We start from the raw sequence: 72089 nt of genomic DNA, 5'->3' as shown, positions 1-72089 counted from the left end.
ATCATGTCATCTGCAAATAGTGAGAGCTTTGCTTCTTCTTTTCCAATCTGGATTCCTTTTATTTATTTTTCTGCTCTGATTTCTGTGGCTAAAACTTCTAAAACTATTTTGAACAGTAGTGTTGAGGGTGGGCACCCTTGTCTTGTTCCTGACTTTGGGGGAAATGCTTTCAATTTTTCACCATTGAGGATAATATTTGCTGTGGGTTTATCATATATGGCTTTTACCACCTTGAGATATATTCCTTCTATGCCTACTTTCTGGAAGGTTTTATCATAAATTGCTGTTGAATTTTCTCAAAGACTTTCTCTGCATCTATTGAGATAATCATATGGTTTTTATCTTTCAATTTGTTAATGTGGTGTATCATATTGATTGATTTGTGAATATTGAAGAATCCTTGCATCCCTGAGATAAAGCCCACTTGGTCATGATGTATGATCTTTTTGGTATGTTGTTGGATTCTGTTTGCTAGAATTTTGTTGAGGATTTTTGTATTTATATTCATCAGTGATATTGGCCTATAGTTTTCTTTATTTGTGGCATCTTTGTCTGGCTTTGGTATTGAGGTGATGCTGGCCTCATAGAATGAGTTTGGCAGTTTACCTTCCTCTGCAATTTTCTGGAAGACTTTGCGTAGGATAGGTTTTAACTCATCTTTAAACATTTTGGTAGAATTCACCTGTGAAGCCATCGGACCATGCTTTTGTTTGTTGGAAGATTTTTGATTGCAGTTTCTATTTCCGTACTTGTGATGGGTCTGTTAAGATTTTCTATTTCTTGCTGGTTCAGTTTTAGAAGGTTATACTTTTCTAAGAATTTATCCATTTCTTCCAAGTTGTCCGTTTTATTGGCATATAGTTGCTGATAGTAGTCTCTTATGATCCTTTGTATTTCTGTGTTTTCTGTTGTGATTTCTCCATTTTCATTTCCAATTTTCTTGATATGATTTTTCTCCCTTTTTTTCTTGGTGAGTCTGGCTAATGGTTTGTATATTTTATTTATCTTCTTAAAGAACCATGTTTTAGTTTTGCTGATTTTTGCTATAGCCTCCTTTGTTTCTTTTTCATTTATTTCTGCCTTAATTTTAATGATTTCTTTCCCTTTAACCCTTGGGTTCTTCATTTCTTCTTTTCCTAGTTGCTTTAGTTGTGAAGTTAGGCTATTTATTTTATTTTTATCTTATTTCTTGAGGTAAGCCTGTATTGTTATGAACCTTCCCCTAAGCACTGTTCTTTTTTTTTTTTTTTTTTTTTTTTTTTTTACTGAATTGCATAGGTTTTGAGTTGTTGTGTTTCAATTTCATTTGTTTCTATGTATTTTGATTTCCTTTTCATTTCTTCCATTATTTGTTGGTTATTCAGAAGCATGTTATTCAGCCTCCATATGTTTGTATTTTTAATAGATTTTCCCCTGTAGTTGACATCTATTTACTACATTGTGATCAGAAAAGATGCTTGAAAGGCTATATTTATGGTCCAGGATGTGATCTATTCTGAAGAATGTTTCATGTGCCCTTGAGAAAAAGGCAAAATGGATTGTTTTGGGGTCAAATGTCCTATAGATATCAATCAGATCTAACTGGTCCATTCTATCATTTAAAGTTTGTGTTTCCTTGCTAATTTTCTGTTTGGTTGATCTATCCATAGGTCTGAGTAGGGTATTAACATCTGCCACTATTATTATATGACTGTTAATTTCCCCTTTCATACTTGTTAGCATTTGACTTATTTATTGAGGTGATCCTATGTTGGGTCCATATATAGTTATAATTGTTATATCTTCTTTTTGGATTGATCCTTTGATCATTATGTAGTGTCTTTCTTTGTCTCTTTTCATGGCCTTTATTTCAAAGCCTATTTTATCTGATATGAGTATTGCTACTCCTGCTCTCTTTTGGTCTCCATTTGCATGAAATATATTTTTCCAGCCCTTCACTTTCAGTCTGTATGTGTCCCTTGCTTTGAGGTGGGTCTCTTGTAGACAGCATATATAGGGGTCTTGTTTTTGTATCCATTCATCCAGTCTTTGTCTTTTGGTCAGGGACATTTAATCCATTTACATTTAAGGCAATTATTCATAAGTATGATCCCGTTGGCATTTACTTTATTGTTTTGGGTTCGAGTTTATAAACCTTTTCTGTGTTTCCAGTCTAGCGGTCCTTTAGCATTTGTTGAAGAGCTGGTTTGATGGTGTTGAATTCTCTCAGCTTTTGCTTTTTTGTAAATCTTTTGATTTCTCCTTCACATTTGAATGAGATCCTTGCTGGGTACAGTAATCTGGGTTGTAGGTTTCTCTCTTTCATCACCTTAATTATGTCCTGCCATTCCCTTCTGGCCTGAAGTGTTTCTATTGAAAGGTCAGCTGTTATCGTTATGGGAATCCCCTTGTGTGTTATTTGTTGTTTTTCCCTTGCTGCTTTTAATATTTGCTCATTGTGTTTGATCTTCATTAGTTTCATTAATATGTGTCTTTGGGTGTTTTGCCTTGGGTCTATCCTGTTTGGGACTCTCTGGGTTTCTTGGACTTGGGTGGCTATTTCTTTCCCCATTTTAGGGAAGTTTTCAACTATTATCTCCTCAAGTATTTCCTCCTGCCCTTTCTTTTTGTCTTCTTCTGAGGCTCCTATGATTCGAATGTTGGGGAATTTAACATTGTCCCAGAGGTCTCTGAGGTTGTCTCCATTTCTTTTAATTATTTTTTTCTTTTTTCTCTCTGCCACATTTATTTCCACCATTCTATCTTCCACCTCACTTATCCTATCTTCTGCCTCATTTATTCTACTGTTGGTTCCCTCCACTTTGCTTTTGATCTCAGTTCCTGCATTATTCATTATTTATAGACTCTTTATTTCTTCTAGGTCCTCATTAAATATTTCTTACATCTTCTCAATCCTTGTCTCTAATCTATTTATCTGTATCTCCACTGTGTTTTCAAAATTTTGGATCATCTTTACTATCATTATTCTGATTTCTTTTCTCAGGTAAACCTCCTATCTCCTCTTTTGTTTGGTTTGATGGTCTTTTATCATGTTACTTTACCTGCTGAGTATTTCTCTGCCTTTTCATCTTGTTTAGATTGCTGTGTATGGGATGCCCTTTCTGTAGGTTGGCCGTTTGTGATTCCTCTTTATTGTGGAGCCTGCTCCCTGTGACTTCATGGTTTCCTGGTTAGGGGAACTTGTGTATGTGTTCTGGTGGGTGGAGCTGCATCTCTTCTCTCTAGAGTGCAATGAAATGTCCAGTAGTGAGTTTTTGGGTGTCTATGTGTTTGGTATGGCTTTGGACAGCCTGTCTTTTAATGTTTAGGGTTGTGTTCCTGCTTTGCTGGAGAATTAGCATGGTATGTCTTGCTCTGAAACTTGTTGGGTCTTGGGTGGAGCTTGGTTTCAGTGTAGGTAGGGAGGCTTTTGGATGAGTTTTTGTCTATTAATGTTCCCTAGAATCAGGAGTTCTCTGATGTTCTCAAGTTTTGGAGTTAAGTCTCTTGCCTCTGGCTTTCAGTCTTATTCTTATAGTAACCTCAAAACTTCTCCATCTATGCAGCACAGATGATAAAACATCTAGGTTAATGGTAAAACAGTTCTCCACAGCAAGGGACACCCAGAGAGATTCACAGAGTTACACAGAGATGAGAATATAGAGGAGGGAGTTAAAGGTGACTAGGAGAAGGAGGGGGAGTTAGAAGGTGAGAGAGCAGTCTAGCTGGTAATCAAGCCCCTGTGTGCTCTCCATAGTGTGGAACACTCAGAGAGATTCAGAGTTACATAGAGAAGAAAAGAGGGAGGAGGGAGATAGAGGTGACCAGGAGAAGAGGGAGAAGTCCAAAGGGGTGAGACCAATCTAGCCAGTAATCAGTTCCCTAAGTGTTCTGCACAGTCTAGAACACCCAGAGAGATTCACAGAGTTAAGTAGAGAAGAGAAAGGAGAGGGAGGAGATAGAGGTAACCTGTGGGAGAAAAGAGAAAGACAAAAGAGGAGAGAGCAATCAAGCCAGTAATTAACCTCTAAGTGAAAATGGATACTGAAGATTAAATTCTTAAATGTACAAAATTGATAACATACCAAAAAGCAAAGAATAAAATTCTAGAATAAAAGTTAGGCTCTCAACAATACATTAAAAATACAAAACAAAATCAATCACAAAAATTATAAAAAATGTATATATGAAATTTGCTTTTAAAATAGGGTCTTCTTTTTGCAAGGTAATAGTAGGTTATAAAAATAAAAATTAAAAGAGTAATAAAGAACTTAAATTAAAAAAATAAAAAGTGATAATAGTTAAAATATATCTCAGAATTTCTCTGGAGCTGTTGTGGGCAGTGTGGGGTCAGCTAAGTTTCAGATAGTTTCTTGTTTCAGCTTGTACTTGTTTGCAAGATCTATCGGCCCCTCCAATGCTTAGTCAATGTTGACTACAGGGTTTTAATCTGTTGCACCTGTCACTTCCAGAATGGTTCCCTCTTCTTTGTTTGTTTTGGCTTCCTCTGTTTGCAAGTCTCTTTGGTGTCTAATTTCTCCCCTGACACAAGGGGATGAAGGTGGTCACTTATTCAGGGTAATTTACTCAGTTGTGTTGTGGGGAGGGAGGAACACTGCAAACAAATATCACTGATGTGTGGGGGCAGTGCTTGCAGTGTATGGGCCACACTGGGTTTGCCCCAGCTCACAGTGGCATGTGCTTTCTGGGTCTACACTGCTCAGACTCCAGGGTGCTATGCAGGACACTGTCCAAAGCAGACCCTGCTTTTTGTGCACATCCCAGGTCTAAGCCACTCTGGATCAGGTTCTTGGGTACTCCAGAAGGGCACAGACTCATTTGGGCATGCATTTTGTGCCTTTCCCAGGTCCAAGCAGCTCAGGCGATCAGGTGCTTGATGAGCGCAGTGTTCCAGGTAGGCTGTGAATCTTAATCACCTCCCTGGTACCAGCCAGTTGTCTTCCCAGGTGCACCTTGAGAGCACCATCTCAGGTGTGCTGTGTGTCTTCTCTGGGGAGCTGATCTCAGGCTGTGACCCTCCTGGCAGATTTCAACTGTCTCAGAAAGACTTGGTTAGCAATTGGGAGCCCTCCCACAGTTTGATGGAGGATGCCAGTCTCTGGGGCTGAGATTGGAGCAGCCCCTTGCCTTCCAGCTCTGGCTGTTGCATGCTTGCCTCTTTGCCTCCAGCAGGGTGGAGGGACCTCTATGCAGCAGGCTAGCTCTCCTTTGGTATTCACTCAACCCTTTGTTTTTGAGCGGGCCAGGCTGCAAGTTAGAGCCTTTTTCAGAAAAGTTCTCTCTCTTTCTCTCTCTCTTCTTTTTTCCCCCCTCTCTGGAGATCCCACAGTTTGGGTTGCTATCTCATGCTTGTTCCCTCAGATTGTCCTCAGGACATTCAGGCCCAGTACTTATCCTAAGAAGCAATGATGCAACCCGCAACTCCCTGTTCAGCCCTTGCTCATGGGTAGAATTTGCAAGCATCTGGGCTACTTATCTGCTGGCAGTTGCAGTTAGGTGTCTATTCTGTGTTTTGTTTTCTTTTGTTTTGTTTTTTAATCCTTCCAATTATGTGCTCTCTGAGATTACAAAACTCCCCACAGACCCGCCTGTGAGAAAGTTTCCTGCTATTTGAAAACTTCTCCGTCATGACTCCCTCCCTAGGATGGATCTCCATCCTTAACTCTTTTGTCTGTCTTTTATATTTTTCCCTACCTACTTCTGAAGAGAATAGGCTGCCTTTCTGGGTGCCTGGTGTCCTCTGCCAGCATTCAGAAGTTATTTTGTGGAAGTTGCTCAGTATTCAAATGATCTTTTGATGAATCTGTGGGGGAGAAAGTAGTCTCCCTGTCCTATTACTCCGCCATCTTGGGACTGCCCCCTATTTACTCTTATGTTTATGAAAAGAGTGCAGTTCTAGTTCATTGTTATGTGCTTTCCATTCAGTTCAGTTCAGTCACTCAGTTGTGTCCGACTCTTTGCGACCCCATGAATCACAGCACTCCAGGCCTCCCTGTCCATCACCAACTCCCAGAGTTCACTCAGATTCAAGGCCATCGAGTCAGTGATGCCATCCAGCCATCTCATCCTTGGTCGTCCCCTTCTCCTCCTGCCTCCAATCCCTCCAAGCATCAGAGTCTTTTCCAATGAGTCAACTCTTCACATGAGATGGCCAAAGTACTGGAGCTTCAGCTTTAGCATCATTCCTTCCAAAGAAGTCCCAGGACTGATCTCCTTTAGAAGGGACTGGTTGGATCTTCTTGCAGTCCAAGGGACTCTCAAGAATCTTCTCCAACACCACAGTTCAAAAGCATCAATTCTTCAGCGTTCAGCCTTCTTCACAGTCCAACTCTCACATCCATACATGACTACTGGAAAAATCATAGCCTTGACTAGACGGATCTTATCGGCAAAGTAATGTCTCTGCTTTTGAATGCTATCAAGGTTGGTCATAACTTTTCTTCCAAGGAGTAAGCGTCTTTTAATTTCATGGCTGCAGGCACCATCTGCAGTGATTTTGGAGCCCCCAAAAATAAAGTCTGACACTGTTTCCACTGTTTCTCCATCTATTTGCCATGAAGTGATGGGACCAGATGCCATGATCTTCGTTTTCTGAATGTTGAGTTTTAAGCCAACTTTTTCACTCTCCTCTTTCACTTTCCTCAAGAGGCTTATTTAGTTCCTCTTCACTTTCTACCATAAGGGTGCTATCATCTGCATATCTGAGGTTTTTGATATTTCTCCTGGCAATCTTGATTCCAGCTTGTGTTTCTTCCAGCCCAGCATTTCTCATGATGTACTCTGCATATAAGGTAAATAAGCAGGGTGACAATATACAGCCTTGACGTACTCCTTTTCCTATTTGGAACCAGTCTGTTGTTCCATGTCCAGTTCTAACTGTTGCTTCCTGACCTGCATACAGATTTCTTACGAGGCAGGTCAGGTGGTCTGGTATTCCCATCTCTCTCAGAATTTTCCACAGTTAATGTGATCCACACAGTCAAAGGCTTTGGCATAGTCAATAAAGCAGAAGTAGATGTTTTTCCGGAACTCTCTTGCTTTTTCCGTGATCCAGTGGATGTTGGCAATTTAATCTCTGGTTCCTCTGTCTTTTTAAAACCAGCTTGAACATCAGGAAGTTCACGGTTCATGTATTGCTGAAGCCTGGCTTGGAGAATTTTGAGCATTACTTTATTAGCATGTGAGCTGAGAGCCATTGTAGGGTAGTTTGAACATTCTTTTGCATTGCCTTTCTTTGGGATTGGAATGAAAACTGACCTTTTCCAGTCCAGTGGCCACTGCTGAGTTTTCCAAATTTGCTGGCATATTGAGTGCAGCACTTTCACAGCATCATCTTTCAGGATTTGAAACCGCTTAACTGGAATTCCATCACCTCCACTAGCTTTGCTAGTGGTGATGCTATCTAAGTCCCACTTGACTTCACATTCCAGGATGTCTGGCGCTAGAATAGTGATCACACCACTGTGATTATCTGGGTCATGAAGATCTTTTTTGTACAGTTCTTTGTATTCTTGCCACCTCTTCTTAATATCTTCTGCTTCTGTCAAGTCCATACCATTTCTGTCCTTTATTGAGCCCTTCTTTGCATGAAATGTTCCCTTGGCATCTCTAATTTTCTTGAAGAGATCTCTAGTCTTTCCCATTCTGTTGTTTTCCTCTATATCTTTGCATTGATAGCTGAAGAAGGCCCTCTTATCTCTTCTTGCTAATCTTTGGAACTCTGCATTCAGGTGCTTATATCTTTCCTTTTCTCCTTTGCTTTTCGTTTCTCTTCTTTTCACAGCTATTTGTAAGTCCTCCCCAGACAGCCATTTTGCTTTTTTGCATTTCTTTTCCATGGGGATGGTCTTGATCCCTGTCTCCTGTACGATGTCACGAACCTCAGTCCATAGTTCATCAGGCACTCTATCTATCAGATCTAGTTCCTTAAATCTATTTCTCACTTCCACTGTTTAATCGTAAGGGATCTGATTTGGGTCATACCTTAATGGTCTAGTGGTTTTCCCTACTTTCTTCAATTTGAGTCTGAATTTGACAATAAGGAGTTCATGATCTGAGCCACAGTCAGCTCCCGGTCTTGTTTTTATTGACGATATGGAGCTTCTCCATCTTTGTCTGCAAAGAATATAATCAATCTGATTTCGGTGTTGACCATCTGGTGAAGTCCATGTGTAGAGTCTTCTCTTGTGTTGTTGGAAGAGGGTGTTTGCTATGACCAGTGCATTTTCTTGTCAAAACTCTATTAGTCTTTGCCCTGCTTCATTTCGCATTCCAAGTCCAAATTTTTCTGTTACTCCAGGTGTTTCTTGACTTCCTACTTTTGCATTCCAGTCCCCTATAGTGAAAAGAACATCTTTTTTTGGGTGTTAGTTCTAAAAGGTCTTGTAAGTCTTCGTAGAACCATTCAACTTCAGCTTCTTAAGCCTTACTGTTTGGGGCATAGACTTGGATTACCATGGTATTGAATGGTTTGCCTTGGAGATGAACAGAGATCATTCTGTCATTTTTGAGACTGCATCCAAGTACTGCATTTTGGACTCTTTTGTTCACCATGATGGCTACTCCATTTCTTCTGAGGGATTCCTGCCCACAGTAGTAGATATAATGGTCATCTGAGTTAAATCAACCATTCCAGCCCGTTTTACTTCGCTGATTCCTAGAATGTTGACGTTCACTCTTGCCATCTCCTGTTTGACGACTTACAATTTGCCTTGATTCATGGACCTGACATTTCAGGTTCCTATGCACTATTGCTCTTTACAGCACCAGACCTTGCTTCTATCACCAGTTACATCCACAGCTGGGTATTGTTTTTGCTTTGGCTTCATCCCTTCATTCTTTCTAGAGTTATTTCTCCACTGATCTCCAGTAGCATATTGGGCACCCACTGACCTGGGGATTTCCTCTTTCAGTATCCTATCATTGTGCCTTTTCATACTGTTCATGTGGTTCTCAAGGCAAGAATACTGAAGTGATTTGCCATTCCCTTCTCCAGTGGACCACATTCTGTCAGACCTGTCCACCATGACTCCCCCGTCTTGGGTTACCCCACAGGCATGGCTTAGTTTCATTGAGTTAGACAAGGCTATGGTCCTAGTGTGAATAGATTGACTAGTTTTCTGTGAGTATGGTTTCAGTATGTCTGCCCTCTGATGCCCTCTTGCAACACCTACCTTCTTACTTGGGTTTCTCTTACCTTGGGCATGGGGTATCTCTTCATGGCTGATCCAGCAAAGCGCAGCCACTGCTCCTTACCTTGGATGAGGGTTGTCTCCTCACCACTGCCTTTCCTGACCTTCAACGTGGGATGGCTCCTCTAGGCCCCACTGTGCCCAGGCAGCCACAGCTCCTTGGGCGTGGGGTTGATCCTCCCAGACTTCACACCTGACTTCAGACGCGGGGTGGCTCCTCTCGGCTGTTCCTGCGCCGTCGCAGCCTGGCACTCTCGGCTTCTGCCCCTGACCTCAGACGTGGGGTAGGTCCTCTCTGCCGTGCTTAGTGCACTGGCCAGTTGCAGCCGCCTGCACTTAGTGCGGCTGCGACTGGCAGGTGCACTAAACGCAGGCTATGTGCTTTAGGAGCCTAGTAAAATGAAATCTTGACAGCCTTATTTACATCTGAAATGATATTTGTAGAAATAGTAAAATCAAATTAAATTTTAGTGAAGTCGCTCAGTCGTGTCCGACTCTTTGCAACCCCATGGACTGTAGCCCACCAGGTTCCTTGGTCCATGGGATTTTCCAGGTGTGAATACTAAAGTGGGTTGTCATTTCCTTCTCCAGGGATCTTCCCAGGTCTCCCACGTTGTAGGCAGATGCTTTACCATCTAAGCTACCAGGGAAGCCCAAATACTTTTTAAGTATTCAGACACCCAGGTTATTTAATTAAAGTCAAAGAGATTTAGAGTCACATTAATCGTAGAAGGTACTTGTTGCTTTCCTGGTGGCTCAGACGTAAAGAATCTGCCTGCAGTGCAGGAAACTGGGGTTAGATTCCTTTGGTTGGGAAGATCCCCTGGATAAAGGAATGGCTGTCTACTCCAGTATTCTTGCCTGGAGAATTCCATGGACAGAGGAGCCTAGTTAGTCACAGTTTTTATGGATGAATATGGTTAGGAACAGAAGGGTTTGGGGTTCTATAAGTGATCACCCTACTGCTGAATGATAAATCTATATCTGATGACCATAACTCTGAATGCTAGAACCCTACACAAATGTGAATTTTATTACAAAATTATCTTAAATACTAGCTAAATCTAAGGCAATAGATTTAATATAAATGAACAAATTCTTATAAGATTAATTATTATTAGGAAGGTACTTTATAAATTATAAACTATAGATTTATATTTTACATTTTATAAACTATAAATGAATATTTAACCATAGGTTAATGTATAATAGCCATTCCTTTAGCCTAGAATGGGAGATTTATTTTTATGATAGAAAAAGGAAACCCTCATTATTAATCTAGAAAATAGAAAATTCTTGTATTTGGTTTGTTAAATGTGAAGCAATTACAGAGAGAGACTTATTTCTACATGACATGCATTGATGACATAATACAAATGCATGTAGCACCTTCAATTGTACATTAATTTTTGTTTTAATTTACCATTTAGTAGTAATCACATTATTTAAAAAAAAAACTGTAAGAATATGCTTATAGTTAAATAAAACAATTATGACTCAGGAGATTAAAATACAATTTTAACTTGTTAAACCATTCATATTTATTATTGTTGCTGTTGTTCAGTTGCTTTGTTGTGTCTGGCTCAGTTGTGTTCTGGACTGAAACACACCAGGCTTTCCTGTACTTCATAATCTCCCAGAATTTGCTCAAAATCATGTTCATTGAGTCAGTGATGTCATCCAACCATCTCGCGCTCTGTCATACCCTTCTCTGCCTGCCTTCAAAGTTTTCCAGCTTTAGGTTTTAGTGAGTTGGGCCTTCGCCCTCCTAATGAATATTCAGGATTGATTTCCTTTAGGTTTGACTGGTTTGATCTCCTTGGAGTTCAAGGGACTCTCAAGAGTCTTTTCTAACACCACAGTTCAAGAGCATCAGTTCTTCAGCACTCAGCTTTCCTTATGGTCCAACTCTCATATCCATACATGACTATTGGGAAAATCATAGCTTTGACCAAATGCACTTTTGGCAGCAAAGTAATGTGTCTGCTTTCTAATATGTTGTCTCAATTAGTCATAGCTTTTCTTCCAAGGAGCTGCTGCTAAGTCGCTTCAGTTGTGTCCGACTCTGTGTGACCCCATAGATAGCAGCCCACCAGGCTCCCCTCTCCCTTGGATTCTCTGGGCAAGAACACTGGAGTGGGTTGCCATTTCCTTCTCCAATGTGTGAAAGTGAAAAGTGAAAGTGAAGTCGCTCAGTTGTGTCCAACTCTTCGCAACCCCATGGACTGCAGCCTACCAGTCTCCTCCTTCCATGGGATTTTCCAGGCAAGAGTACTAGAGTGGGTTGCCATTGCCTTCTCCCTCCAAGGAGCTAAAGTCTTTTAGTTTAATGATTGCATCACCATCTGCAGTGATTTTGGAGCCCAAGAAAATAAAGTCTGTCACTGTTTCTATTGTTTCCACATCTATTTGCCATGAAGTGATGGGACTGGATGCCACGAGCTTCATTTTTTGAATGTTGAGTTTTAAGCCAGATTTTCACTCTCCTCTTTCACTTTCATCAAGAGGCTGTTTAGTTCCTCTTCACTTTCTACCATAAGGGTGGTGTCATCTGGATATCTGAGGTTATTAATATTTCTCCTGGCAATATTGATTCCAGCTTGTAGTTCACCCAGCCTGGTATTTCTCATTTTGTACTCTGCCTATAAGTTAAATAAGCAAGGTGACAATATACAGCCTTGATGTACTCCTTTCCTAATTCAGAACCAGTCTATTCCATATTCAGTTCTAACTGCTGCTTCTTGACCTGCATACAGGTTTCTCAGGAGGCAGGTAAGGTGTTCTGGTATTCTTATCTCTTATTTCCACAGTTTGTTTTGATTCACACAGTCAAAGGCTTTAGCATAGTAAATGAAGTAGAAGTAGTTGTTTTTCTGGACCTCTCTTGCTTTTTCTATCATCCAACAGATTTTGACAATTTGATCTCTGGTTCTTCTGCCTTTTCTAAATTCAGCTTGAACATCAGGAAGTTCAGGGTTCAGGTACTGTTGAAACCTGGCTTGGAGAATTTTGAGAATTACTTTGATAGTGAGTGAGATGAGTACACTTGTGCAGTAGTTTGAACATTCTTTGGGTTTAAATGAAAAATGACCTTTTCCAATCCTGTGGCCACTGCTAAGTTTTCTAAACTTGCTGGCATATTGAGTGCAGCACTTTCACAGCATCATCTTTTAGAATTTGAAATAGCTCAACTGGAATTCCGTCACCTCCACTGGCTTTGTTGTAATGATTCTTCCTAATGCTCACTTGACTTTGCACTTCAAGATGTCTGGGTCTAGATGAATGATCACACCATCATGTTTATCAGAGTCATGACAATCTTTTTTTGTATAGTTCTTCTGTATTCTTGCCACCTCTTCTTAATATCTTCTGCTTCTGTTAGGCCCATACTGTTTCTCTCCTTTTTTTATACTTATACAATATCATGAGAGTAAAGTCAAGCCTTAGAAAAGTTGTAGTGACACAAATAGAAATTATCTTCTCAATATAAATTTAAATATATAGATAAGAATTCACATAATAATATTCTGAACTGCACAATATCATTTTGACCCCAAATGTCAGTCTACATATAATATACCTTGGGTTGAAATTTATCAGTGATTTGATCAAATAAGAAAAATGTATACTGAATTCCACTTATACCTTTCTTGTAGTCTTGCCATTCATCAGCATTTATGCTGAAAGCATCAGCTTCCCAAGCAGACAGTAGTTGAATACAATGTGATCATTTCCTTTATTATAAAATATTCAAATTACATTTAATTAAAGACAGTGAAATTAACAAAAGGCCTATTTTTTCTTTTACATATATATATCAGAATTAAAAAATAAATTGTATAGGCTAAAAAAATAAAATATTAAAAAAATAAGCACATCCATAAGAACCAAATAAGATCTATTGTCTAAATGCACATAAGATGTAGGCAAGAGAGAAAGTAATATTAAATTTGAAATTGTTTAAGAGAATTTATAGTTTAAGACTGTCTTATCAAACCTTCAAAATAAAATTTAGCACATTAAAATTCTATAATCCTTATTTTACTCAATTCTTGGCACATCATGGTTGATAACTGGCATTTTTGCTGTTCGAGGTGTCTGTCTGTCTACCGTTTATTTACATAAAGATGACTGGAAATATCCCATTAAAGTTACTACTTTTATGATTGTTACATTGTAAAAATACAAACTTTTTCTGGGATAATTTGTTTCATCTCTGGAATAATAGATTGAGTCTAGAGTAGCAAATTTTAGGAATTTACACCAATCATAAAATGTTTCGTGATGAGAGAGGAATCCAACTAGAACATTTTTATATTGTTCACATACAATAATAAAATTAATATTTATATTTATTATAATTAATTATCTATAATAGAATTAAATATATGTAATAAGTATAATTCAGTTTGATAATTAAGTTGTTGCATGTGACTTTAGAGAGCAAAAAAAGGAACAATTTTTTAATAAAATGCATCAATAATCTAAGAGACAAGTAGGTTTTGGTACATATGCTATAGGAGTTGCCTAACAATTCATGATATCCAACTTTGAACAGACGGCTCCTCTTGATAATGACATTTAACTTATAGATATGAACACTGAGAGACTGAGTGACAGTGTGTTCAGTGATGATGAAGGAATTCATGTAACTAAAAGCATTTTGTGTAATGTGATGATATGATCCTGTGAAAGTTACACTATAAACAGTATTTTAATATTCATTATTATGCAAAATGCAAGTGGCATGTAGAAAAAAGAACTTCTATGATTTTAATTTGAAGCTAAAAAGACCATGGGAAGATACTGGGATCGGAAAAAGAGATATTTAAGCAAACAATTATCTTTGGAAGTTATAAATCATAATGATAAAAGAAACACGGTGAATAAACTATAGAGTTTTTGAAGTAGAATATTATCAATTGCTATAGATTGAATGTTTTTCCCCCACAATTTGTATGTTGAAATCTAATTCCCAATGTGATGGTATTTGGAGGTGGGAGTTTAGGAAGATGATTAGACCTTGAGGACAGAATCCTCATGAATGGGATTAGTGTCCTTAAAATAGACCTCGGCATGTTTCCTTGCCTTCTTCTGCAATGTGAGGTTATAGTGAGGAGACAGTTAACCAGACACCTTGATCTTGGACTTCCCAGTCTCCAGGACTGTAATATATATATATATTTCTTCCTAGTCTACAGTATTCTGTTGTAGCAGTCCTAGTGAACTTATGAACCAATATAGATGAAGTGTACACTCTTTCTCTACTAGAAATCAACTTGATATTAATTTCAGTACTATCTTTATTATTTTTCCAAGGTGCACTTTATAAACTGTTCTTAGACTAGTCTGGAAAGGCCCTTTCCATGGGTTCTACACTTAGAAAGTTCTTCATTATTACAATTAACATAAATAATGCAATCTTTAAGAGTAAGTATCTTTTTCTCTTGGTACCCAGTGATGGCACAGTATGACCCATAACTCTAAACATCCACTCCTGTAACTAGCTTTGTTCAAGTTGCTAAAGGATACTCCTCTACATCATTTTTTTTTTTTTTAATCTTTGAGGGAAAAAAAGGTGTCTACTCTGATTGTCATGTGCTTCCACTTAAATAGAACATAGACATTCCTTCTGAGGGTGAGAAGAGCTTGTACGATTGAAACACTTAAATAAGGGGAAAAACACAATTTGATTAATATTTCCAATAGCATAAATAGCATATGTTCTTCTAGAAGGAACTGACATCTTCCAGAGTTCTGAACATTTTTATTTTTCTAAGTAGTTGATTCTTTAGTATGTAGGAATTGGTATTGAATTAACAACAGGTACATGATTTGCAATATTATGCAATTTATGTCAATCACTTTTGTAGGTGAATGGATAAATAGATACATAGAGAAACAGAGATAAACACACACATAAAGAGATAAATGTAAAGGCAACATGAATATTTGATACTAATTATATGCATTACTGAGAGATCTAGATACTTTTTTAAAAGATAGCATTTTATGTAAATCATCATGTTCTCAAATATTTTCTCTAGCTTAATGGATCTCTTTATACTCCTATAATCACAATAACTGTATATTGCTTATTATTCTATTCACCATTTCTGTAAATATCTACTTCCCATTTTCCATCTCATATTTCTGAATTAAATTCACATTATTTCTTTAGTTATGTTGTCTGGCTTAGTAATTCTTCTGTTTTGCCTAATACTCTATCTATTAAGTTGTTAATATAAGAAAACTTTTTTATTTATAAATGTACTGACTTGCACTTTTAAAAGCTACTTTATTCCTTTTGTTGATATTTTATTTCCTGCTGATTTTTATGTTTTAATTTAAATAATATTAACAATATATGGATGTATTTTATAGCTCTATATGAAAAATCCAAGGATTGATTTTGTTGAGGATCCTTATTTTTCTGTTTTGTTACTGACTCCATTTGTTGCCAACTTTTTAAAAGTAAATTTTTATTGTATCTGTGGAATTCTGAAGATATAATTGGGTGTTGATTTTTCTCTTTCAGATTTATTGAGACATAATTGACATAAAGCACTGTATACATTTAAAGTGTATAGCATAATGACTTGCTTTATGATATTGTGAAATGATTATCAAAATAAGTTTGGTTAACATCCATCATCTCATATAGGTATAAAAAAGGAAAAATAATTTTTTTTTTACCCCTCTGATGGGAACTTTAAGTATTTAAAGAGTATCTATTATTTTGCTGGCTTTCAAATAATCTATAAAGTAGTGTTAACTACTGTCCTCATGCTGTTATAACATCCCAGTACTTATTTATCTTATAATTGGAGGTTTGCATAATATGACCACCTTCAATTTCCCCAACCATTTCCTACATATGACCACAAATTTGATCTTTTTTTTTAATGAGTTTTTTTTAGACTTTGCACATAAGTGAGATAATACACTATTTGTCAATCTCTGATTTATTTCACTTAGCATAATGTCCTCAAATTTCATCCATGTTGTCACAAATAGTGGGTAATTCTTTTTACTGGAGAAAGTTTGAGCTTGATTCTATCAAATCTGAGGTAGAGCTATCAACCTAGTGCAACTTTAAGTTAATTTCTTAGTTTGTAATTTATACTTTTACATAGTTTTATAAATTTGAACTCTACATTTATGTAATGGCAAGCTCATTCTTGGTTGCAAATTATCAAAGAGTCAATTTTTCCTTCCTGAATCTTCAGTGTGTTAGGGTGATTTCTTATTTTTCATAAGGTAGTATAATGTCATAAGATTCAAATTGGAATTATTGATGATGAATAAATACTATTAATAGTTTTATGTAAAACTAATCTATTTTTACTACTAGATAGCTTTAAACCATTGTTTACCAGGTAAAGGTAAATCAACATACTTGGAATAAAAAATGCATTTTAACAGTGGTCACTACTGTTAATGGAGTTACATTCACTCTATATGACAAACCCATTAACAGCAGTGTATTATCAGCTCTGAGTATTTAAAATTTTATTTTAATGTAAGGAAGTTTACAGAGTTGTTAATAGGACTCAAAAGGGACATTTTACAATTTAAACTTTGGAGAATAATTTATTTTATATAATTATATATCAGCTAGAAATGAATATTTTCTTTTTTTAACTTTTAATGCCCAACTAAATTTCATTCTTCTTGTCATATACCCAACTCCTTTTCTATTTCATGCTGTTAGAGATATAAGACCTCTAGAAAATCAATCCATAATTTGCAAGTTATTAAAAATGATGGAAGAAACAAAACTAAAATGTTCATATATTTTATCCGGATATTATTTCTATTCTTATTTTACATATATATACACACACACACACACACACATACACACAAAGCGAGAGACACACACAAAATAGAGCAAGATAAATGCCATAATAGAAAAATGTATGTTGGTAAATAGTGCATAATAGGAAATTTTATTTTTTAAGTAGAAAGAGGCTGACATTTGGGATAGCATTTAGAACATCAATAAGAATTTTGAAAGCTTTGAGAAGTTTGACAGAGAATAAAGAAAAGATGGAGGTAGAGGGGGACATTGTTTTAGAGGAAACAGACAAGAAAATGTGGTTTGCAGCTTGATGGAACAATGATCTTCATTGATACATCTCAGTATGCTCATGACTTCAATTTGATTTTTAACTTACATTTACTCGTTCCTACTCTGCTACTCATGAGGAGAGAAATAGGACGAAAGAAAATATAAGATTTCTCAAGACGTGGCATAAAAAACAATAAAAAATCAAATCATGGTCATAATTATGAATGCAAGATATGTGTAAAAATAAGTTATTCAGTTATTCAATAACTGACCAAATTATTCAGTTCAGTTCAGTCACTCAGTTATGTCTGACTCTTTGAGACCCCATGGAGTGCAGCATGCCAGGCTTCCCTGTCCATCAAAAACTCCCAGAGCTTACTCAAACTCATCTCTTGAGTCAGTGATGCCATCCAACCATCTCATTCTCTGCCATCCCCTTCTCCTTCCACCATCAATCTTTCCCAGCATCAAGGTCTTTTCCAAGGAGTCAGTTCTTTGCATCAGGTGTATTGGAGTTTCAGTTTCAAATCAGTCCTTCCAATGAAAGGACTGATCTCCTTTAGGATGGACTGGTTGGATCTCCTTGCAGTCCAAGGGACTCTCAAGAGTCTTCTCCAACACCACAGTTCAAGAGCATCAATTCTTATATGCTCAGCTTTCTTTATAGTCAAGCTCACATCCATACATGACTACTGGAAAAACCATAGCTTTGACTAGATGGAACTTTGTTGGCAAAGTAATGTTTCTGCTTTTTAAATATGCTGTCTACGTTGGTCATAGCTTTTCTTCCAGGGAGCAATTGTCTTTTAACTTCATGGCTGAAGTAACCATCTGCATTCATTTGAGGGCCCCCAAAATAATGTCTGTCACTGTTTCCATTGTTTTCCCATCTATTTGCCTAGTGACCAAGTTATTAAGTTTCAGAATAAATAAATTCTGGTTAACTATGCATTTATATAACTGTATATCTATTATATTTGCTAAAATTTCCAAATTTGTACTAAGAATTATGAGAGGTAACTATCTGAACTTTCCTTCTGTTTCAGTGCTTCATAGATTATGATTTATGATTTTTTTCCCATGTTAGAGAAGAAATTAAATGAATATAGCTAATGATTCAGTTCAGTTCAGTTGCTCAGTCATATTCAACTCTTTGCAACCCCATGAATCGCATCGCGTCAGGCCTCCCTGTTCATCACCATCTTCCGGATTCCACCCAAACCCATGTCCATTGAGTTGGTGATGCCATCCAACCATCTCATCCTCTGTCGTCCCCTTCTCTTCCTGCCCCCAATCCCTCCCAGCATCAGGGTCTTTTCCAATGAGTCAACTCTTCACATGAGGTGGCCAAAGTATTGGAGTTTCAGCTTCAGCATCAGTCCTTCCAATGAACACCGAGGACTGATCTCCTTTAGAATGAACTGGTTGGACTTCCTTGCAGTCCAAGGGACTCTCAAGAGTCTTCTCCAACACCACAGTTCAAAAGCATCAATTCTTCGGCACTTAGCTTTCTTCACAGTCCAACTCTCACACCCATACATGACCACTGGAAAAATCATAGCCTTGACTAGATGGACCTTTGTTGGCAAACTAATGTCTCTGCTTTTCAATATGCTGTCTAGGTTGGTCATAACTTTCCTTCCAAGGAGTAAGCGTCTTTTAATTTCATGGCTTCAATCATCATTTGCAGTGATTTTGGAGCCCAAAAAAATAAAGTCTGACACTGTTTCCACTGTTCCCTCATCTATTTCCCACGAAGTGATAGGACCAGATGCCATGATCTTCGTTTTCTCAATGTTGAGCTTTAAGCCAGCTTTTTCACTCTCCACTTTCACTTTCATCAAGAGGCTTTTTAGTTCCTCTTCACTTTCCTCCATAAGGGTGGTGTCATCTGCATATCTGAGGTTATTGATATTTCTCCTGGCAAACTTAATTCCAGCTTATGCTTCTTCCAGCCCAGCGTTTCTCATGATGTGCTCTGCATATAAGTTAAATAAGCAGGGTGACAATATACAGCCTTGACATACTCCTTTTCCTATTTGGAACCAGTTGTTCCATGTCCAGGTTTAACTGTTGCTTCCTGATCTGCATATAGGTTTCTCAAGACGCTGGCCAGGTGGTCTGGTATTCCCATCTCTTTCAAAATTTTCCACAGTTTATTGTGATCCACACAGTCATAGGCTTTGGCATAGTCAATAAAGCAGAAATAGACATTTTTCTGGAACTCTCTTTTTCGATGATCCAGCAGATGTTGGCAATTTGATCTCTGGTTCCTCTGCCTTTTCTGAAGCCAGCTTGAACATCTGGAAGTTCATTGTTCACATATTGTTGAAGCCTGGCTTGGAGAATTTTGTATATTACTTTGCTCATGTGAGGTGAGTGCAATTATACAGTAGTTTGAGCATTCTTTGGCATTGCCTTTCTTTGAGATTAGAATGAAAACTGACCTTTTCCAGTCCTGTGGCCACTGCTGAGTTTTCCAAGTCTGCTGGCATATTGAGTGCAGCAGTTTCACAGCATCATCTTTCAGTATTTGAAACAGCTCAGCTGGAATTCCCACCTCCACTAGCTTTGTCTGTAGTGGTGCTTGCTAAGGCCCACGTGGCTTTACATTCCAGGATGTCTGGCTCTATGTGAATGATCATGCCATCGTGTTATTTGATTAGTTATACCTATATACTGACCATACTATATTTATTTGTATTGATTTCTGAGTTTCTATAATGTTTTATTCCAAAAATATTAAATTATTGTTTGAATGTCTGGATAAATCTTTCTATTCTTATTATTTATTGTATCTCATTATCAGTGTATTCATTTAATCTGTCTGTGATTGTCCGTCCATCATAGTATGTGTGTGTATGTGTGTGTGCACCCATGCGTGTGCAATCATGCATGCTCAGTCCCTCAGTTGTGTCTAAATCCTGAGATTCCACGGACTCTAGCTTGCCAAACTCCTCTGTATATGAAATGTTCCTGTCAAGAGTACTAGAGTGGGTTTCCATTTCCTACTCCAGGTTATCTTCCCAACCCAGGAATGAAACCCACATCTCCTACATCTCCTAAATTTGCAGTCAGATTCTTTACCACTGTGCCACCTGGCAAACCAATATCAGTTCTGTGAAAACTCTACATACTTTTCAATGAAGTAGGCATTTCTTTAAAGATAAAATTATAATAATATCAATCTAGGAGGTGGTATCACTTAGCGATTACTGAAAATGAACTTTGGAGCTTAAGAAATTTGATCCTAACTGAGGTTATATTACTAATAGGCTTGTGATCTCATTTCCTCCACACTCCAAGCATTGATTTCCATCTCTATAAAAAAGCAGTAAGAATACTACCTCATGAAGTTGTAAGGTTTCCATGAATATTATTTGGAAAATATTTAGTAAAGTGCTTAGCCAGTAAGGGGGTCTTTCCTTGTGTGGTTCACCTGGTAAAGAATCCACCTTCAATGTGAAGACCTGGATTTGATCCCCAGCTGGGAAGATCCCCTGGAGAAGGGAAACTCTATCCACTGCAGTATTCTGGCCTGGAGAATTCCACGGACTGTATAGTCCATGGTGTAGTGGGAATTCCTAATAATGTACTTTCACAGCCTTGAGAACTTTGACAGAAACAGCACCTGGAAAAATAGCATATATTAAGAAACTATTGATGATTATTTCTCATGTCTTTCTTAGAATAATAGCCTTTTTACAAACCCCAGTGCCAGACCCAGAAGGGAGGATGACTGGGAACATAAAAGTATGGACCTTGGAAACACCAGGTTGGCACCAGGCATGAACACTGCCTATGCACTTGCTAATTGTTCCCAAGACTAACCCAGAAGGGAAAGGCCTGGGGTAAACACAAGGAGATCTGGACTGTATCAGTGTAGTCCATGATATTTAGGGGTATGTGATTAACACAGCATGTGTCTTGAGAAAGATAAGATCTGAGAAAGTCTTGTCGTCTGCAATTAGGAGTAAAAGCTGGACTCAGAGTAGACTCTGCACCTCAGCCCATTAGAGGGTGCAGGTCCCATGACCCATTGCACCAGATTTCGTGTTCTGTCTTCACTCTCATTGCTTTGTCCCAGATCATTTGGCAGCACTTGGGGTCACAGAGTCAGACACAACTGAGTGACTTTCTCGTTATCCAATAAGAAGCTGCTCACTATGTAGCCACTGTTACTTTTTAAAATAATTCAGTATTTGAAATACCTATTTTGTAACATATTCAAGGAAGTGATGCTATTCTAATTCCAAGGACTGCTTTATAGCTATAATAATATCATAATATGAAGTCATAGAACAGCATTGCATCATGGTTAAAAGATATTTTCAGTGTTTGCCGTGATATAGTTGAATATTCTGATTTAAGTAACTATACTTTGAGTTTCAGGGCTTACTTTTATCATCTAAGTATGTGCGAAGGATTGAGGACCCATGACAGAATGGTGAATTCCACTGTCACTGTGAATTCAGTAGACCTTCCCAGAAGTAAAGTTAACTTGTGACTTTTTTTTCCACGTTCTCCAGTTGTCTAGTCTCTTTCTGATTGGCAATATCAACTCCACATCTGGACAGCTCACATATAACCAGTGATGTGCTTTCCCTCCTAAGAAGCTGCCATTCTCTCTGAGCCTTTTTCCAAGATCCCTGACTCAGTGCTCGTTGGCTTTGTAGAAGGTTTCTTTGAAATTGCTTTTGCAACACAAAAGTAAAACTCTGTGGGGAGTCATGCTGTGCTTTGCTTGGTGAGAAGTTGGAAGTAAGCAGGGTACTTTTTGTATCACGAAATAAACAGCAGGGTCTTAAACGAGGCTTCTAAACCATGCTACTCTGAGTTTTTACTGCCAGGGGGATAAAGATAGGCACCTATCTAAATACTCTGAACAGGTAGTATCCTAGCCTGAACAGGGCTTTGCTTTACAGAATTGAAGATGAATTGAACGGAATCATGCTTGGTCTAGTTCATGCTTTTGTTGACCAATGAGAATTAGATGCCTGAGGTTTATATGTAGCATATGGTAAAATAACAGATTTCCTGTTTACTTTACATACTAATGTGACATCATTCAATTTCAAGATTTAATTTCAGAAAATTTGCTTAGTTCAGTTCAGTTGCTCAGTCATGTCCAACTCTTTGCAATCCCATGAACTGCATGACACCAGGCCTCATTGTCCATCACCAACTCCCGGAATTCACTCAAACTCATGTCCATTGAGTCGGTGATGCCATCCAGCCATCTCATCCTCTGTTGTCCCCTTCTCTTCCTGCCCCCAGCCCCTCCCAGCATCAGGGTCTTTTCCAATGAATCAACTCTTCACATGAGGTGGCCAAAGTATTGGAGTTTCAGCTTCAGCATCAGTCCTTCCAATGAACACCGAGGACTGATTTCCTTTATAATTGACTGGTTGGATCTCCTTGCAGTCCAAGGGGCTCTCAAGACTCTTCTCCAACACCACAGTTCAAAAGCATCAATTCTTCGGTGCTCAGCTTTCTTCACAGTCCAACTCTCACATCCATACATGACCACTGGAAAAATCATAGCCTTGACTAGATGCACCTTTGTTGGCAAAATAAAGTCTCTGAAAATTTGTTACTACCTTATTAATTAGAAAATGAAAACATATACTGTTGTCTGTGATAAATGATAAACATGACTTTTCTCAAGCAAAAATAACTGTTTATCTGTTGGTTTAATCATAAATTATAAAACTTCTTCTATGGCCTACTGAGCTTCAACTGTGAGGATCCCAAGTACTTATCAGAGGGTTCACTAAGCAGTTTAGACATTTTGGGCAGGGTAATTGTTGTAGAGTATTTCTTGTGCTTCATAAGATATTTAGCATCATTGCATCACTTACTTCTACCCACTAGATTCCAGTAATTCTCTGACTACCTGTGTGAGTTAATAAAAACTTCTCCAGATACTGCCAAATTCTCTACTGTTGAGTATCACTGTCCTAACATCTTATCTATCTTTAAACTCTTACCTTATCCTGAATTGCAGTGAAGTTTTTCAGAGGCTACATGATATGTAATTATCAAAAGAAATTATTTCGTTTACCAAAAGATGTTTAAATTTTGCTTTCTTTGTTTAAAATTAATGTAATAAAATATGTAAAAATTTGTCATTAAAAATATAAATGTACAGTTCACTGGCATTAATTGCTTTCATAATGTTGCACAACCATCACTTCTATGTTCAAATATTTTTTATCGCTTCCAATAGAAAATCAATAAAAATTAGTAATTCTCATTCCTTCTTTCCATCAGACCCTGGGTAATCTCTAATCTACATTATCCCTCTATATAAATATTGCATATATAATAAATTTAATCATATATATGTGTCATTTGAGTCTAGTTTATTTCACTTAGCATAAAATTTTCAAGGTTCATCAATGTTTATCATATATTAGAACCTCATTCCTTTTAGTGGCTGAAAAGTATTATATTTTTATGTATTAATAACATTTTGCTTATTCATTCATCTGTTCAGAATACAAGGTGTTTCCATCCTTTGAATTATGGGTATTTCTATAATGAACATTAGTGTAAAATTATTTTTTTGAGTCCTTGTTTCCAATTCCTTTATGAGTATATACATAAGAGTGGTATTAATAGATCCTATGGTAGTTTTCTGTTTAACTTTTAAACACGTTACCAGATTATTTTCCATAGAAATTGCACCATGGTAACAATACCATGCAGAGAAGCTCCTGTTTCTTTATATCTTTTCTAATACTTATTGATTTGCATATTTTGGACTATTGCCAACTTAGTAGATATGAAGTGGAAGTGGTGGTTTTGATTTACATTTACCCAATAATTAATGAACAGTTTTTCATGTATTTATTTGCTATTAGTGAGCAACTTCAGTTTCAATTTTCACTTGCATGCATTGGAGAAGGAAATGGCAACACACTCCAGTATTCTTGCCTGGAGAAGCCCAGGGACAGGGGAGCCTGGTGGGCTGCTGTCTCTAGGGTCACACAGAGACAGACACGACTGAAGCGACTTAACAGCAGCAGTAGCAGCATTGTATCTTTGCTAAAATTTCTATTCATATATCCTGCCATTTTTAATTAGATTGTCTTTTTGTGGTTGAGTTTTAGGAGTTTTAAATATCTATGTTTATTCTGGATATTAAGCCCTTCTCAGATGTGTGATCTGCAGATATTATTTTCTGTGCTGTAGGTAGTCTTTTCATTTTCTGGCAGTGCACTTTAATGCACTTACAAAAATTGGTGAGGTCTAATTGATTATTTTCTGTTGTTTCTTGTATTTTGGTGTCATATTTTAAAATCCGTTGCCAAATATAGGGTCATGAAGCCTTACTTTTTCAGAGTTTTATAGTTTTAATGCTTATATGTAGGTTTTTGATCTATTTTGGTTTATCTTATGTATAAGTATGAGGTAGGGGTCTAACTTTTTTTTTTTTTTTTGCGTGTGTAAATTCAGCATACCAATGGAGTTTACTGAAGACTGTTTTGCTCCATTTGATAGATTTGGCACCCTCACCAAAAAGCAATTTGCCACAGATGTATACTTTTGTTTCTTGACTCTCAATTGTATTCCAGTGATTTATACATATGCTGTATATTCCTATGTTAGTATTACACTGTTTTGATTACTGTAGCATTTTAGATACTTTGGGAGTCAGATGTTAAGAATTTTCTGGACATGTTCTTTTCGTAAAGTTATTTTGGCAATTCAGGATTCCTATTCCCAGTTTCCTGAGGCTTTTCTTTTTTTAAATCATTTAAAGGTGTTATATCTTGTTAAATGTTGTTTTGCATCAAATGAGATGATCATACTTTTTAGTTTTTTTCTATACCCCCTTATAATTTGGTCCCAGGTAAATAGCAGGGAGGGTCACAGTCCCACCTCTTAACAGAAAATTGGATTAAAGTTTTACTGAGCCTGGCCCCACCCATCAAAACAAAACCTAGTTTCCCTCAGTCAGTCTCTCCCATCAGGAAGCTTCTATAAGACCCATCATTCCCCATCAGAGGGAAGACAGACTGAAAACCACAATCACAGAAAACTAACCAATCTAATCACATGGACCACATCCTTGTCTAACTCAATGAAACTATGAGCCATGCCATATAAGGCCACCCAAGATGAATGGGTCATGGTGGAGAGTTCTGACAAAATGTGGTCCACTGGAGACAAGAATGGCAAAGCACTTCTGTCTTCTTGCCTTGAGAACCCCATGAACAATATGAAAAGGCAAAAAGATGAGACATTAAAAGATGAACTCCCCAGGTTGGTAGGTGCCCAGTAGGCTACTGGAGATTAGTGGAGAAATAAATCCAGAAAGAATGAAGAGACAGAGACAAAGCAAAAAACAACACCCAGTTGTGGATGTGACTGGTGATAGAAGCAAGGTTCAATGCTGTAAAGAGCAATATTGCATAGGAACCTGGAATGTTAGGTCCATTAATCAAGGCAAATTGGAAGTGGTCAAACAGGAGATGGCAAGAGTGAACATCAATATTTTAGGAATCAGTAAATTAAAATGGACTGGAATGGGTGAATCTAACTCAGATGACCATTATATCTACTACTGTGGGCAAGAATCCCTTAGAAGAAATGGAGTTGCCATCATCAGCAACAAGAGTCTGAAATGCAGTACTTGAATACAGTCTCAAAAATGACAGAATGATCTCTGTTTGTTTCCAAGGCAAATCATTCAATATCACAGTAATCCAAACCTATGCCCCAGGCAGTAACACTGAAGAAGCTGAAGTTGAGACCTTCTAGAATTAACACCCCCAAATGATGTCCTTCTCATTACAGGGGACTGAAACACACAAGTAGAAAGTCAAGAAACACCTGGAATAACAGGCAAATTTGGCCTTGGAGTACAGAATGAAGCAGGGCAAAGGCTAATAGAGTTCTGCCAAGAGAACGCACTGGTCATAGCAAACACCCTCTTCCAACAACACAAGAGAAGACTCTACATATGGATATCACCAGATGGTCAACACCAAAATCAGATTGATTATATTCTTTGCAGCCAAAGGTAGAGAAGCTCTATATAGTCAGCAAAAACAAGACTGGGAGCTGACTGTGGCTCAGATCATGAACTCCTTATTGCCAAATTCAGAGTGAAATTGAAGAAAGTGAGGAAAACCACTAGACCATTCAGGTATAACCTAAATCAAATCCTTTATGATTATACAGTCGAAGTAAGAAATAGATTTAAGGGACTAGATCTGATAGAGTGCCTGATGAACTATGAATGGAAGTTCATGACATTGTACAGGAGACAGGGAGCAAGACTATCCCCAAGAAAAAGAAATGCAAAAAGGCAAATTAGCTGTCTGAGGAGGCCTTACAAATAGCTTTGAGAAGAAGAAAAGTGAAAAGCAAAGGAGAAAAGGAAAGATACACCCATTTGAATGCAGAATTTCAAAGAATAGCAAGGAGCGATAAGAAAACATTCCTCAGTGATCAATGCAAAGAAATAGAGGTGAACAATAGAATGGGAAAGACTAGAGATTTCTTCAAGAAAATTAGAGATATCAAGGGAAAATTTCATGCAAAGATGGGGTCAATTAAGGACAGAAATTGTATGAACCTAACAGAAGTAGAATATTAAGATAAGGTGGCAAGAATACACAGAAGAACTGTACAAAAAAGAAATTCATGACCCAGATAATCACAATGGTGTGATCACTAACCTAGAGCCAGACATCCTGGAATGGGAAGTCAAATCAGCCTTAGGAAGCATCACTACGATCAAAGCCAGTGGAGGTGATGGAATTCCAGTTGGGCTATTTCAAATCCTAAAAGATGATGCTGTGAAAGTGCTGGACTCAATATGGCAGCAAACTTGGAAAATGTAGCAGTGTCCACAGGATTGGAAAAGGTCAGTTTTCATTCCAACCCTAAAGAAAGGCAATGCCAAACAATGCTCAAACTACCACACAATTGCATTCATCTCACATGCTAGTAAAGTAATGCTCAAAATTCTCCAAGCCATCTTCAACAATACATGAAACATGTGAAATGTGAACTTCCAGATATTCAAGCTGGTTTTAGAAAAAGCAGAGGAACCAGAGATCAAATTGTCAGCATCCGTTGGATCATTGAAAAAGCAAGAGAGTTCCAGAAAAACATTTATTTCAGCCTTTGATTGTGTGGATCACAACAAACTGTGGAAAATTATGAAAGAGATGGGAATATCAGACCACCTTACCTGTCTCCTGAGAAATCTGTATGCAGGTCAGGAAGCAACAATCAGAATAGATGACACCACCCTTATGGCAGAAAGCAAAGAAGAACTAAAGAACCTCTTGATGAAAGTGAAAGAGGAGAGTGAAAACGATGGTTTAAAGCTCAACATTCAGAAAACTAAGATCATGGTTCCAGTCCCATCACTTCATGTCAAGTAGATGGGAAAATAGTGGAAACAGTGACACAATTTTTTTGTTTTTTTTTGGTTGGGGGGGGGGGGCTCCAAAATCACTGAAGATGGTGAATGCAGTGATGAAATTAAAAGATGTTTACTCCTTAGAATAAAAGTTATAACCAACCTACATAGCATATTAAAAATCAGTGACATTACTTTGCCAACAAAGTCCATCTAGTCAAAACTATGGATTTTCCAGTGGTCATGTATGGATGTGAAAGGTGGACTATAAAGAAAGCTGAGTGTCAAAGAATTGATGCTTTTGAACTGTGGTGTTGGAGAAGACTCTTGAGAGTCCCTTGGACTGAATGGAGATTCAACCAGTCAATCCTAAAGGAAATCAGTCCTGAGTATTCATTGGATGGACGAATGTTAAAGCTGAAGCTCCAATACTTTGGCCATCTTATGTGAAGAACTGAGTCATTTGAAAAGGCCCTGATGCTGGGAAAGATTGAAGGCAGGAGTAGAGGACGAGAAGGGATGAGATGGTTGGATGGCATCACTGACTCAATGGACATAAGTTTGAGTAAACTCCTGGAGTTTGTGATGGACAGGGAGGCCTGGTGTGCTGCAGTCCATGGGGTCACAAAGATTCAGGCAGGAATGAGCAACTGAACTGAACTGAACTCTCCCTATTAATGTCATAATCTATTGATTGATATGCTTATGTTAAATCAACTTTTTATTCCTGTGATAAATCCCACTTGGCCATATGTTCTTCGATTCAGTTTACTAGTATGTTGTTAAAACTTTCACTTTGTTATTTGTAAATAATTTATAAATTTTTTATCCAAATTTTTTTTCCTTTGGATTCTTTATCTGTCTTTGGTATCAGGATAATGCTAAACTCATAGAATGAGTTGGAAGTGTTCCATTCTCTTTTATTTTTTCCATATATTTGGAAAAATTATAGTTAACTTTTTAAATGTTTGATAGCCTTCATCACTGTAGTCATCTGAATTATTTTGGGGGGAAAGTTTTTGATTACTGATTCAATATCTTTAGTTTTATAAGTATATTAATATTTTTTATTTATTCTTAAACCAGCTTAGGTAATGTGTGTTTATAGGAATTGCCTATTTTGCTATATTATCTAATATGTTAGAGCACAATTTTATATATTTCTTTATAATGCTTTTCTTTTTGTAAAATTGGTAGTAATATCCCTGCATAAATGCTAAATCACTACAGTATTGTCTGACTTTTGTTATCCGTCAGGCTCCTCTGTCCATGGGATTCCCCAGGCAAGAATACTGGTTGGGTTGCCATGCCCTCCTCCAGGGGATCTTCCAGACCCAGGGAATGAACCTGCATGTCTTAATCTCTTCATAGGCAGGTAAGTTCTTTATCATTAGTGCCACCTGGGAAAACCAGTAATATCCCTACTTTCACTTTTGATTTCAGTTATTTTGTTTTCTCCTCTCCTTTTTCTTTATTATTAAAGTAAAATGCTTTTTAATTTTGTTAATCATTTAATAGAGTCACCTTTTAGTTTGTCAATTATATTGGTTTTATATCCTCTATTTTATTTACCTAGTTAGTTGCTCAGTCATGTCCACCTCTTTGCGACCCCAGGTTCCTCTGTCCATGGAATTCTCCAGGCAAGAAAACTGGAGTGGGTAGCGGTTCCCTTCTCCAAGGGATCTTCCCAACCCAGGGACTGAATCCAACTTTCCTGTACTGTAAGCAGATTCTTTACCATCTGAGCCACCAGGGAAGTCCTCCACTCTAATATATAGTATTTTCTCTCTTTTACTAATCTTGAGCTTAGTATGCTGTTGTGTTTCTAATTACTCAAGGTGTAAAATTAAGGTTTGGGTTGAATTCATTCCTCTTTTTTAATGGATGCATTTTCAGCTGTAAATTTCTCTCTGATCACTGCTTTTATTGAATTCCGTTAAGTTTTGGCATATTGTGTTTGGCATTTTTATTCATCTATAAGTATTTTCTAATTTCCCCTGTAACTTTTTTTTTTTTTTTTGACTTTTTGGTTGTTCAGAGTGTGGCTTTCAGGTGATGCTAGTGGTAAAGAACCCATCTGCCAATGCTGAAGACTTAAGAGACATAATTTTGATCCCTGGGTTGGGAAGATTCCCTGCAGAAGGAAATAGCAACCCACTCCAGTATTCTTGACTGGAGAATCCCACGGATGGAAGAGCCTGGAAGGCTATAGTCCACAGGGTCGCAAAGAACTGGCCTTGTCTGAAGCAATTTAGCACACACACACACGAGTGAGCTATTTCTACATATATGTGAATTCTTCAGGTTTTTTTTTTTTTTCTGTTATTAATGTGTAGCTTCCTTCCATTAACTTCAGAAAAGATAGTTTTCATGATTTCAAGTATTTCAAATTTATTGAGACTCATTTAGGAGCCTAATGTGATCTATCTTGGAAAATGTTCAATGTCTCCTTAAAATTGTGTTTTTTGCCTTTAGCTGTGCCTTATAATGTTTTCTTCATTACTGGATATGATGCATCAGGTAAAATGATCTGCTGTAAATCAGCTTTTAGCAATGTGGTAGTTAGGTGGTGGTGGATAGGAATTGTTCTATAGTTCTCTGATTAGGTCTATGTTCTTTTGTGCACCTATATCTTGAACTAGGAATTTAACACGTGTTTCTCAGTGCAGCCGTCAATCTCTACCCCTTAGATTAGACTTGATGGCTAGAGGCAGCTGTATTTGGATATTTTCCTTCCTTAGGGCAGTTAGGCTTTGATGGTACTCTGGCAGCTTAGGCTCTGGTTAACTAATTTCCCCTGAGAGACCTTGTTATGAAGAGAATGCTCTGATCTATTTCATAATGGTTCCTTTTCCCTCCCCCTGATGGAAGATAAGGGGATTTTTCTTAGTATCTATTTTCGGAAAATGGTCAGACTCCTAGAGACATAGTGCATAGTACTGTGGGGGCTCCCCTCTGGCTGGATTCCCCTTGAGTTTTTAACTCTCAGAAATTGTTGACACTGAGTCTTCAGCAATTCACTTCTTACTGTTCAGATTGTCTCACCCCAGCACTAAGGCAGTTTCTGGCCTTGATAAGTCAAGAACCCTGTAAATGCCTCTGTCTCTCTAATATTGGAGGCAACAATTAGCCCTGCATTCTTTCTTTTCTTGTAGATCCAAGAAGAGTTATTAACTTTTCAGTCTGTTTTACTTTTTACTGTTTAGGACAGTGTCAACTACTAAGCCTCCTACATGTGTAAATGGCTTTGCTTGTTTTTTGATATTTTGGAGGGAAATAAAATCTGAAAATTGTCAGTATTTTCTGTTTTCTTCATTTTTAAACTGTTTCTACAGAATATAGAATTCTGTGTTATCACTCCCTTCTCCCACCTTCTCATCAAATATTTAAGCTGTTTTTCCTATGTATTCTAGATTCTTCTTCATTTTCCTGATGATAGGTCTATACTTATTCTTATCAAGATTCTCTTTTAAGTAATGAATAGTTCCCATTTCAACCTCCATTTGCCTTTTACTATTTTTGAATTATTATTTATGGTTTTCATCAGGATAAATGATAGGGTACAATATGATTTTTTTATATGTATTGATTAGGGAATTTGATGGCATTGTCAAATGAAATTTGGTCATACTTGTTTTGATTTTCATTTCAGTGTTCATCTCGCTCTCTCTCTCTGTATGTGTGTGTGTCTACTCATGTTGTCTTTTCTATTCTTCAGGAAATCCAATTTTACTCCAGTTATGCCTCAGTTAGACCATTACATAATGTCTCACAAGTCATTAAAACATGTTCATTTTCTTCAATTTTTCTTTCTCTTAGTGCTTCAGTTTGGATAATAATGTTTTGAATATGATTATTCTTTTACAATTATGTTTTGCAAGTTGTATCCAATGCCTATAAAAAATCCAGATATTGAATTAATTATTGGCGTTTTGTTTAGCTCTTTATTATAATTTTCCAGTATCATCTAAAATTTGTCATCTCTTCAAACATTATTGCCAATTTATTATGATTCATTAAATATTTATCATTTAATTTTAAGAACTTGTCCATGTATTACAGTATCCAGACTGTTTTTGGTTCTTTCCTATTGACTGATTTTTTTTTTCTCTTTATAGTATGAATGTCATTTTATAAATGTGCTTTCTTAAAATTTTGGACTGTATTCTCAAATATTCCCTTCTCAGTGTAGTCTTACCTACTGATTAATATCTGGCACTTGAATATATGTTTGCTAATTAATTTTGTCTTTTAATCATAATAATGTTTGCTCTATGCTGCCAGGAATTTTTTTTTTTTCTCTTATTTGTCTATTGCTAAAACTATGGCTCATAGCACTGTCGAAGACACAAAGAAGACACCAGTAAGTCTTGTTCAATAAATTAATTTATTTATTCATGTATACATTTCATACAACTTTAAAATAATTTAGACTATTTCTCATGAATATTACATACCTCAGTAAATTTTGAGTTCCTGTCTTCAAATAAACTCAAAGCTATAGTACTTTCCATAGGTAAAGCTTCTTCTATGCTTAGAGAGACAAGCTTATTTTAGAAAATTTAAGAAGACATATTAACATGAATATTGTCAATAACTTCTAAATACTATCTAAGCTAAATAACACAGTATAAGTCCTCAGGGAGCATTTCCATAATTAAAATTACTTAAAGGAGTGAATGAGTGACAAATAGATCCTTAAAGATTCTCTTGGGGAGAAAAGATGAGTAATTTTTGTGTCTTTGTAGTTTAAGGTCCTTAGAGACCAAAGTGTAAATATAAACTGTATAAGGGTTTGATAAGTATCACTAATGATGGTAAGTAAAATTCATATATGTACCACATGTAAAGAAAGACAATCTTTGTCAAAAATATGAAAATTCATTTTAAAAATCCTATTATGAAGGAAAATACAGGTAGGACCAAGGGGAAATGGAAAATCTGAGGAAAGACATTTTTCCTTTCTGAACAATCAAGAAATTAATGTAGTTAATTTTTGGAGGGGTAGGAAGTTGCTTGTTTTCTTTGTTGGAAAAGAAAATTATCAGCAATGAATAAGTGGAAATATGTGTATTTTTATATGATAGTGTGAAAATTTATTTCAAACAAACAAAAGATAATGATCTATGTGCAAATTATCTAGAATAATAGAGCTTTCCTAAAATAAAATTACATTTTCTAAATTGAGCATTATGTGCCCCTAAATAATTACTAATCTTTTTAACACAAATCTGAAGTTCTGTTTATCCAGTACTCATTTTGGGTTTAAAAGTCTTCAGAACGTTTGATTTAGTCATCAGATAACATTACCCAGCTTCAGCAATGCTGAATTACTTTCTTCTGATGCTATGGTGTAAGGAGAGCATTTCTTCCCTTTTTCATGAACTTGAACTCCAGAGCAAACTTCCTTTATAAACCATTTTTTAAAAGCAATTGCTAATATATTTGAAGTTTTGGCATATTTATTGAAATATGAAAAGATTTCAAACTTTATATTAAACATCTGACTAAAAGTATATAGTCACCTTTGATTGATTTAATTCTTACTTCAAGATGAATTTTATAGAGGGATCTATTTCATATTTTAGAACATATAATTTAAATTTAATTTCCTCTAGAGAGATACCTGTTACTAAACAACTTACAACAGTATCCTTCTTTCTCATTTCTAAAATACATTCTCCCACTTTTTATAGTTTGCTACACAAAAGAACTTTATTAATACATGTGTTTTGTTAATATGGCAAATATATGTAGATATACGTACATATAACAAGCATATATATATATATATATACATATATAGAAATGTATACACACACACGATCAAAATTGAAAACTATATAACACAAAATAGTCATGCAACTGAAAAACGTTGAATTTGTAAGATAACAAATGAATAAGTGGAAACAACCTAGACTGTGAATACATTATCTCATTTGATTGGGCTGGAAAATGTTCCCATACATTATATATAAAAGAATGTAAAAACTCTATGATTGACTGTTTAATCATTGATTGAACACGATTGACAGTTCACTTCAGTCACTCAATCATGTCGGACTCTTTGCAACACTGTGGACTGAAGCACGCCAGGCTTCTCTGTCCATCACCAACTCCCAGAGCTTGCTCAAACTCATCCATTGAGTCAGTGACGCCATCCAATAATTTCATCCTTTGTCATCCCCTTCTCCTCCTGCCTTCAGTCTTTCTCATCGTCAAGGACTTTTCCAAGGAGTCGGCTCTTTGAATCAGGTGGCCAAAGTATTGAAGTTTCAGCCTCACTATCAGTCCTTCAAATATTCAGGACTGATTTCCTTTAGGATGGACTGGTTGGATCTCTTTTCAGTCCAAGGGACTCTAAAGACTCTTCTCCAATATCACAGTTCAAAAACATTGATTCTTCAGTGCTCAACTTTCTTTATAGTCCAACTCTCACATCCATACATAACTACTGGAAAAACAATAGCTCTGACTAGATAGGCGTTTGTTGGCAAAGTAATATCTTTGCTTTTTAATATGCTGTCTAGGTGGTCATAGCTTTTCTTCCAAGGAGCAAGCATCTTTTAATTTCATGGCTGCAATCACCATCTGCAGTGATTCTGGAGCCCCCCAAAATAAAGTCTGACACTGTTTCCATTGTTTCCTCATCTATTTGCCATGAAGTGATGAGACCGGATGACATAATCTTACTTTTCTGAATGTTGAGTTTTAAGCCAGCTTTTTTGCTCTCCTCTTTCATTTCCGTCAAGACTCTTTAGTTCCTTTTCAATTCCTGCCATAAAGGTAATGTCATCTGCATATCTGAGGTTATTGATGTTTCTCCTGGCAATCTTGATTCCAGTTTGTGCTTCATCCAGCCCAGCATTTTGCATGATGTACTCAGCACATATGTTAAATAAGTAGGGTGACAATATACAGCCTTGATGTATTCCTTTCCCAGTTTGGAACCAGTCTGTTCTTCCATGTCTTGTTCTAATTGTTGCTCCTTAACATGCATATACGTTTCTCAGGAGGCAGTTAAGGTGGTCTGATATTCCAGTCTCTTGAAGAATTTCCCACAGATTGTTGTGATCTACACAGTCAAAGGCTTTGGAGTAATTAACAAAGCAGAAGTGGATGTTTTTCTGGTATGACTGACTGAAGTTTGCATTTTTCCTCATGAGTTCAATATGAGCAATTCAGTGGAAGTTCAGTTCAGTTCAGTCGCTCAGTTGTGTCCGACTGTTTGCAACCTCATGAATCACAGTAAGTTAGTACTGTTTAAATTGAGAGCGAAGATTTGTGCTATTCTATACTGAAAAGTTATGACCAACCTAGATAGCATATTGAAAAGCAGAGACATTACTTTGCCAACAAAGGTCCCTCTAGTCAAGCCTATGGTTTTTCTTGTGGTCATGTATGGATGTGAGTGTTGGACTGTGAAGAAAGCTGAGCGCCAAATAATTGATGCTTTTGAACTGTGGTGTTGGAGAAGACTCTTGAGAGTCCCTTGGACTGCAAAGAGACCCAACCAGTCCATTCTGAGGGAGATCAGCCTTGGGATTTCTTTGGAAGGAATGATGCTAAAGCTGAAACTCCAGTACTTTGGCCACCTCATGGAAGAGTTGACTCATTGGAAAAGACCCTGATGCTGGGAGGGATTGGGGGCAGGAGGAGAAGGGGACGACAGAGGATGAGATGGCTGGATGGCATCACTGACTCGATGGCCGTGAATCTGAGTGAACCCCGGGAGTTGGTGATGGACAGGGAGGCCTGGCATGCTGTGATTCATGGGGTCGCAAAGAGCTGGACACGACTGAGTGACTGAAATAAATGGAACCGAACTGATAAATGTTACTAGTTAATTATGAAGTTAGTGTATATATTGATAGTAACTTTTTGTAACCATGTAATGTAAATAATTCCAAACATAATGTATAATGCATAATTATATATTATAAAATATACAATCTCATGTAATATATATAATTCCAGGTTAATTTTGAACTTTGTATCTATATAATGTATATAACTTATGACATAGTAATTCACATTTCTAAATATATATTCCAGAGATTTATATAAGAAGTTTCACAGCAGCAATATTTTTCTAGCTCCAAACTGAAACCTGTTTTAGTGTGCATTAGCCACTGAATTAATAAATAAATTTTGGTATATTCATATATTGCATCTTCCCTAGTGGTTCAAATGGTAAAGAATCCGCCTGCAGTGCAGGAGTGTGCTGTGCTGTGCTTAGTTACTCCATCCTGTCTGACTGTGCAACCCCATGGACTGTATGGAGCCTGTCAGACTCATCTGTCCATTGGATTCTCCAGGCAAGGATATTGGAGTGTGTTGCCATTCCCTTCTCTGGGGATCTTCCTGATTCAGGAATTGAACCGGAGTCTCCTGCATTGCAGGCAGATTTCTACCAGCTGAACTACCAGGGAAGCCCAATGCAGGAGACTCAGGTTCAATCCCTTGGTCCAGAAGGTCCCCTGGAAAAGGGAATGACAACCTACTCCAGTATTTTTGCCTGGGAAACCCCATGAACAGAAGAACCTGGGGGTCTACAGTTCGTGAGGTCGCAGAGAGTCGCACGTGACTTAATGATTAGCACACATATATTTATAATTGAATTTTATTGCACAGTGAAAATAAATTAGGTGAAGTAAAGCAATATAATTAATATGCTTGAATTTCAGGAACGTAATGGTGAATGAACAGACAATTGAATGAAAATATCAACAGTGTGATTCCAATTGTATAAAGTTTGAAAACAGAAAATTGAAGGATAATTTTGATTAGCAACATTTATTTTTTTTAATTTATAAAGAAAACCATGAAGAAATAAATAAAAATTTCCTGATAAGGTAACCTTTGAGATAAGCATCATAAGGACTCTTGTGGCTTTTTGAACAGTGTTAATTTTTTCTAGTAAAAAAATAAAAATTTTTACTAGAAAATTAGTAAGTTCATTTGTAGATGGATACTTTCTATTAGCTAAAAAAAAAAAAAAAATACTTGAATCAAAAATCAGTGAACTGTAGTTAGTAATTCAGACCCCTACTTCCCAAAGCTTATTTGTGTGTTTGTGCTCAGTCATGTCTGACTCTGCCACTCCATGGACTGTGGCCCACCAGGCTCCTCTGTTCATGGAATTTTCCAGGCAAGAATACTGGAGTGGGTTGCCATTTTCTTCTCCAGGGATTTTCCTGACCCAGAGAATGAACTTGCATCTCTTGCATTTCCTGCATTGGCAGGTGAATTCTTTACCACTGTGCCACATGGGAAGTTTATATATTATATATAATATATGTATATATATAAACTATATATATATATATATATATATGATTTAATAAATCCTAGGTAGGATCTAATACTCTGCATATTTAATAAATTCCCAAGTGAAGTCTATCCTTTCCGTTTTCAGTCTACACCTTGAGTATCAATAACCTAGATCTTATTAAAAGGGAATGAGCCAGTGAAAGATAAATAAAGATGTATTGAAGAAAGTTATACCAGCAAAATATTTCACAATAAAGGAACTGTTAGCGATACTTCACAATATTGAAAATATCAAGGATTATCATGGGGGTAGCCAATCCAAATTTAGAAATGACTAAAACAGTCTAAGTCATTGGAAGGATGGTCACTTGATATTAAAAGTTGTATGTTGAAAAGGTAAGAACTGTTCAAACAATTCTTGATATACATTTTTAAAGAAATAGAAACACTTTAATGTTTTAAATAACAGTGCATCAAATACATATTAGTTATATTTTTATTTCTCTTTATAACAGATATTAACATATTTTGAATTTTTATGTATTATGGAAAAATTATAATCTTTCACATAAATTAACTCAATCATTTTCCATACTTTTAGCTTTCGTAGTCATTTTTATAGTCCCACACAAGTTTTCAAAGCAATTGCTTATGGGATTACTCTGAAGATTATCCTTAGCATCAAACTTCATGTTTCCACTTCCATAAATATTATGATGTATATTTTAATTAATTATGAAAACATCACATATTTAGATATATAGCTCTATTTTCAACTTCAAATAATCCAATGAATATATTTCTAAATTGATGATTTTATTTTTACTCCAGCTCACTTATTTTTTCTATTCATTGATTTTCCTGGGATGCTAATTCTAAGAGTTTATATAGTTTCCTAGTATAATTTGTACAAATTAAGTAGTGTTCACAGATGTTTATTTTCCACAGTATCACATAGTTATTAATAATTATTAGATAGTTGCTTACAAATCCATTAGAACATTTAAATAATAAGCTAAAGAGAATTTGAAATAGTCTGAAAACTTATTCAGATAGAAATCTCAGTTGTTAAAAAAAAAAAGAACATATGTTTAAAGTATGTTGCATTTATCTGTGTGCATTTATTGACCTAAATTGTTTTAAGAGAAGATGGTGCATTTTGTAAAACAAATATAGTTGGAAATACTTGTATGGATGCTTCAGATAGAAAATAAAATATAACTCAAGCATTCAAATAACAAAATATGCATTTTCATAAGACAAAATACTGCCCTAATATTCCAGATGATTTTAGCTTCCACGTTGGCAACCACCAGTCAATATTTCATAGTAAAAAAATATTAATTACTTTATATTTTAGATAAATTTTTAGTCTTTCTTTCCACTGGTAGGTGTGCTCTCTGACAAAACATGTAAAATTGTATTGAGATATAATTCACATACCATACAACTCATCATTTAAATTTTACCATAAAATATATTTTTTCAGAATTGCAACCATCACACCAGTAAATTTTAGTACATGTTCATTACTCCATACTTAGATATATATCCATTAGCAGTCACTTGCCATTTACCACCAACTCCCCAAACCATAGCAATTATTAATCTTCTTTCTATCTCTATGCATTTTCCTCTTCTGGTTATTGAAAGTTCATGTAAAATGTGAAAGGAATAAGAGTGTATGTGGTGCTTTTTGAGTGGTTTATTTCATTTAGAATGATGGTACAAATGTTCATCAATGTTGTAGCCTGTATCACTCCAGTTTATTGAAGAAGAATATTCCATTTTATAGATATACCACATATTGTTCAGCATTTCATCAGTTGATCAATATTTAGGTGGTTTCCTTCCTGGAGCTATTATGAATAGGTCATAAATATTCATGTAGAAGTCTTTGTATGGATTTATGTTTACTCTTGGGTATATACATAGGATGAAATTGCTGGGACATATGGTAACTATATTTTTAAACTCTGGGGAAAATGCCAGACTGTTTTCCAAGAGAGATCTACGATTTTATGTGCAGCACTATATGAGGATTCCAATTTCTCCATATCCTTACAAACATTTGTAGATAATTTCTTTCAATTAAAAAAAAAATGGCCATCCTAGTGTGTACAAACAGGATCTCATTGTGTTTATGATTTATATCACATTATTGACTAAGGAAGTTGAACATCTTTTAATATGCTTACTGATTATTTGTATCTTTTGTAGAAATGTTTATTCAGATCGTTCAACTTTTATTTGAGATATTTATATTTTTATTCTGACTTTTTTGTTCTTTATATTCTAAATATAATTTTTATTATATAAAGATTTGTAAATATTTTGTTCCATTTTCTGTGTTGGCATTAAACATTTTTTTCTAATCAATTAAGATATATTATAGCAGCATAGACCTTCTGAGAACCTGCTTCAGATGGAAACCTACTTGTAGGGCACCACTCTTCATCTTTCTTTTTTTCTACTTTTCCTCAAGTTATATTCAACATTTCTTTTTAAATTACTGGTGTGTGGTTTATTTACAATGTTGTGTTAGTTTCAGGTGTACAACAAAGTTATACATATATTCAATACTTTTATCCACTCTATATGGGACCATATAGGCCATTACAGAATATTGAGTAGAGGTCCCTGTGCTGTACAGTAGGATCCTTATTAGTTACCTGTTTTATGAACCTGGATCTTGGGCATTGCAGACATATTGATTACTGTCTGAGCCACCAGGGAAGCCCATTTTATATATAGTAGTATGTATATGTCAATCTCAATCTCCCAATTTATCCTCCTGTCCCTTATCCCCTGGTAACCAAGTTTGTTTTCTACATCTGTGACTCAGTTTCTGTTTTGTAAATAAGTTCATTTGTACCTTTCTTTTTTTTTTTTGGTTCGGTATATGTTATTTGTCTTTCTCTGTCTGACTTAACTTAGTATGGCAATCTCTAGGTCCATCCATGTTGCTGCCAATGACATTAGTTTGTTCTCCTTTATGACTGAGTAATGTTCCCTCTAGGAGAAGGGCATGGCAACCCACTCCATTATTCTTGCCTGGAGAATCCCATGGACAGAGGAGCCTGGTGGGCTACAGTCCATGGGTCACAAAGAGTTGGTGACAACTGAGCAACTAATACACATGCACACACGTTATTCTGTTTCTTAGTGCTTGCACGCTCAGTGGCTCAGTCGTGTCTGACTCTTTGAAACCCTGTGAACTGTAGCCTGGCAGGCTCCTCTATCCATGGACCTTTTCAGGAAAGAACAGTAGAGCAGGTTGTCATTTCCTTCTCTAAGAGATCTTCCTAACCCAGGGATTGAACCCATATCTTTTGCATCTCCTGCATTGGCAGATGAATTATTTATCACTGTGCCACCTGAGAAGGCCATCATTACTCAGTAATGGAAGTAATTTCATTACTTCCCAGGTGGCACAGTGGTAAAGAATCTGCCTACCAAGCAAGAGACATGAGTTTGATCCCTGGGTTGAAAAGATCCCCTGATGAAGGAAATGGCAACCCACTCCAGTATTCTTGCCTGGAGACTCCCATGGACAGAGAAGCCTGGTGAGATACAGTTCTGGGGGGTCAGGTGACAAAAGAGTCAGACATGACTTTGTGACTAAACAACAACAACAATATTCCATTATGTCACATAACACATCCTTATACATTTCTCTATTGATGGACATTTAAGTTGCTTCCATTCCCTGGCTATTGTAAATAGTGCTTCAATGAACATGGGTATGCATGTATCTTTCAAATTACTATTTTCTCCAGATATATGCCCAGAAGTGGGACTGTTGAATTGTATGGCAGTTCTATTTTTAGTTTTTAAAGGAATCTCCATATTATTCTCAATAGTAGCTATGCAATTTACATTCTCACCAACTGTGTAGGAGGATTCCCTTTTTTTCTCACCCTCTCTAGCATTTATTGTTCGTAGGTTTTGAACAAATAGCTTGCCAGGGGGATGGGTAGTAAGGGGGGAATGAGGAAATAGGTGGGAAGATTAAGAGATACAAACTACTAGTTACAGAATAAATGAGTCACACAGATTAAATGTACAACATAGGGGGTATAGTTCAATTATACTATAATGTCTTTGTATGGTGACAGATAGTAACTAGACTTACAATAGTAATCATTTTGCAATGTATAGAAATATCAAATCACTATGTTGTGTACCTGGAACTAATGTGTTTACAGTCAATTATACTTCAATTAAAACTTCATAGACAGTGGGAGGAAATGTATCAAAATGCTAATGATGGTTATCTCTGGTGGGTGGGGATTATGAGTGATTGATATTTTTTACTTTATGCTTTTATGTTATCTGCAATGAACATGTATGGCTCATAAAATTAGGAAAGAACAAATGTACTTAAAAATGGAGGGAAAAACACTTGTGCAAAGGTCATTGTCAGAAAAAAACAGTAGTAATCCTTGCTGGCAAATTCTTGAATAAATCATTATTAGAAGTAGGAAATGCTATATTGGCTTTTTCCTAGATTTTCTGCTAGAAAATTTTCATATTTCCTACTTTTTACCTACATTCCTCCTGTGTTGTTATTTTTTAACATTCTTAATTTATGTCACTTGGCCATTGTTTCGGTCTTTGTTTTGCAATTACTCCTTATATGATTGAAAGTACATATAGAGATAACTGGCTTTTTTCTCCCAACATCCTTCTTACTCTCCTCTATTCCACCCCATCCTTATTTCCTACAATAAAAATCTTCCCATTTTCTTATATTGAAAGACATACGGCAATGTAATGAATATAAACAGAGATGGATTTAAATCATCACCTACTTTAGACTATTTTCCTTTTATTTTTTAATATTACATATATTCTATTTCGGAAACTTTATGAACAATCAGACCCAGAAAGTTTCAGGGTCATAATATTAAAAACATAAGCAGATAAACAAACTAAACACACAACTGTAGAGCCTAACATTTTAAGAAGAAAACACACCCAATATGAAGTTTCAGTCAGTTTCATTCTGTGGTTGAGTTTATATGCTATTTAGTAAATAAACATTTGCTCCAGTAACCAATATTAAAATATTGAAACCAATTAATGTATACCATATGTGAAATAAGCATACTTATTTTATTATCTTATCAGCCTACTAATTAAAGATGATGTAAGACAAAATGTAAAATCCACAAATTAGAACTACAATTTCAAAAGCATAAGATTCTATTAATCGTGACAGCTTGCCCTTCCTTAATATCTACCACTGCCTAAAATCAACATATTAAGGTCATAAAATGAAATTTTAAAAGGTGAACTCTATTAGTCAAAAATGTCTATTGAGTCAAATATTCCCTGGAGAGCAAAGGTTTGGAGAATTTTGAAAGTATATTAATTTACTCAAGATGTGGGCAATAAATGACAACTGCATAGAATTATATTGGCCTGAATATGATAGCATATGCTGCAGAAATGTCTAATTTACCATCAGAAAATAATTGAGTTTTTAATATCTCAGGTTACTTATGTATTTTTTGTAATGTTAAATTAGCAATTTTTAGAAATATGAAAAATAATTATAATTACTTCTATTTTATAAATGATAGAAGTTAAAGAATTTATCCAGAGGGAAAAGGTTAATAAAAATTCTAATATGATTTCTTAATCTTAGCAAATGGTGGATTCATGTCAATGTATGGCAAAACCAATACAGTATTGTAAAGTAAAATAAAGTAAAAAAAAAAAAAATAAAAGAAAAAATAAATAAATAAAATGAAAAAAATATTGCTTATAGATATGGGGGGATATGGATTTTTCTTGTAAAAATGTATATAGGCCATTATACACAAATGGATCTTGAAATTTTAGGGTATCTATAGATTTCCTTTTCTCCTTTGCTTTTCACCTCTCTTCTTTTCACAGCTATTTGTAAGGCCTCCCCAGACAGCCATTTTGCTTTTTTGCATTTCTTTTCCATGGGGATGGTCTTGATCCCTATCACCTGTACAATGTCATGAACCTCATTCCATAGTTCGTTAGGCACTCTATCAGATCTAGGCCCTTAAATCTATTCTCACTTCCACTGTATAATCATAAGGGATTTGATTTAGGTCATACCTGAATGGTCTAGCGGTTTTCCCTACTTTCTTCAATTTGAGTCTGAATTTGGTAATGAGGGGTTCATGATCTGAGTCACAGTCAGCTCCTGGTCTTGTTTTTGTTGACTATATAGAGCTTCTCCATCTTTGACTGCAAAGAATATAATCAAGAAGAAATAAGAAAGCCTTCTTTAGCGATCAATGCAAAGAAATAGAGGAAAAGAACAGAATGGAAAAGACTAGAGATCTCTTCATGAAAATTAGAGATACCAAGGGAGCATTTCATGCAAAGATGGGCTCAATAAAGGACAGAAATAGTATGGACCTAACAGAAGCAGAAGATATTAAGAAGAGGTGGCAAGAATACGCAGAAGAACTGTACAAAAAAGATCTTCACCACCCAGATTATCATGATGGCGTGATCACTCATCTAGAGCCAGATATCCTGGAATGTGAAGTTAAGTGGGCCTTAGGAAGTATTACTATGAACTAACCTAGTGGAGGTGATGGAATTCCAGTTGAGCTATTTCAAATCCTGAAAGATGATGCTGTGAAAGTGCTGCACTCAATATGCCAGCAAATTTGGAAAACTCAGCAGTGGCCACAGGATGGGAAAATGTCAGTTTTCATTGGAATCCCAAAGAAAGTCAATGCCAAAGAATGCTCAAACTACTGCACAATTTCACTCATCTCACATGCTAGTAAAGTAATGCTCAAAATTCTCCAAGCCACGCTTCAGCAATACATGAACCGTGAACTTCCTGATGTTCAAGCTGGTTTTAGAAAAGGCAGAGGAACAAGAGATCAAACTGCCAACATCTGCTGGATAATGGAAAAAGCAAGAGAGTTTCAGAAAAAAACATCTATTTCTGCTTTATTGACTATGCCAAAGCCTATGACTGTGTGGATCACAATAAACTGTGGAAAGTTCTGAAAGAGATGGGAATATCAAACCACCTGACCTGCCTCTTGAGAAATCTGTATGCAGGTCAGGAAGCAGCAGTTAGAACTGGACATGGAACAACAGACTGGTTCCAAATAGGAAAAGGAGTGTGTCAAGGCTGTATATTGTCACCCTGCTTGTTTAACTTATATGCAGAGTTCAGTTCAGTTCAGTTCAGTTCAGTTCAGTTCATTTCAGTAGCTCAGTCGTGTCTGACTATTTGCGACCCTGTGAATCACAACACGCCAGGCCTCCCTGTCCATCACCAACTCCTGGAGGTCACTCAGACTCACGTCCATTGAGTCAGTGATGCCATCCAGCCATCTCATCCTCAGTCGTCCCCTTCTCCTCCTGCCCCCAATCCCTCCCAGCATCAAAGTCTTTTCCAATGAGTCAACTCTTCTCATGAGTTGGCCAAAGTACTGCAGATGGTGATTGCAGCTTTGAAATTAAAAGAAGCTTACTCCTTGGAAGAAAAGTTATGACCAACCTAGATAGCATATTCAAAAGCAGAGACATTACTTTGCCAACTAAGGTCTGTCTAGTCAAGGCTACGGTTTTTCCAGTAGTCACATATGGATGTGAGAGTTGGACTGTGAAGAAGGCTGAGCAGTGAAGAATTGATGCTTTTGAGCTGTGGTGTTCGAAAAGACCCTTGAGAGTCCCTTGGACTGCAAGGAGATCGAACAAGTCCATTCTGAAGGAGATCAACCCTGGGATTTCTTTGGAAGGAATGATGCTGAAGCTGAATCATGAGAAGCGCTGGACTGGAAGAAACACAAGCTGGAATCAAGATTTCCAGGAGAAATATCAATAACCTCAGATATGCAGATGACACCACCCTTGTGGCAGAAATTGAAGAGGAACTAAAAAGCCTCTTGATGAAAGTGAAAGAGGAGAGTGAAAAAGTTGTATTAAAGCTCAATATTCAGAAAACGAAGATCATGGAAACTCGTCCCATCACTTCATGGGTAATAGATGGGAAACAGTGGAAAAAGTGTCAGACTTTATTTTTTGGGCTCCAAAATCACTGCAGATGGTGACTGCAGCCATGAAATTAAAAGATGCTTACTCCTTGGAAGAAAAGTTATGACCAACCTAGAGAGCATATTCAAAAGCAGAGACATTACTTTGCTGACTAAGGTCCATCTAATCAAGGCTATAGTTTTTCCTGAGGTCATGTATGGATGTGAGAGTTGGACTGTGAAGAAGGCTGAGTGCCGAAGAATTGATGCTTTTGAACTGTGGTGTTGGAGAAGACTCTTGAGAGTTCTTTGGACTGCGAGAAGTTCCAACCAGTCCATTCTGAAGGAGATCAGCCCTGGGATTTCTTTGGAAGGAATGATGCTAAAGCTAAACTCCAGTACTTTGGCCACCTCATGCGAAGAGTTGACTCATTGGAAAAGACTCTGATGTTGGGAGGGATCGGGGGCAGGAGGAGAAGGGGGAGACAGAGGATGAGATGGCTGGATGGTGTCACTTACTCAATGGACGTGAGTCTGAGTGAACTCCGGGATTGGTGATGGACAGGGAGGCCTGGTGTGCTGCAATTCATGGGGTCGCAAAGAGTCGAACACGACTGAGTGACTGAACTGATGGACTTTCTAAAATGTGCAAAAGGATCCCTAAGTTATCTGGATAGGATTTAAGTGAGGCTATCAGATTTAATAACCGAACTACTGAACTTCTCAGGCTATTCTTTGGCTTTAACACACCAAGTTGCACAGAAGGATGGCATAATTAAATAACACTTCCAAATTTCTTATTGAACCGAGCAGCTAAGATGGATGTACGTATGTTGGTATAGTTCCCAAGTGGCTCAGTGGTAAAGAATCTGCCTGCCAATGCAGGAGACACAGGAGATGTGGGTTTGATCCCTGAGCTGGATAGATCCCCTAGAGAAAAGCATGGCAGTCCACCCAGTATTCTTGCCTAGAGAGTCCCATGGACCGAGAAGCCAGTTGGGCTACTGTCCATAGGTTTTCAAAGAGCTGGGCATGACTGAAGCAACTTAGCACACACATAGTGCCCAGTATTGAAAGTTCGGTGCATATATTAACTTATCTAATGTTTAACCATGTATTAACATAAAGTGTTTCTTACCCAAATTTGACAGGGAAGGAAACTGAGTCTTAGAGAGGTGCAGTAACTCTACATTTCACAGCCAAGAAAGTAAATGCCGATTTGAACTCAGCTAGTCTGCTGCCAGAGTCCTTGCTTTCAGTCATCATCTTCATAGAAATAATATTGGGCATATATTTCACTTTTTGTAAAGACAGTTGCTCTCAATTTTTTTAGTATCCCTTCAAAAAATTAGTTTATTCCCTAGAAAGACTGACAGAAAATGTTAAGTATATAAACTCTGAATTATGGATTATGGGAATACTTTGTAGACACAAGATCCTTTTAATTGGTTCAAATTATCTGATGAATCATTTTTTGTTTTTTTTTATGATTATTTTATAGCACCAATATTTTTCTTTTATAAAAATGGGTTTGCATGGTTTCAGAAGAATATCTAGGTCTGAGGTGGAGACTTCTGAAGTTATGAGACATTAGGAAGAACTTAAGAAATGAAAATAACGTATTGTCTTCCAAGTTACCAGAAATGTAGAAGGTAAGGGAAATAGAGAGACACTTACCTATTTGAAAAACTTCACATGTCCCTGGGTAATTTCGCTTCCCTGGAAATCATTGGTCTCTACCTACTTCCATATTACTATTTTGAAATTATACATTGTAATAAGGTAGACGCTACAGCCTATATATCTAGCACCCAAATTATTATTCTCCCACAGACTTAGAGTGAATGTGAAGCATCATATTATTTTATAATCTTGGATCCAGAATTTAATGGTTCACATGTAATAAATAAGACATATGTTTTGATTTTTCAGTAATAACTCTTGTAAACTATACTATGAGTTTGTTTAGTTTTTGAACTATAATTGACCCACAACACTATGTTAATTCCTGGTGTACAACATAGTGATTCAATTTTTCTACAAATTTCAAAATGATTACCATCATAAGTCTAGCTGCTATCTATCATAACACAAAATTATTACAATACTATTTCACATCCTCATGACTTATTTTGTAACTGGGAGGTTGTATTTCTTATTCCCCTTCAAATATTTTACTCATCCTCCCCACCTTCCTTCTGGCAGCTCTTTGTTCTCTACCTATGACTCTGTTTCTGTTTTGTTATGTTTGTTCATTTTTGTTTTTAGAATTCCACATATAAATAAAATCATACAGTATCTTTCTCTCTCTAACTTATTTCACTTTGAATAATCCCCTCTAGGTCCATCCATGTTATCCCAAATAGCAAGATCTCATTCTTTTTATGACTAAGTGCTATTCCAATGTGTGTGTGCATGTGTGTGTGTACCATATCTTCTTTATCCATTCATTTAACAATGAGAAGTGGATTTCTTTAGTGTTACATTTGGATTCCTTTTTCTTTATCTTTTGTATATGCATTGTAGGTTTTGGTTTGTGGTTATAATTAGGTTCATTAATATTGGCCTATATATAGGTCAGTAACACACACACATATGCATGTTCCATGTATATATATTAAATATTACATGTATATATGTGTATCTTAGTTTCTTGTAAGCTGATAGTCACTTAAGTTTGAATGTTTTCTAAAATCATTGCATTTTTATTCCCCTTCTCTCACCAAGGCTTATGTTTTTGACATCATGATTTGCATCATTTTTTTGTGTGTACATCCTAACTACTTGCTCTGGTTATGGTTGATTTTACTATTTTTGTCTTTTAACCTTTATATTAGCCTTTTAAGTGACTGATTTACTGCCTTTGCTATATATTTGCTCATTAGTGAGATTTTGTTCCTCTATATATTTTCTGATTTATGGTATTTTCTGTTTAAAAAAGAACTTTAACATTTCTTACAAGGCCAATTTAGTAGTGAAGTGGTGATAAATCCCTTTAATAGTTTTGCTTGTTTGGGAAATTCTTTATCTCTCATCAATTATGAATGATAACTTGTCAGGTAGAGTATTCTTGATTATAAGATTTTTTTTTAACATTCATTATTTTAAATATATCATTCCACTCCTTTCTGGCCTGCAAAGTTTCTGCTGAAAAATCAGCAGGTAGCCTTAGTTTTCACTCTATTGGGGTCACCTTGGTCAGACAACTGAATCCAGAGTGGCCACGACTAGGGTTGCCCATGTGTGTAACGCTGGGACTGCACTGGAAGGATGGCAGAAGAGATGGAGCAGGCATTCACTGGAGGCCCAGGAAACATGGCTTCAGGGCTCAAGTTCCCTGGGTTTGTCCTGCCCATGCTGTTGAGGTAGACAGGGAAGGGGGAAATGGTGCTCTTTGATGTCTTTTGGTCCCTAGAGAGAATTCCAGCAGTTCTTCACCCACTTGGCAGAGACTCTAGGGTTAGTACATGGATTTCCTTTATATAAACACAAATATATATATATAATAGTCTAGTGCCCTTTAAGCTGCTGTTTTTCTGCTATGGCCCTGGGTGAACATGTCTGCAGATCATCCCCACAATGATATCCCTTTCTGTATGGGTGACGTTTCCATCCCTACAGTTTTTCCATCTCTTCTACCAGTCTCTGTCATTATTCTGTCATTTATTGTACAGATTCTGTTTAGTCATCCTTTAGTTCTTCCCTAGGAGGAACTTTCTATCTATTGAAGTATATCTGACATGTCTGTGTGAGAAGGTGAGTTCAGGGTCTTTCCACAGAGCCATGCTGAACCCCTCTCCAAAAGTAACTAGGTTTTTTAAATTTTTTTGTGGTGAAATGTTTAACTTCCTTTCTCATTTCCTCTTCTATATATTGTGTAGCTCTTTTCTTTGTGGTTACCAAGGAGATTATATTTAACATCCTAAAGTTATAACACTCTAATTTGATCTTAAACCAGCTTAACGTCAATAATACAAAAAATCTCTGCTTTTCTACAGATCTGTCCTCATCCTTTCTTTTGATTATTGATGTCACAAAATTACATCTTTATACATCGTGTGTTCCAAAACATAAGCAAATAATCAGTTTTAAATGCATCAGTCTCTTAAATTATATAGGAAACAAAACATAGACTTACAAACCAAAGTACATAAAACTAGCTTTTAGACTAAAAACAGTTTGCTTTAATGTTTTAGTTTCTTAAATCATGTAGAAAACAAAATTATGGTTATAGTAATACAAACTAAGGTGGTTAATTTTATTTGTGAACTTCACCTGACTAGAAAGAGACTTCCAGTGTCTGTGAATCCTTTACCAGTATGGGTGAGTAGAATCCAATCTGTGGGGGGCAAAAGCTGAATTCTCTCTTCTGGAGTTGGGACATCCATCTTCTGCCCTTGCACCTTGGACCTCCTCGTTCTCATGCCTTTGAACTGCAGCTGAATTATACAACTGGATTTTCTGGTTTTCCAGCTTGCAGATGGCAGATTGTGGGAATCATTGGCTTTTATAACCCTTCAAGTCAATTCCTAACATAATAGATATGTATCTATATATAGATATTACCCATAATGGGTATCATAAGTAACCTTAAATGCTTTAAAATATACAATACATGAATAAGTACATAGGTTATATGCAAATACTATGACATTTTATATAATGGACTTGAGCACCTGTGAATTTTGGTATCAGTGGGGGGTCTTAGAGCCAATCCTTTGGATACAAGGGAAGACTGTAGTCATTGTAAACTGTTATTGAATTTTAAGGTTACTTATGATACCCAATACAACATAAATGTTATAAAAACAGTTGCTGGCACATGGCCAATTCAAATTCTGCTTTTTGGAACTTTCTGGAATTTTTATCCCCTGAATATTTTTTGATCCACAGTTGGTTAAATCCATGAATGTGGATTCCACATACAAAGGACCAATTTTTATCTACAGGAGTTTGCAATCATGCACAAATTGACATAAAACAATAAAATAGCAAAACTTCAAAATTTAATATTAAATCTTTAATTTTATGAATTATTCTCATTTTTTACCATAATAGATACTAATAAATTGCTATGATTGAAAAGTTAATATGAATATATTCATAAGACAGAGTAATTCTTGTATTTTTGATGCCCTTATCATTAGTTCAACTTACCTGATTGTTGTTTCTCACTCGTTCATGTCTGACTCTTTGAAACCCCATGGACTGCAGCATGCCAGGTTTCCCTGCCCTTCATCATCTCCCAGAGCTTGCTCAAACTCATGTCCTTTGAGTCAGTGATGTCATCCAACCATCTCATTCTCTGTTGCCCACCTCTCCTCCTGCCTTCAATCTTTCCCAGCATCAGAGTCTTTTCTAATGAGTTGGCTTTTCACATCATGTGCCAAAGTATTGGAGCTTCAGCTTCAGCATCAGTCCTTCCAATGAATATTCAGGATTCATTTCTTTTGGGATTGAGGGTGGTATCTGCATATCTGAGGTTATTGATATTTCTCCCAGCAATCTTGATTCCAGCTTCATCCAGCCCAGCATTTCTTATGATGTACTCTGCATATAAGTAAAATAAGCAGGGTGGCAATGTACAGCCTTGATGTATTCCTTTCCCAGTGTGGAAACAGTCCATTGTCCCATGTCCCATTCTAACTGTTGCTTCTTGACCTGCATACAGGTTTCTCAGGAGGCAGTTAAGGTGTTCTGGTATTCTCATCTCTGTAAGAATTTTCAACAGTTTGTTTTGATCCACATAGTTAAAGGTTTTATTGGAGTCAAGGAAGCAGAAGATGCTTTTCTGGAATCTTATTCCTTTCTCTATGATCCAACGGATGTTAGCAATTTGATCTCTGGTTCCTCTGCCTATTCTAAAACCAGCTTGAACATCTGAAGTTCATGGTTTATGTACTGTTGAAGCCTGGCTTGGAGAATTTTGAGCATTACATTTTTAGCATGTGAAATGAGTGCAGTTGTACAGTAGTTTGAACATTCTTTGGCATTGCCTCTCTTTGGGATTGGAATGAAAACTGACATTTTACAGTCCTGTGACTCCTGCTGAGTCTTCCAAATTTGCTGGCATATTGAGTGCAGCATTTTCACAGCATCATCTCTTAGAATTTGAAAAAGCTCAGCTGAAACTCCATGAGCTCCACTAGCTTTGTTCATAGTGATGCTTCCTACGGCCCATTTGAATTCACACTCCAGGATGTCTGGCTCTAGGTGAATGATCACACCATCATGGTTATCTGGGTTATTAAGATCTCTTTTGTATAGTTCTGTGTATTTTTGCCATCTCTTCTTAATATCTTCTGCTTCTGTTAGATTCAACCTATCTAATGAATCTTCTTAAATTTATTAATAGGACAAATCAACCTGGTTATTCTAGCAACATTGCACTCAAAAAATAGGAACATGTGTACCTACAGATCTTTTGCATCCTCAAATTGCAACTAATAAATGGATTTCTTTGGAAAATATGACTACATTTTATCTCCTAGTTTAAAGAGTTCAAAACACTGCCAAATTCAGGACACTTTTAAAAAATATGATCTGTACCATGCTGCTTGTACTTTGTTCTTAAATCAGAGTATTTCAAATAAATTTTCCAATATTCTGCCAATGTTGTGTTCTGGCAAAACTGGGCTCTCAATCTTACAACATCCTCCTGAGAGAAAATGAGTAGTTACTGATAACATTAGGAGGTATACAATCTTAGGACTGAGTTGAGCTAAAAGAAGTGTATTTGTGTGAGCTGAATTGCAGGGGTCAGAGTATTTAATTAAAGCCACAAATCCAAAATGAAGTTAAGTCTTTAACACTTACTACAGTGGTATAAGCCAGAGGATGAAACTGGAAAAATGATCAACTCTCTCTGTTCCATTTTCCCCCATACAACAGGGCACTGGTGGGGATCAGGGGGATCAGTACAGGCAGGGAGGATCACCTCACTGTTGAGCAAATCCAAAGATAAATGTTACAGTTGTTTTATGGACCTGGGTGTGGAGAGAAGATAGAAGACAAAGGATCAGGAGTGGCAAGGTACTAGATACTGAGTTAAAATGGTAAGAAACATTCTTCAATGAAGCCTCCTTTCTGTGCCTCTAAGGAAGCATCAGCAGAAGCACCTGAAGAATATCTCTGGCCAAGGCCTTAGTTAAGAGACCTAGGAATGAAAGTGCTTAGAATGGGAGCCCAAATACTGGAAAGAGTGTGACTGGCTACTCTGTGTCCTTGAACACAACTCCTCTCAGAGACTGTAGTGCCTGGGCTGTGCACCATATTTGGCATGGGGAGAGCAGATTTTCCCCATGAGACTTTCCAGGGGACATCTTTGTCAGGCCTATAGTCAAGCCTGAAAAATCAGATAGGTTCTTAACCAGGAGCTGGATTCTGCAAAGACTGGCCTGTAAATCCATTCTATGAAGATGTAAATCATCCTAACTAGGATCCAGCAGAGCTCTTGGCACTTAATAGTTATGGCGTGGATATTTCCTGCCAAGGTTAGTATTTTTTTTAATTTTAATAAAATCTTTAAAAATATTTTTTCATGTATGGCTTAAAGAATGTTAACCCAGCAGTGTGGTTCTTGCAAAATATAGTAGAAGAGTAAACATCAGAGGTTCAATTTTGATTTTGTTGTTAGAGTATGCTAATTTTCTCCTTAACAGCTTAGTTTACTTAAATTATACTTAGAGTTTATAAAAGCTGCAGCCTTTTCTTTTCTTTTCTTTTCTTTTTTTTTTTAGCTGTTTGGTTGACAGTTATTAGTCTTTCTCTTATATTAATGCTGGGTCATAAGACAAATCAGTGAATGTACTGCAATGCTCAGGAAGCTGTGTTAATGTTCACAAATATACTACTATGGGAAAAGTATTTAAAAAATAATATATCTGTATATATATATATATATATATATATATATATATATATATGAATCACTCTGCTGTGTACCTGAAACTGTCACAGCATTGTTAATGAAATATATTCTAATAAAAAATAAAATGTTAAAAAAATTAATAAAAGCTGTCACATTTACACAACATGGATGGAGATTGTCATAATGAATGAAGTAAGACAGAGAAGGAGAAATCCCTTATATGACATCCCTTATATGTAGAATCTAAAAAGAAATGATACAAATGAATTTATTTACAAAACAGAAAGAAACTCATAGACTTAAAGTAGGAGCTTTGGTTGCCTGGGGGAAGGATGTGGGGAAGGGATAGTTAGGGAGTTTGGCATGGGCATGTACACACTGCTATTTTTAGAATGGACAACTAACAAGAGCCTACTGTATAGCACATGGAATTCTGTTCGATGGTATATGTATATGGAAGCCTAGTTGGGAGCAGAGTTTGGGAATTAATGGGTACGTGTATATGTATGGCTGACACTCCAATACTTTGGCCACCTGATGGCCAAGCTGACTCATTTGAAAAGACCCTGATGCTGGGAAAGATTGAGGGCAGGAAGAGAAGGGGACAACAGAGGATGAGATGGATGGCATCACCGACTCAACTGATATGAGTTTAGGTAAACTCCAGGAGTTGGTGATGTACAGGAAGGCTTGGCATGCTGCGATTCATGAGGTCACAAAGAGTCAGACATGACTGAGGCACTGAACTGACCTGAACTGATATGTATGGCTGAGTCTCTTCAGCTGTTCACCTGAAACTATCACAACATTGTAAATCAACTACACCCAAATACAAAATAAAAGTTTTAAAAAGAAAAAAAACAAAACAAAACAGTTACCCAAGGTAGGGGGTGAGATAAAGTAGGATACATGGATAGAGGGGTAATAATAAGCTTTCTCCATATATATTTTGATATATTATTTTGCTAACTCTGCCATATGTATGTTGTTATGTATTCAAAACAAAACAAACAACAACAACAACAAAAAAATGTAAAAAGAACAACAAAAGCAATGTTGTTTGCAACTGATGGACATGGATGAATGAAGCCTAGAAACATTAATACCAACTAAGAGCTAACAAATACTCACTGGGTATTAACTGGGCACCAATCACAATTTGAAACATTGTACATGGGTTAATTCATTCTACCAAATTACTCTGAATTAAGTGTTATGGTTGCCAAGAATCAGACATGACTGAGTGACTAACATTACTACACTACTTAATCTTTATTATAAAATTGGCAATAAAGAGACACAGAGAGGTTGTCATTTGCTCATATTTCACAAGCAGTAAATAGGAGATCCAGATTTTTGATCTAGAGCTCCAGCTTCTAAAGTAATTTTTTCTGTATAAAGCAAGATTTTGTCAGTAAATAAAAATGTATAGCATACTAAATTTATAATATCATGTCAACATAGGTGCACTACAACTTTTTACAATCCATAATAGTGGAAGAAACACAAGCTAGAATCAAGATTGCCGGGAGAAGTATCAATAACCTCAGATATGCAGATGACACCACCCTTATGGCAGAAAGTGAAGAGGAGCTAAAAAGCCTCTTGATGAAAGTGAAAGAGGAGAGTGAAAAAGTTGGCTTAAAGCTCAACATTCAGAAAACCAAGATCATGGCACCCGGTCCCATCACTTCATGGGAAATAGATAGGGAAAATGTGGAAGCAGTGTCAGACTTTATTTTTTTGGGCTCCAGAATCACTGCAGATGGTGACTGCAGCCATGAAATTAAAAGACGCTTACTCCTCGGAAGAAAAGTTATGACCAACCTGCCGGGGTCCAGCCCCAGTGGATCCAGGGAATTTGAAGGGTGGACGGAGTCGATGAGGACCGGCAGATTTTTGGTTTTGGGGGTGCATGCTCAGGAAATGCCAGGGGGAACTCCTGAAGTCTGATCATGTCCTTGCGTATGTCAGCTTCCTCCCTCATGACCTTGTCATGGGTGGGGTTCCTCACGCTGGCTCCCGGCACCAACCTAGACAGTATATTCAAAAGCAGAGACATTATTTTGCCAACTAAGGTCCGTCTAGTCAAGGCTATGGTTTTTCCAGTGGTCATGTATGGATGTGAGAGTAGGACTGTGAAGAAGGCTGAGTGCCGAAGAACTGATGCATTTGAACTGTGGTGTTGGAGAAGACTCTTGAGAGTCCCTTGGACTGTGAGGAGATCCAACCAGTCCATTCTGAAGGAGATCAACCCCGGGATTTCTTTGGAAGGAATGATACTAAAGCTGAAGCTCCAGTACTTTGGCCACCTCATGCGAAGAGTTGACTCATTGGAGAAGACTCTGATGCTGGGAGGGATTGGGGGCAGGAGGAGAAGGGGACAACCCAGTATGAGATCGCTGAATGGCATCACGGTCTCGATGGACGTGAGTCTGAGTGAACTCCGGGAGATGGTGATGGACAGGGAGGCCTGGCGTGCTGCGATTCATGGGGTCGCAAAGAGTCGGACACGACTGAGCGACTGAACTGAACTGAACTGAACTGAATAGTGAAATTTTGATTTGTTTTAAAAAGCTTCTTATGTAGTCTCAGAATGTTTCTATGTAAAATTTCAACATTAAAATTTACACCATGTAATTTTTTGTTTGTCCTTCTTTTCTCTTTCATACTTAAATAAGAGTGAACTTTAAGCTCTACTAAGCTGCTAAGTCACTTCAGTCATGTCCGACTCTGTGCGACCCCATAGACGGCAGCCCAGCAGGCTCCCCTGTCCCTGGGATCCTCCATGCAAGAGTACTGGAGTGGGTTGCCATTTCCTTCTCCAACGCATGAAAGTGAAAAGTGAAAATGAAGTTGCTCAGTCATGTCCGACCCTTAGCGACCCCATGAACTGCAGCCTTCCAGGCTCCTCTGTCCAGGGGTTTTCCAGGCAAGAGTGCTGGAGTGGGGTGCCGTTGCCTGCTACCTACTGGTTAAACAAATCCAAATGCCAACTCTAAAGCAAGGACACAGCCAAAAATGTTTTAAAGTCTTTTTCATTCAAATATTTTAAAGCTTCCATTAAAATATAAAGAAAACAAATTTCCATAAAATTATTCTCTTGCATAGAACAACTTAAAGAGAAGAAATAATGACTGGTCAGAGAGATGTCAGATTGCACCTCTCAGAGTACATTAAAGAAAATAAAACAAAAACTCACACAACATATTCTTTAAGTTCAAAGTAAGTTCAGATAAATGAATGCCTGTCATTGAAAGAGCTTCTAGTGTCAAGCCTGGATGTTTGGGGGACTGTTCAGGGGCATCAAGCTGTGCTACACATTGGGAACCCTGCCAAATGAATGACATTTCCTGAGAGCACAGGCAGAATTTTAAGAAGTTGCCTTGTCTTTCCTAAACAGTTGGGTTAAAGGGTATTTAAAAAAGAAAAAAAAAAACAGTCAACCTGCTGGGAATACTAGGGAGAAAAGACAACAAATCTTTAAATTTACTAAGTTGAAAATAAGGTGTATGGCAAGAAGTAATAAATTATGAAGTTTGATATGTTTTGGCTTTGGGGCTTACTTTTTCATTTGAAAAAAATCGAAATATTTTCTGTCTTTTAAGAATTTGTATTTTAGAAAATCATGTGAGTAAATATTTTGTACAGCAAAAGGAGATGATTTTATTTGCTCTTTTTTTAACCAAGTGTTAGTCACTTAGTCTTATCCTATTCTTTGTGACCCCTTGGACTGTAGCCTGCCGGGCTCCTCTGTCCATGGAATTTCCCTGGAAAGAATACTAGAGTAGATTGCCACTTCCTTCTCCAGAGGATCTTCCCAGCCAAAGGATCAAACCTGGGTCTCCTGCCTTGCAGGCAGATGCAAAAGGAGTTGTTGGATTTGGTCTTATTTTGACCAAAAATATATAGAAATGCCATGGAGACACATATAATTTTAATTCTAAAAATAAAATGATATCAGGAGAAATTCAAGTGACAACATGCATTAGCACCATAATATCTGAATTGACAGTTGATATTTCACAATGGTGAAGGCAAGATAAATTATCTTAAGCATAATCAAGGCAGAATCCCAATTGAACTCCTTGCATAAAACTGAGAACCTCTAAGGAACTGATTTATTGAGTGCCAGAGAGTAGAATAGAGAAAGGCATTAGAAGTGCTAAATATTTAAAAATTATCTAGATCTGAAGAAAAATGGAGTCTTCATATGAAGGCACATGCTGAGTCTAAAGCAAGATATTAAAAAAAAATAAAATCCATATTATCAAAAACAGAAATAATCACATATTATCAAAGAAACATAGATTATAGTAACTAGAGATAACAAAATTATTTATAAAACATAATAATTACATTATCATCAGTATTCTCACTAAAAGCTGGAAGAAAATATTTCCTGAACTAGAATTCTATACCCAGATCAGTTATCATAAATGAATGAGGGTAATACAGATATCTTAAAGAGTGGGTAGCACTCATGTGTTCCCACCAAATGAATTATAAAAATATGAATATATAAAGACAGGAGGAAAGGTTGAGATGCATGTAGCAAGATTAGCAAAAAATAAAAAATAAAAAGGAAAATTTTGGTAAATATAATCATTCACTGAATAAAAATAAAGTCTTACTTAAAGTTGAAAACATGATGGATCTCAAACTCCAAATAGCATAGCTGAAAGGAAGAAAATTGTGTTGAAGTATTCTAAAATTCCTGTGAATTTTTTTCCAAGGGTGATAAGAGATATTGATTACATTAGGAGTTTGTGAAATTGAATACATTTATTAAATTCAAACATAGCTATTAAATAGTATTATAGAGATGTACATCTTTCAAAAAGTGATTAACAAATAGTTGATCAATAAAAAGGAAGAAAAGGAATAAAATTAAGAAATATATACACCAATACAGTATACTAACACATATATATGGAATTTAGAAAGATGGCAATGATGACCCTGTATGCAAGACAGCAAAAAAGACACAGATGTGTATAGTGGACTTTTGGACTCAGAGGGAGAGGGAAAGGGTGGGATGATTTGGGAGAATGGCATTGAAACATGTATACTATCATGTAAGAATCGAATCACCAATCTATGTCCGATGCAGGATACAGCATGCTTGGGGCTGGTGCACAGGGATGACACAGAGGGATGTTGGGGGGAGGGAGGTGGGAGGGGAGTTCATGTTTGGGATCGCATATACATCCATGGTGGATTCATGTCAATGTATGGCAAAACCAATACAGTATTGTAAAGTAAAATAAAGTAAAAATAAAAATTAAAAAAAAATAAAAAGAGAAATGTATAATAAATAAAATTTTTGAAATAAGATATTGAGAATGTGATAACAAAATTTAAAAAAAAATCAGCTGAAACCCAATAAAAATCATCTAGAAATATCAAAATATGTATAACTTTGGAGAAAAGTAGGACATTTTCTTGAAAGTACAAGTGGACCTAAATACATGGAAAGCTATATATTTTCAAGTCTGTCATTATTATGATGATGGAAATCCCATAGTAACTGGAATAATTTCACAAATTGACAAAATAGCCTTGAAATTTATGAGTATGTCAAGAATAGCTACCTTGATTTCCAAACAGAAGAAACAAGGACACAATTAGGAAATGGGCTCTCATTTTTTTTTAATAATATGTACCCAGATTATAAATAACCTCAGATATGCAGATGACACCACCCTAATGGCAGAAACTGAAGTGGAACTAAAAACCCTCTTGATGAAAGTGAAAGAGGAGCGTGCAAAAGTTGGCTTAAAACTCAACATTCAGAAAACGAAGATCATGGCATCTGGTCCCATCATTTCATGGCAAATAGATGGGGAAATAGTGGAAACAGTGTCAGACCTTATTGGGGGGGGGGGGGGCTCCAAAATCACTGCAGATGGTGATTGCGGCCATGAAATTAAAAGATGCTTACTCTTTGGAAAGAAAGTTATGACCAACCTAGATAGCATATTCAAAAGTAGAGACATTACATTGCCTACAAAGGTCCATCTAGTCAAGGCTCTGGTTTTTCCAGTAGTCATGAATGGATGAGAGAGTTGGACTGTGAAGAAAGTTGAGTGCCGAACAATTGATGCTTTTGAACTGTGGTGTTGGAGAAGACTCTTCAGAGTCCCTTGGACTGCAAAGAGATCTAACCAGTCCATTCTGAAGGAGATTGGCCCTGGGTGTTCTTTGGAAGGAATGATGCTAAAGCTGAAACTCAGGTACTTTGGCCACCACATGCGAAGAGTTGACTCACTGGAAAAGACTCTGATGCTTGGAGGGATTGGAGGCAGGAGGAGAAGGGGATGACAGAGGATGAGATGGCTGGATGGCATCCCTGACTCAATGGACATGAGTTTAAGTGAACTCTGGGAGATGGTGATGGACAGGGAGGCCTGGTGTGCTGCAATTCATGGGGTTGCAAAGAATCGGACATGACTGAGTGACTGAACTGACTGACCCAGATTACAGCAAAAGTTTTTTTCAAATTGAATGGTAGCTTAATCTTTAAACTAGATGATATTAAACAAGCATTTGTCTTTTTCTCTATTAAATATTTCATAATCTAAAATCAAAATTTGTCGAGTTTTTTTATAGCTTTTAATCTTTTAAGTATTACTACAGTGATTATATATTAGGAAAAGTAAAAAATAAACATCAAATCTCCCAAATTCCACTTATTCAACTGTGGTTGTTACCATCATTTAAATTCAGTAAGCTTATTTAATAAAAGGAGAAATGAGTTATTTCATTTGAGTAGACAACTGGTAATCATATAGAAAAGCTAAATTAAAGATTTCAAAAGCATTATATTCTTTACAATAGTTTTTGTTTTCTTCCCTCTTAGAGAATGTTAAAGAGAAAGCAATATGTTACCAAACCAGAAATTAAAGTCTTATTCCATGTGCATAAATTAAGCATACTTTGTAGGATTCGTATTAAAATATTGGATATTTCAGTGAAAATATTAAGGGGAAAAATGTGTATATTATTCAGGTTTCCTTCAACTCTCTGGGTGAGTCACACACAAAGTACAGGATGAGATCTCTTGACTCTGAGAAGAAATGCTAATTTATAATCGTGCAGTAATGTTCAGAATATTTGGCAATTCTCATTTGCAATTGTCCTCAGAGCGCTGGAATAGTCTCTTTATTATATGTTCAGTTCAGTTCAGTTCAGTTGCTCAGTCGTGTCTGAGTCTTTGCCACCCCATCGACTGTAGCATACCAGAACTCTCTGTCTATCACCAACTCCTGGAGTTTTCCCAAACTCATGTCCATTGAGTCGGTGATGCCATCCAACTATCTCATCCTCTGTCATCCCTTTCTTTTCCTGCCCTCAAACTTTCCCAGCATCAGGGTCTTTTCAAATGAGCCAGGTTTTCATATCAGGTGGCCAAAGCATTAGAGTTTCAGCTTCAACATCAGTCCTTCCAATGAACACCCAGGGCTGATCTTCTTTAGGATAGACTGGTTGGATCTCCCTGCAGTCCAAGGGACTCTCAAGAGTCTTTTCCAACACCACAATTCAAAAGCATCAATTCTTCGACACACAGCTTTCTTTATAGTCCAACTCTCACATGCATACATGACCACTGGAAAAACCATAGCCTTGACTAGATGGACCTTTGTTGGCAAAGTAATGTCTCTGCTTTTTAATATGCTGTCTAGGTTGGTCATAACTTTCCTTCCAAGGAGTAAGCATCTTTTAATTTCATGGGTGCAGTCACCATCTGCAGTGATTTTGTATGTAGCGATAGCAAGACTTTATAGAGTTATTCTTCAAATATCTATAATGTGAGAATGTGTTTAGATTTACGGCAAAGAAGCAAAATATATTTTGATGTATAACTGATAAAATAGTAAAAAAAAAAAAAAAAGTCTTACAAGTGTAAAATTCATTTATTCTCAAATAACCTAATATTTGTTGGGAAGTTACTATTTGCAATACACTTACTTTTTATTCCTAAACAGAGTGATAATTTACTGTCAACTTCATGGAAAAGAAATGCAAAAAAGCAAAATGGTTGTCTGAGGAGGCTTTATAAATAGCTGTGAAAAGAAGAGAAGTGAAAAGCAAAGGAGAAAAAGAAAGATATAAGCATCTGAATGCAGAGTTCCAAATAATAGCAAGAAGAGATAAGAAAGCCTTCCTCAGTGATCAATGCAAAGAAACAGAAGAAAACAACAGAATGGGAAAGACTAGAGATCTCTTCAAGAAAATTAGAGATACCAAGGAAACATTTCATGCAAAGATAGGCTCGATAAAGCACAGAAATGATATGGACCTAACAGAAGCAGAAGGTATTAAGAAGAGGTGGCAAGAATACACAGAAATACTATACAAAAAAGATCTTCAGGACCAAGATAATCACCATAGTGTGATCACTACCTAGAACCAGACATCCTGGAATGTGAAGTCAAGTGGGCCTTAGAAAGCATCACTACAAACAAAGATAGTGGAAGGTGATGGAATTCCAGTTGAGCTATTTCAAATCCTGAAACATGATGCTGTGAAAGTGCTGCACTCAATATGCCAGCAAATTTGGAAAACCCAGCAGTGGCCAAAGGACTGGAAAAGATCAGTTTTCATTGGAATCCCAAAGAAAGTCAATGCCAAAGAATGCTGAAACTACCACACAATGGCACTCATCTCACAAGCAAGTAAAGTAATGCTCAAAATTCTCCAAGCCAGGCTTCAGCAATATGTGAACCGTGAATTTCCAGATGTTCAAGTTGGTTTTAGAAAAGGCAGAGGAACCAGAGATCAAATTGTCAAATCTGCTGGATCACGGAAAAAGCAAAATAGTTCCAGAAAAAACATTTATTTCTGCTTTATTGACTATGCCAAAGCCTTTAACTGTGTGGATCACAATAAACTGTGGAAAATTCTGAAAGAGATGGGAATACCAGACCACCTGACCTGCCTCTTGAGAAACCTATATGCAGGTCAGGAAGCAACAGTTAGAACTGGACATGGAACAACAGACTGATTCCAAATAAGAAAAGGAGTATGTCAAGGCTGTATATTGTCACCCTGCTTATTTTAACTTATATGAAGAGTACATCATGAGAAATGCTGGGCTGGAAGAAGCACAAGCTGGAATCAAGATTGCTGGGAGAAATATCAAGAACCTCAGGTATGCAGAAGACACTATGCTTATGGTAGGAAGTGAAGAGGAACTAAAAAGCCTCTTTTTTTTTTTAAAGCCTCTTGATGAAAGTGAAAGAGGAGAGTTAAAAAGTTGGCTTAAAGCTCAACATTTAGACAATGAATAGCATGGCATCTGGTCCCACCACTTCATGGCAAATAGATGAAGAAACAGTGGAAACAGTGTCAGACTTTATTTGGGGGGGCGGGGCTCCAAAATCACTGCAGATGGTGATTGCAGCCATGAAATTAAAAGACGCTTACTCCTTGGAAGGAAAGTTATGACCAACCTATATGGCATATTCAAAAGCAGAGACATTACTTTGCCAACAAAGGTCCATCTAGTCAAGGCTCTGGTTTTTCAAGTAGTCATGTATGGATTTGAGAGTTGGACTGTGAAGAAAGCTGAGCACCAAATAATTGATGCTTTTGAATCGTGGTGTTGGAGAAGACTCTTGAGAGTCCTTTGGACTGCAAGGGGATCCAACCAGTCCATCCTAAAGGAGATCAGTCCTGGGTATTCTTTGAAAGGAATGATACTAAAGCTGAAACTCCAGTACTTTGGCCACCTCATGTGAATAGTTGACTCATTGGAAAAGCTGTGGTGCTTGGAGGGATTGGAAGCAGGAGGAGAAAGGGACAACAGAGGATAAGATGTCTGGATGGCATCACCAACTCCTTGGAATTGAGTTTGACTGAACTCTAGGAGTTGGTGATGGACAGGGAGGCCTGGCATGTTGCAATTTATGGGGTGGCAGAGAGTCGGACATGACTGAGTGACTGAACTGAACCTAATTCTCTCAACTTGCAAAGAAATAAACAGTAACATCTGTTGAGCATTTCAAAAATACAATATACAAAAGTTTCCATTAACAAACATATAAAAAGTTACATACAGTTACTTATATATGCTCATGCACACAGAAATGAAAAGACTTTTTAAATCCTTGAAGTAATTTTCACTACTAAGCCTTTGAATTTACAATCAAGTTTTAAATGGTATCCAACTTAACATAATAATTCTCATTTTGAAAATAACTTGTCAATTATTTTGTCATTCCTGTGGCACACTGTGTTTATGTCAAATAAATCATGTTAAAGAATTATGTGTATGAGCAATCATTTTATCATTCATAATTTGTCACTTTGGAACTACATTATTGAAGCATTAACTCTATTTTGATTTTGCAGTGTAAGCAAAGGCCATCTTAAGAATGTGTGTGCTAATTGTTAGGGATTTGGAACACATCTTGCCATAGGGTCAGAACTGAGCAATAGATAAAGTCTTTGATTTCAAACATGGATATCTACTGCCCCCATTGTGGTGTGCCTTTCAAATCATATTCTATATGTAGAGCATGCTATATGGGACAGATGGAGGGAAATCTCTAAATTGATTATATCATTAATGAAAAAAAAACAGTGTACACATATATACACAAAATTCTTTATGTCTCCTTCAGAACTGTCTTAACCACCAACTCTTGTTTCTCTATTGTTGCTTTTGTGTATCTATTTAATATATATTTTCTCCTTAGTTAGCAGTCCTACAATCCAACTTTTTATAAAGTTTTGATTCTCATTCCTTCTAGCAAATACATTCAAAACCCATTATATAGGCAAAGCATAAACTGATGGTGATAAAATTGGATAGTAAGTTATTTAAAATAGTTGAACTCTGATGCCCAAACTTTATCACCACTATTCTCTCCCACTTTACCACTTCTCATTTTGTGTTAGCAATCATGCAATTTGCTTCTTTATCTCACAAACTTGCCTCTCAAGCAGTAGAAATAGCAATTTTCTGTTTTATAAACTTCGGGGAACAGAATAACTAGTAGAGGAAGAGATGAAAAACTTAGAGGAAAGCTGATGGCATTGGTAGTAGCAGGTGGGAAGAACAGGAGTCTTGAATTGATTCATGTGGGACAATGGATGCATGTTTGATTATTTTAAATAGTTGTAGATAAAAAAGAATACAATGTCAGTTGTTCATCTATGCTAAATAATTTTTAGGAGATCAGTTAGAGCTTAGAATAAACTTGTTGTTGCTACTCTATTCACAGTAACTAGTTTCCTAGATCTTTACAAGTTTTTCAAACTACTCCCTTTGATTCAAAATGGGGAAGAAACAGTACTCAATATATTTCACAAATAATTATTGCCTTTTATTCTCCCAGATTACTGATATAGTACCCAGTGATGCCTAACTCGTTAAAGTGTCTGGAAAAAATGACTTTGTCTAAAAATCATGTTGTAATTGATTTTCTAACACCATTCTTTTAATGCATTACTTTAAGGCTCTTGCTTAAGTCAAATCTTACTTGAGGTACACAGAACACATTATAAATAAGTTACCCTCTACTTCGCACAAGGAGGTAAACTTCTAGCTCCATTTAGCAGCCCCAGAAACATTCTCATTGCAGGGTTACAACCTATAGGTCTTCAATTCAGTTCAGTGCAGTCACTCAGTCTTGTCCGACTCTTTGCGACTCCATGAATCGCAGCACGCCAGGCCTCCCTGTCCATCACCAACTCCTGGAGTTCACTCAGACTCACATCCATCGAGTCAGTGATGCCATCCAGCCATCTCATCCTCTGTTGTCCCCTCCTCCTCCTGCCCCCAATCCCTCCCAGCATCAGAGTCTTTTCCAATGAGGTGATGGCACCCCACTCCAGTACTCTTGCTTGGAAAATCCCATGGACAGAGGAGCCTGGTAGTCTGTGGTCCATGGGGTCTCAAAGAGTTGGACACGACTGAGCGACTTCCCTTTCACTTTTCACTTTCATGCATTGGAGAAGGAAATGGCAACCCACTCCAGTGTTCTTGCCTGGAGAATCCCAGGGACGAGGGAGCCTGGTGAGCTGCCGTCTACGGGGTCGCACAGAGTCGGACATGACTGAAGCGACTTAGCAGCAGCAGCAGTGTGTACATGCATGCACGTGCATATGTGTATAGCTTCATATAAAAATAAGAATCCACATGAAAAGGAGTAGCATCAGAGAGGAAAGTGATAAATTTTGTTAGCTATTTCATTTGTTCATATATATATGGAGAAGGAAATGGCAAACCACTCCAGTGTTCTTGCTTGGAGAATTCCATGGACAGAGCAGCCTGGTGGGCTACAGTCCTTGGGGTCACAAAAAGTTGGACATGACTGAGCGACTAACACACACACATACATACACATATACATATGTGTGTGTGCATGGAACAAGGTACTTTAATAATCAAACCAAGACTTTACACATAAACCAGTCCTGTCTCTTGCAAAACAAAATGTATGTGTGTATACACACACATTTCTTAGTTTCCATATACTGATGTGGATTTGTGCTAAGCCTTTCTTTTAAGAAAGAAAAATTCTTTAAGGATCAACAATATGTATATAGTGGGTGTGTCATCTAGTCATTCCACAGAAAGTCCATGAAAGTCTAACTCATAACTTGTAAGCACTGAGTTCATGTTGTTAGGTACACTGCCTAATTCAATATTCCTCAAGTAGTAATAGCCCAATAAAGCCAGAGATTTTAAAGTATTTATACTTATAGGTTATGTAAATAACCTATTACATAGGTTACATAAAGCTATTACATAGTTTTTTTGATTCTGTTAAGTATGGTTTGATATCTGTCTCAAGTAAATTTCCCTCTGCAACAAGTAATAAATTGGACACTAAACTAAAAGCATATTGACTAAACAGAATCAACAGCTCCTTTTTTAATGCACTCTTTTGTTTTAAGCAACATTGCTTTTTCATAATGTTAGTTTATCAAGGCCTAAATTGACATTAAATATTTGCAAGTTCAAAAGAGTAAGGGGATCTGGTTGAACCTGTCTTTCTAGGAAAAAGTAAGTGAAATAGAGTGGACTTGAACAGCTGGTCTTAAAAGTAAAGGATCACTGGGGTCATTTAGAAGGAGAGACAGTATTTGTGATCAATATTACCAGTTGTTAACAATTTTTTCAGTCTTAGTATTTACTTTCTATAAGTAAGTAATAGAATACAAGGGATGCAAAAGCAAAATACAGAAATATATATTATGTTACTTAAAGGTTTAAGCTGGGATCAGTTCCACTGCTGAGTCTCAAATACTTTTTTCAGCTGAAAGTCATCTTCATATATATGTGTATATGACCAATTCTATTGCTGAATCCAGAAATAAAAATTCACTTGTATCTTACAGACATATGCACATGCATATATTATACATATAGACATTTGTGTGTACACATGTATACAAATCTGTATTATACATAAGTGTGCATGTATATAGTACATACATGAGCAGATATGCAAACATACACACACACACACACACACATACACACACACAAGGGGTAATCAGGCAAATAGAAGATACAATTGCTGTAATCTGAGGACTTCCTGAAGTCCTCAGGAAATAATCTGACAAGTAGAATTTGCATTCAGGCATTTAAATGAAGAATAACTCAGATACAGTGTTTGTTTAAATCCGAGAAAGAGCTCTTACTTGAAATTAATTATATTTTTATCTGTTTGGCCTCTAGAATGCCCTCAACAATATTGTATCTGAGACTTTTGTAATTAGACTTGTTTGTCAATGATTTGTTCAGTTCAGTTCAGTCTCTCAGTCGTGTCTGAGTCTTTGCGACCCCATGGACTGCAGCATACCAGGCTTCCCCGCCCATCACCAACTCCCAGAGCTTGCTCAAACCCATGCCCATCAAGTCAGTAATGCCATCCAACCATCTAATCGTCTGTCATCCCCTTCTCCTCCTGCCTTCAATCTTTCCCAGCATCAAGGTCTTTTCCAATGAGTCAGTTCTTCACATTAGATGAATGGATGGTGGATGAAGGGTTGAGTTGGTGACTGATTGATGGATACAGAATTACTGTTTTTCAACTATTTCATGAAGAACATTTAGCATGCTTTGACTTATGTGAGTACCTGTCTACCTTGTAAACAATCCTCTCTTGAGGTCCCTGCAGCTAGATGTCTTCTTCATCTTGAGCTATCTTCCTGGCCTGGCACAGTAATATGCATGAAATAATTTTTCTATTCAGTTGATGCCATTTCCAAATTTGAGAGGTTATAAATGGTGATTTGCATCAATTTGATAGGATATCTAAGCCAAGTATGTAAAACCAGTGTTTTTTTCAGTCTTTTTTTTTTTTTTCAGTTTATTTGATCTTTATTTTGCAAATGATCCTGATTTGCTTCAGCATTCCTTCTTCTCTTTTCTGGGACATGTACATCTGCTTCTGACATCTGTCTTCTATCTCCTTTTGTAAATTATGAAGTGATGCCAACTCCTTTTATCAACAAATTACCCTTAGAACCATTTAGACACTATAATGATTCTTTGATTTTCTTTGGTTCTTTATGAATTTGCAAAATGACTTGATGCTTCTATTAGTTTTGTTTGTCCTTTCTTTTCCTATATTTAATATTTATAGTTGGCAGGACCAGATAGTGTACTTTGGTATCTCCTGAAGTGTTTTTTTTTTCATTTCTTAATTACACTAATGACAGTCTGTAATACCCCCAGCCTGCATCTCTACTTGACTTGTAGATTTCACTTTCATTGAATTACTTATTGAACTATGTTTGACACTGTAAAATATACAGTAATCTTTTCTTCAATTCAGTTTGGTTCAGTTGCTCAGTCATGTCTGACTCTTTGTAAGCCCATGAATCACAGCATGCCAGGCCTTCCTGTCCATCACCAACTCCCTGAGTTCACTCAGACTCACGTCCATCTAGTCGGTGATGCCATCCAGCCATCTCATACTCTGTCGTCCCCTTTTCCTCCTGCCCCCAATTCCTCCCAGCATCGGGGTCTTTTCCAATGAGTCAACTCTTCGCATGCGGTGGCCAGAGTATCGGAGTTTCAGCTTCAGCATCAGTCCTTCCAAAGAACACCCAGGGCTGATCTCCTTTAGGATGGACTAGTTGGATCTCCTTGCAGTCCAAGGGACTCTCAAGAGTCTTCAACACTACAGTTCAAAACCATCAATTCTTTGGCATTCAGGTTTCTTCACAGTTCAACTCTCACATCCATACATGACCACAGGAAAAACCATAGCCTTGACTAGATGGACCTTTGTTGACATATCTCTGCTTTTCCATATGCTGTCTAGGTTGGTCATAACTTTCCTTCCAAGGAGTAAGCGTCTTTTAATTTCATGGCTGCAGTCACCATCTGCAGTGATTTTGGAGACCCAAAAAAATAAAGTCTGACACTGTTTCCACTGTTTCCCCATCTATTTCCCATGAAGTGATAGGACCAGATGCCATGATCTTCATTTTCTGAATGCTGAGCTCTAAGCCAACTTTTTCACTCTCCTCTTTCACTTTCATCAAGAGGCTTCTTAGTTCTTGTTCACTTTCTGCCATAAGGGTGATGTCATCTGCAAATCTGAGCTTATTGATATTTCTCCCAGCAATCTTGATTCCAGCTTGTGCTTCCTCCATCCCAGCATTTCTCATGATGTACTCTTCATAGAAATTAAATAAGCAGGGTGACATTATACAGCCTTGACATACTCCTTTTCCTATTTGGAACTAGTCTGTTGTTCCATGTCCAGTTCTAACTGTTGCTTCCTGACCTGCATGCAGGTTTCTCAAGAGGCAGGTCAGGTGGTTTTGTATTCCCATCTCTTTCAGAATTTTCCACAGTTTATTGTGATTCACACAGTTAAAGGCTTTGGCATAGACAGTAAAGCAGAAATAGATGTTTTTCTGGAACTCTCTTTTTTTTTTTTTCAATGATCCAGCGGATGTTGGCAATTTGATCTCTGGTTCCTCTGCCTTTTCTAAAACAAGCTTGAACATCTGGAAGTTCACGGCTCACATATTGCTGACGCCTGGCTTGGAGAATTTTGAGCATTACTTTACTAGCATGTGAGATATGTGCAATTGTGCGGTAGTGGGCTTCCCTGGTGACTCAGAGGTTAAAGCATCTGCCTGCAATGCGAGAGACCTGGGTTTGATCCCTGGGTCGGGAAGATTTCCCTGGAGAAGAAAATGGCAACCCACTCCAGTATTCTTGCCTTGAGAATCCCATGGATGGAGGAACCTGGTAGGCTACAGACCACGGGGTCGCAAAGAGTCAGACACGACTGAGCGACTTCACTTTCACTTTCTTAACCTGCTGCTTTTTCATGTTTGTCTACACTGACCATTTGCCTTTGTTGTTTGATGATATCCCCAGTTCATTGTATTTTTTAAAGTTTTGCAAATATTTTAGATATTGATAAATCCTCATGGACGAGACACTGAGGAATGAGAAAAAGAAAATAATTTGAGATTGATAGTAGTAGCAGATATTGTAGAAAAATATACATGCTGATTGTTTTACATTTTTTATATCCCTGGAAGTGCCCTTCTTGTAATTTGATAAATAAAATTGCATAGCTTTGTTTTATATTTTGTGTAAATATCTTTAAGAATTTCATAATAACATGTATTAACAGAACTAATTCATATACTTAAAAGTCCCATTGATTTCTTCACAGTCTTATTTAGTTTTCTTTTTAGATTTTGATCCAGTTCACCTTTATGCTCAAATAATCAGTGACAGATTCTTACAACTCATTTTCTGCACAATCTTCAATAAAATGTACAAGAAATCACATATCAGTCTCTTAAGTTCTTGATTTTGAGTTACATACTTGACTTCCAGAATATTTTTTTTATGCTTCAACTCTGCTTCAGTTTTGTAAATGCTAATTTACAGATAATAATATTAAATGTTTTCTTCTAATGCATTTTAATTTAACATATCAAGAACTGCTTAGAAAGCATCCTCTTTTTTCATTTAAGTAGCTTTATTTTAATCATATATGAGCATTCCCTCAAAAGTTCCTCATGAGACAGATCTAAAAATAGAAACCTCCTATTCATGTAACAGTCTTGCTCTGGGCAATGAAATCTGTACTTTGCCCTTGGATTCAACATCAAACAAGATTACATAGATTTCTCAACTACTACACCTGACAGTGTCAGTCACCTTTTAAAAAGACATTTGTAGCATCACTAGAGACTTCTTTTCTCATAATTCAGTGAAAGCTCTGTACACATATTAGAGAGTGTTATGTGACCTTTAGTCTTTCATGTCTATTTTATCATTGTTTTTCTAATTTCAACTTAGAACAAAGGATATACAGCATTGTAAAAATATTACACTAGAGGATGACTGGAAGGATGAAATATTTCCAAACTGGAAATTACACTTTATTATTGAATCTGGAATATGTGAAGACAAAGTACATTTTTATTAACAGTGTTAAAAAAATGACATATTATTTTGAACTCATTGTATGCTAGGCAAAAAATTACAGACAGCTGCCTTATGGCCATATTCTAATGTATATGTAAGTATATGTACACATACATGTACTGTTACCTGTATCATCTTTACAGGCACATATATCCATACCTTTAAGATATTTCACATGAAAGAAAGGAGTTAGGGTTAATCACAAAGTTTGCTCTAAGGAAACCAGGAGAGCTTTGTTTGTTTTCATGATAGCATCTATCTACCTGTAAACAGCTTTGACCTTCTGCTGATCATTTCCCTTTCTTCTCTATGTCCTGTCACATTCTATGGGAAAGTAAAACTATCATCCTTGATATTGTTGCTTCACTTATTAGCATATAATACTTTTAAAATATAAAGCTGCTAATGAATTTGCACATAGAAATGCTCAATTTCAGGTATTTTCTGCTCACTTGTGCTCCCTTTTCCAGAGTGCACAAGTCTTCCTGCTTTCAGTCCCAGTGACTGCAGTTGCAGTGAAACAGCTAGGCAACCTGGACAGGATTGCACCATGTCTGAGCACCAGTTCTGTCTGTTAACCAATCATGTTTATGCTTTACCGTCATTCTACCACAAAAACAGAAATGTTTCCTTGATAGTCCAGTGATCATTTTCACAACCATAGTTTCATTTATTTTAACTAATTTCTTTTTATGTGTTAGGATATTGTGCATCTCTTGCACAGATCCCTGGGTTGTGCAGATCTGCCGGAGAAGGGAAAGGCTACCCACTTAAGTATTCTGGCCTGGGGAATTCCATGAACTGTACAGTCCATGGGTTTGCAAACAGTCGGACATGACTGAGAGACTTTCACTTTCACAGAACAAAGGAAATATTCCAGAAGTAGTTTTGAAACATGTTTATTTGTTTTCCCCAAATATGGACACAAAAGAGGCTTACTTTAAGCATATTCACCCTCAAGATACTTGTATGCCTTGACACTCAAGTACTGTGTGCTAGTATGCTATGCAGAAAAGTAAACAGTCACACTTTCTCCAGCACCAACCTCTATGCCATTCACTATTACTATATATCTGGGCTACTAACTTTTTTTAAACCTTGCTTTTGTAGGCATTTTATTGTTTCTTGTTAGGTCTCTGAGCATTAAAAAATGAATTAAGACCCAGTCCAAATTTCTGGAAACTCTCAGTGAAGAGAATGAGACAGATGTAAAAAAAGCCTTTTGTGAGAGACTGTGAAATAGTGAAAGATACAAACGCAGCATAGTTACTTACCAAGCAAGACTGCCAAATCCAGATTTGGTGTAAGCAGAATTAGCTATCATGTGACTAAAATTGCATGAGATCTCAAGTGAAAGGTGCCCACTGTTTTATGGCCCACTGAATCACTGAGTGATGATCAATACTATCATTGATCAGTAATATCATTGATGTTTTTAAGCTTTTCCATCTGAGGTGGTAACATACATATAGAATCTAAAAAAGCAGGTAATAAAATGGTGTGAGCATTAGAAAATGAAAGAGAAAAAGTTATCATTCTCCTCTGTAGTTCACAGGAAATGTTCGACACATTAAACCAAGATTTTAATATAATTTTTATCTTCATGGTCTACATTCTGTATCTTTAACTTCATTTCTCCATTATATTTCTTCAAACATCCTTTCTATCCTTTCTTTCTTTTATTTATTTATTTTTTTAACATTTAGCAACCAAGAATGTGCTCATGTTTCCTTGTTGAAATTGTATTTGGCATTTCTTTTTGTTTTTTAACTGTACAATCTTCTTGCCTTTTAAATCAACCAGAAACTTCACCTGGGCACTCAAGGTGTTTCATTCTTACCTCTAGTTATTATACTGCTTTGTAACTATGCACTTACT

Source organism: Budorcas taxicolor, chromosome 6, assembly GCF_023091745.1.
Source record: "Budorcas taxicolor isolate Tak-1 chromosome 6, Takin1.1, whole genome shotgun sequence".
NCBI lineage: Eukaryota > Metazoa > Chordata > Mammalia > Artiodactyla > Bovidae > Budorcas > Budorcas taxicolor.
Note: the sequence above shows the minus strand (reverse complement) of the source record.